Below are 72,089 nucleotides of genomic sequence, written 5' to 3' on the forward strand. Positions count from 1 at the left end.
TTCCAAGCCCTGCACCCCCCAGTGCTCCCCACCCCCCTCCCATCTCTGCCCCCCGTCTCATGTGTCCATGTGTCCTTCATACTTATTCATGTGAGTCCATCCCCTTTTACTCTGTGCTTCTCTCCCCTCTACCCTCTGGACCCTGTCAGCACGTTCTGTATTTCAGTGCCTTTGGTTACATTTTGCTTGCTTGCTTGTTTTGTTGTTTACATTCCTGTTAAAGGTGATATCATATGGTAGTTGTCTTTCACTGCCTGGCTTATTTCATTCAGCATAATGCTTTCCAGCTCCATCCATGATGTTGCAAAGGGTTGGAGCTCCTTCTTCCTTTCTGCAGCATAGAATTCCATTGTGTAAATGTAGCATAGTTTTTTTGATCCAGTCATCGACAAATGGGCATTTATATTTTGAGTACACTCAATGTGTTTCCAATAGCGGCAGCACTAATTTTTATTGCCACCAATGATGCATAGGGCTTTTTCCCCTTTCACTCTCTCACCAAATACATAACATTAATAAATACAAACAATAACAAAATGCAAACAATAAAAATATAAAATAACATTTGTTATTATTTGTATTTTAATATATCCACTCTGACAAGTGTGAGGTGACATTTTAAGATTGTTTCAATTTATATTTCCCTGATTAGTAATGTTGAACACTTTTTCATGCTGGTCATTTGTATGTCTTCTTTAGAAAAAATTCTCTTCATGCACCATTGCCATTTTTTATAAGATTTTCTCTATTGAGTTTTATGAAATCTTTATATTTTTTGGCTATGAACCCCTTATCAAATAAGTGATTTGCAAATGTTTTTCCCCATTCTATAGGTTTTCTTTTCAGTTTTTAATGATTTGAAACATTTCTTTGCTGCCCTTTATTTTTTTTAACATTTTATTTACTTACTTTTAGAGAGAGGGGAAGGGAGGAGAAATAGGAAAAGAAAAATATTAGTGTGTGACAGATACATCAAACAGTTGCCTCTTGTACACCCCCAACTGTGCAACCCAGGCATGTGCCCTGACAGAGAATCAAACACGTGGGCTTTCAGTTCTCAGGCCAGTGTTCAATCCACTGACCTGCCCCAGCCACAGCTGTTATCCTTTATTCTTATTCTACTACAGAGGTCTCCATTTTCCTGCCCTTTGCCAACCTTCTTCCAGCCCTAGCACCTCATTCCCTATGGTTATCACTACCACACAACTGTCTGTGTCCATGGGTTACATATACAGTTTTTGGCTAATTTCTTTACTTTCTGTCACCTAGGTCCATCTTCCTTCTTCCCCTCTAAAAGCTGTCAGTCTGTTCCCTGTATCCATGCCTCTATTTCTATTTTGTTTGTTAGTTTATTTTCTTCATTAGATTCCACATTTAAGTGAGATCAGAAGATATTTGTTTTTGTCTGACTGGCTTATTTCACTTAGCATGTAATAATCTCCTGGTCCATTCATGCCATTGCAAAAGATGAGATGTCTTTTTATGACTACATAGTATTCCATTGTGTAAATGTGCTATTGAGTTTTTATCCACTCATCTACTGATGAGCACTTGGACTTTTCCAAGATTTTTGCTATTATAAAAAATAATGCTATGACCATAAGAGTGTATATATATCTTCAAACTGATGTTTTGGTATTATTAGTGTATATCCTCAGAAGTGGTATTACTGAGTCAAAAGACAGTCCTATTTTTAATTTTTTTTCAAGAAATTCAATATTTCTTTTTTCTAGAGTGGCTACACTGTTCTGCATTCCCACAAACAGTACACAAATGTTCTATTTTCTCCACATCCTCGCCAGCACTTGTTTTTTGTTGATTTATTGATGGTAGCCATTCTGGCAATTGTGAAGTGATATATCATTATAGTTTTAATTTGCATCTCTCTAATGATTAGTGACATTGAGCATTTTGTCATATATCTTTTGGCTGTCTGTATGTCCCTGTTGGAGAAGTGTTTATTTAAATCCTTTGCCCATGTTTTAACTGGGTTGTCTTCCTGGTATTGCTGAATTGTGTAAGGTAAATTCTTTACATGTTCTTTTATGGCCCTTCACTTAATATTCCTTTGCACGTCCTCTCTGGTAATTGTCAGTTTGTTCTTCATATCAATGTCTCTGGTTGTATTTTGCTTGCTTAGTTGTTCTGTTGATTAGGTTCCATTTATAGTTGAGATCATATGGCATTTCTCTGTCACAGACTGGCTTATTTTACTTAGCATATTGCTTTCCAGTTCCATCTATGCTGACAGGAAAGGTAGGAGCTCTTTTTTTTTGCTTCATGGTATTCCATTGTGTAAATGCACCAGATTTTTTGATCCACTCATTTACCGATGGGCGCTTAGGTTGCTTCCGTCACTTGGCTGTTGCAAAGTATGCTGCTATGAACATTAAAACCTTAGATATATCACTAGCAAATATGTTCTTCCACACAGTGGATTCCGTTTTCATTTTGAAGATGGTTTTTGTAGAAACCATTCTGCATGGCGTGGGCCCAGCTCCCACTCAGATATGCACAGGACCCATACCCATGGGTAGGTTCTCCCATGGGGAATCAGGCCTGCAATGTGCCTAGGCTGCTTTGAGTCTTGTTTTTGCTGAAAACTCCCTTGCCCGGATTTGTGGTAAACATTTACTTCAAAATAACTTCCTAGAATCCATGCTAAAACTCCCCAGTATGGAGTGTAACCAGTTCAGCCACTTTTCCCTTTGCATTTGCAAATATCCTTCTTCTATGATATGATTCGCTTTAACCACCTAAAGAGAACCTGTGCATAGTAAATGAGGACCATAATGTAATGTTCTGAGAAACCCAATAAAGGCTGGTCATGGCAAGGGCCACGGCTTTTGCTCCCCTTGAGAGAAAAGCCATGCTGTTCATTTTCCTCCATAGAACTCGGTAGTCCTTGTGAATGTCTCTCCCCATCCACAATGTATTGGACTCCACAAGCTGGGGTCCACATCAGGTTTCTTTAGCTGTGCAAAAGCTTTTTAGTTTTATGTAGTCCCACTTTTTAATTTTTTTCTTTTCTTCCATTATTCTAGGAGACATAGCAGCAAAAATGTTCTTAGTAATTTCTGAGATTTTATTTCTTGTGTTTTCTTAGAGAAATTTTATTGTTTCATCACTTACATTTAAGTCTTTTGTCAATTTTGAGTTTATTTTTCTACATTGTGTAAGTTAGTGGTCTTGTTTAAATGTTTTGCATGTATTTGTCCAATTTTCTCAGCACCATCTCTTTCAGACTGCCTTTACCCTATTGTATGTTCTTGCTTCCTTTGCCAAAAATATTCACTGACAATATAGGTATGGGTTAACTTCTGGGCTCTGTGTTTTGTTCTAATTATCTATACCTGTTCTTGTGCCAGTATCAGACTGTTTTAGTTACAGTGGCCTTGTAGTATAGTTTGCTATTAGGTGTTGGGATACCTCAAATTCTGTTTTTCTTTATCAAGGTTAGCTGAGGCTATATGAGGTAATTTTGGTTCCATGTGTTTGAAATATTAGTTCCAAATCTGTGAAATATGCCATTGGTTTTTTGATGTGAATTGCTTTGAATCTTTAGATTGCTTTGGGTAGTATGGACAACTTAATGGTGTTAATTCTTCCAAACTATACTATGAACATAGTATGTGCTTCCATTTATTTGTATCTTCAATATCTTATAGTCTTTTTGAGTATAGTTCTTCTACTCCCTTAATTAAATTTATTCCTGGGTACCTTATTTTTTTGGTTGCAATTATAACTGGGGTTGTTGTTTTGGTTTCTCTTTCTCATAGCTTATTGGTGATGTATAAAAATGCCACTGATTTTTGGATATTATGTATCCTAATAGTTTGCTGAATAAATTTATTGGTAGCTTTTTAATGGAGTCTTTAGGGATTTCTAGGCACTAAATCATGTCATCTGCAAATAATGAGATGTTTACTTCCTCCTTTGAAATTTGGATTTAAAAAAATAAAATTTTGTACATTTTTTAAATTTCTAAATTTCTTCTTTTTCTCTGATTGCTGTGGCTAGGACTTTCAATACTATGTTGGAGAAGAGTGGTCAAAGTAGATATCCCCATCTTGTTTCAGACTTCAGAAAATTCTTGGAGTTTCTTCCCTTTGAGTATGATATTGACTGTGGATTTTTCATGTATGTCCTTTATTGTGTTGAGTTGCATTTACTCTATTCCCACTTTGCCATGGGTTTTTACTATAAATGTGTCCTGAATTTTATCAAATGCTTTTTCAGCAACTACTAATGCAATCATGTGGTATTTATATTTCATTTTGTTTACATGGTGTATCACATTTTTTGATTTGCAGATACTATACCAACCTTGCATCCCTGGAATAAATCTTACTTGGTTAGGGTTTATGATGTTTTAAACATATTGCTGGCCAGGTTTGTTAATATTTTGTTGAGGATTTTAGCCTCTATGTTCATTGGGGATATTGACCTATAATATTTTCTCTTCACAGTGTCTTTATCTGGTTTTGGAGTTAAGATAATTCTGTCCCTATAAAATGAGCTGGGAGTTTTCCCTCTTCTTGAATTTTTAGATTAGTTTGAGAAGGATAGGTATCAGGGTACTTTGTTTTGTTTTGTTTTGTTTTGAAAATTTAGTTGTGTAGCCACTTGGGAGAATTTTTTTAATCATTGTTTCAATTTCACTGGTTGTAATCTGACTATTTAGATTCTCTGTTTCTTCCTTATTCAGTTTTGGGCTCTGTGCAGTGAACTTCACTAAGATGAATAAACTAATCAAAGCAACCAGGTATAAAACCAAATACATACCTCATTTGCAAATAAATTTACTTTAAGTAATCTTTCAAAATGAATATTGGAATGAAAGTTTACCTTAGTTTACTGACAATAAATATGAGCCATAGATAAATTGATAAAACCAATTGAGTAATGCTTAGAGTATTTTGATTTCTCTGTAGTATCCAAAATAACAATTTGGGTACAATTGATTCAGTGTATTGTCTCTGTGTTTTCGATGTTTTTTTTTCTGTTTTTATTATAGTCAAGAGTACATGTAATAAGTGGAAAGTTAATCTGCAACTAGGTTTTCTTCTGTTTTTATAGGTTTTTAGTTTTTTTGTTATGTATACTTGAGACTTCAGGTAATTAGAACTATAAAAACTGTAGAAATCATACTTATTTATGTAGCACTCGAACAGCTTATAGGTACTTCAGAAAATTCCGCTATTTTAAATGCATAGTACGTATAGTAGGTATCCAATAAGTGTCTTTTGTAGAGGCGTACAAAAACAGTTATGTAAGAAAACAATGTTTTACACATGTATCCTGATGTATTTTGAAGTATTTAGTAGTGAAATGATACCTTAGGTAGGATTTGCTTCAAAATGCTTCACCAAGGACTTCCAGCCAAGATGGAGGTGTAGGTGGAAACATTGTGCCCCCTCCCACAACAAAGTTTAAAGACAACAAAGTTTTAGTAACAAAAACACAGCCAAAACACAGAAAATTAAACTGTATGGAAGTCCAACAACAACAAACCATTCAGCCAGACCATGTCACAACCCAGCGACTGGGTCTCCCAGCCCTGGTGAACACCTAAGGCTCCGCCCCTCACACACAACAGGTGTGAAGGGATCAAAACATTATGACTCAAGAACACCTGAAAACCCCAGAGCCTATAATTCTAAGTGACCAAGAAATAGCTAACCTTTCAGATGCACAGCTCAAAACACTGGTGATCAGGATGCTCACAGAATTGGTTGATTATAGTCACAAATTAGAGGAACAAATGAAGGCTAAACTAATTGAAATGAAGGGAAATGCAGGAAACCAATAGTGATGGAAAGGAAACTGGGACTCAAATCAAGGGAGTAGACCAGAAAGAAGAAAAAAATGACCAAACTGAAAAAAAATGAAGAAACAAGAGTCCAAAAAAATGAGGAGAGGCTTAGGAAACTCCAGGACATCTTTAAATGGTCCAACATCCAAATTACAGGGGTACCAGAAGGGGAAGAGGAACAGCCACGAGTGGAAACTTATTTGAACAAATAATAAAGGAGAACTTCCCCAATCTGGCAAAGGAAATAGACTTCCAGGAAATCCAGGAAGCTCAGAGAGTCCCAAAGAAGTTGGACCCAAGAAGGAACACACAAAAGCACATCATAATTACATTAGCCAAGACTAAAATGAAGGAGAGAATCCTAGAAGCAGCAAGAGATAAGGGGTCAGTCACCTACAAAGGAGTTCCCATCAGACTGTCAGTGGATTTCTCAAAAGACACCTTACAGGCAAGAAGGGGCTGGAAAGAAGTATTCCAAGTCATGAAATCCAAAGAACTACAGCCAAGATGGCTCTATCCAGCAAAGCTTTCATTTAGAATGGAAAGGCACATAAAGTGCTTCTCAAATAAGGTCAAGTTCAAGGAGTTCATCATCATCAAGCCCTTATTATATGAAATGTTAAAGGCACTTATCTAAGAAAACGAAGATAAAAAATATGAACAGTGAAAGGACAGCAAACTCACAGTTATTAACAACCACACCTAAAACAAAAGCAAACTAAGAGGACAGCTAGATCAGGAGCAGAACCATAGAAATGGAAATCACATGGAGGGCTAGCAACAGGGGAGTGGGAGGAGGAGAAGGGGGAAGAAGGTACAGAGAATAAGTAGCATAGATGGTAGGTAGAAAACAGACAGTGGGGAGGGGAGGAATACTATGGGAAATACAGAACCTAAAGAACTTGTGACACATGAACGTGAACATAAAAGGGGGAATGGTGGGGGAGGGGTGTGCAGAGTGGAGGGGAATGAAGGGGGGAATGGGACAACTGTAATGGCATAATCGATAAAATATATTAAAAGAAATAAAATACTTCACCGAGGAAAATGAAATGAAGCAAACATCATGTTAATAATTATTAAATCTGTGGTTTATTATATTATCTATTTCACATATGATTAAAATTTTTCATTATAAGAAGTTTTTTTAATGTAAGTAAATGGGGGAAAGTAAATCAGTAGTATCAGCAATAAACTAACCTTTTGAGGCATTTGCTACAAAGGAGAGTAGAGAAATGGGCAGTACCTGTGGGAAAAAAAATTATAGCTATGTCCTGAAGTTCACTTTCAGTTATTGCAGTGTATAACTTATGGGAAATAACCTTCCTGTATACATGAAAGTTTTTTTCTAGATTTCTAGTCTTTGGTTATCTTGTTATTTTCAAATACCTATTACAAGTATGTCTCAAATACTTTAATTAAAACACAAAACAAACAAGTGAACAAAATATAACCAGAGACATAGAAATAAAGAACAAACTGACAATAACCACAGGGGAGTGGGAAAGGGTTAATGGTGCAAAGAAAGGAAAGGGTCATCAACTAACATGCATAAAGGATCTACGGGAAAAGACAATGGAAGGTCTGAGGACTTAATGTGGGAGATGGGGGTAGGTAGGACAAGGGAGAGTAATGGAAGAAAAATGGGGACAACTGTAATTGAACAATAATAGAAAAATTTATAACAGTGTGTAAATTTAAGTGCTTATATTTAAATATTTAAATTTAAGGAGGAACAATGATAATAATTTTATTTCATTCTTCAGTTCTAGTTAAAGATCAACTATACCTCCAAAAAAATCAAATGAGAAAGGAAGTGTGCATTGTTCAAACATGAATTACAATTCTGTACACTATTTATATTTTACATTCCTTCCAGAGTATTTAATTGAGAAATAAGTATATTTACCTTGAAAGTTAGATAAACTTATATTTTGGTTTGCTTTATCCTTTTAAACAACCAATGCAGCATGTTAACATAGATCTAGAATCTACTATGCACAGAATGTATTCATTTTATGTCTCTTTAACTGCCCTTTTAATAAACAACCATAATTTTAATCATTTCTCTATGTGTCCATTTCTCTAAAATGTACATTCTCTCTATGTACATTTTATCTTTAGCCAGAGTTGCATAATTTTGTCCCTGTCAAAAATAGAATGAGCAGATTGTCAATAATATTTACCTGATGCTGAAAGGCAGTTACCATAATTAAAGCAGTGTTCTCCAGTTAATATTAGCTGCTTCTCAATTCAATGGAAGAATTTTAACTAGGTCAGTACCTAGTGAGTTTCTTTTTCCCATTATTGACATGAAGTAAAATATTTTACAGTTAGATAAAAAACTAGTGAGTAAATAATTTTCAAGTATATAATCAAAATTTTCCAAATCAATATTAGCAGACGGGAGAAAGAAGGAAACCAAAGTGGACAAGAAGGGGAAGGAAAAGGAGAATAACAAAGAGGAAGAGCAAAAAAAAGAACAGCAGGAGGAGAAATATGATATATCAAGAGTTGTTGATTATGCGTCTTGCCTTTTGCTACTTGACTCATGTGATTTGTAAAGTTTTGAAAGAGAATCTTCCTGAGAGGTCCAATAATACTGCAAGGACCTACATAAATTCTTATAGTATGCTTTAAATTATAAGGAAATGCCTACATTTTTAGTGTATGATTCATGCATTTGACAGCAGGGTTATTTTGGAATTCCAAAACTAGAAAGGTTTTATTACTGAAAAATAACTCATGGGCATGGACAGCAGTGTGGTGATTACTGGGGGCGGGGGAGGAAGAAGGTGGGTGGAGGCAGAAGAGGTTATATGATGGATAAATGGTAATGCAAACCACTACAATAAAATAAACTATTAAGATAAAAAACAAACAAACATATAAAAGAATCAAATTAGGAAAATAAATAAAACTAATTATAACTAGTAAGCAGTTTCTGAGAATTATTAAACATAATAAAGTTTAGCCTAAATGTGCTGAACATACATGGGGAAGAAGAAAAAGACCAAGTAAGCATTAAATACTCATCCACCTTTAGTGATACTCATTCTGGCCCCATATATGCCCTGAGATAAGCATGTAAGATCCAGAGCTGCTCAGTAAGTTGTCAGTGAATTCCAACTATTGGGCAAGAGTCCTTGAACTTGAGTGTCTCTGCTGGAGAAAGTGAGTGCTAGTTTCAAGTCATTTACTGAACTCCTTCTCTGCCACACATACTGGTCCTTCAAACCACTCACAGGAAAAGCTGATATGGCTGACAAAGGACCATACCCCTTGTCTAATACTAAGTCCAGTTATTGTGATCTTTCCATTCTGATCACTTTCTTTTCTAGGGTTGTGAACCTACTCCCTCTTTCCCCCTTGAATTTTCTGTATGATTTAACAAAATATATGACTAGCATGTTACTTTGTTTTGATAACTTTTCTGTTTTATTGGCTTATGGTAGTTTGCACACAGGCATAGAAACATTTTTAAAATGTTTAATTACCGTTGTAATTCAATATCAATTTAGTTTCTGGTGTGTATTGATGCAGATCCCAGCTTGTCATGTATGAGGCATTGTGGATGAGATACAAGACAAATTCACGTGAACTACTCCGTCCTATAAAGGAAAAGGGACAGCATGACCACTTTTTCAAGAGGAGAGCACCTCAACCCTTGCCTTGACAAGCTTTTATTGCTTTTCTGAGCATATGACATGATGGTACTCATTTACTATGCACTGATTCACTTTAGGTGGTTACCTTTTACAGAAAACAAAGGAGAGGATGTTGCTAATCATATCATAGAAGAAGGATATTTGCAAATGCAAAGGGAAAAGTGGCTGAACTGGTTACACTGATCCTTGGAAGGTTTAGCATAGATTTTAGGAAGTTGCTTTGAAGATATCCAATAAACATTTTCTGCCTCGATTCAGGGTGAGGGAGTTTTAGCAAAAAACAATCAAGGAACAGACAGGCCTGATTCCCCATGGGAAAACCTATCCATGGGTGTGGGTCCTGTCTGGGCCCACACCACGCAGAACTACCTCCTATAGTGTATCATAGTTGATAGACATTTATATAACTTATGAAGTGATCCCTCAATAAATGTGGGGGCGACTTTGCCTGCAAGTCCCCCCATTTGCCACAGATGAAAGTAACACTACAAAGACATGATCTGTTTGGGGAGGAGAGATGGCCGATTTCTCAGAGAAAAAAGGCCCAGAGCCCCTTCCTCCAAGGGCTTTTATTGGGTTGTAATACACAGGAATACAGGCGGTAAGGATCAAAAAGTAGATAGCATTTCGAAGAAATCTCAGGGCTTAGTCTGAGTCACTGTCTGTCATGTAAGGGGGTTGTAGAAACTTTGGGAGACATACTCATTTCCTGCTCTGACCCTTATCATATGAATGAAAGCACTCTTAGCAAAGTAGGCTTCACAGGACTTTTAGGAACTCTTTCTTATGCACGATCACTCCAGATCCCGCTCTACTGGCAAGGGACTGCACCACCTCCCCCATCATATGTTTTCAGGATTAAGTGGATTAGAGCCAGGAAGCGCTTCTCCCAGAGGACATGGGAACTTGGGCTATGTCACAAGAGCTGGGGGGTGAGGGTAGATCACTCCTTCTTTGTTGCAGCCCCCCCCCCAACAAGTCCTTCCACGAAGGCCTCCCAAGTGATTGGGTCTGGCTTAGGTTGCCCCTCCTCTGAGGAGTCTTACCAGTCACGGACTAACCCACCATATTTTTGGGGCAGGGGGTGGAAGCAGAGGCAGCATTTGCTACCAAAGACAAGCTTTGTCTCCTTGTGGCTCACATTCCCGAGGTTGCCCACTCAGCCTTAACCATGAGAGGTAGTTACAGCTTCTGAAACCAGACAGAGTGGTTCCTAACAAATAAGTTCAGTGTAATACATAGTTATCACAATATTATTGACTATATTCCCTATACCATAGTTTATGTACCCATGACCATTCTGTAACTATCAATTTGTACTTCTTAATTCCACCACCTTTTTTTTCTCAGTGTCCCAAGCCCCTTTTAATTTGACAACCACCAGTTTTTTTCTCTGCATCTGAATCTGTTTCTGTTTTGTCTGTTCATCACTTATTTTTGTAGATTTTGTATATAAGTGAAATTATATAATATTTGTCTTTCTTAGGTTCACCCATACTGTCAAAAATGCTGAGATTTATTATTTTTTATGACTGAGTAACATTACCTCATATTTATCTACCACCTCTTCTTTACCAATGTTGTATTGTTGGACACTTGGGTTGCTTCCATATCTTAGCTATTGTAAAAAAACATTGCAATAAACATAGTGGTGCATTTTTCTCTTTGAATTAGTGCTTTCATTTCTTCAGATAAATACCCAGAACTAAATTTTCTGGAACATAAGATTTTCTACTTTTATTTTCTAAAGGAATCTCCATATTGTTTTCCATAGTGGCTGCAGCGATTTGAAAAAATAGCAATAGTACAGAACAGTTCTTTTTTCTCCACACCTTCCCAACACATTTGTTGATTTGTTGATAGTCATGTTGACAAGTATGAGATTATGTCTCATCATGGTTTTAATTTGAAATTGTCTGATGGTTACTGACATTGAGCTTCTTTTCACATATCTTCTGGCCACCTACATGTACTCTTTGAAGAAACATCTATCCATTTTTAATTGAGTCATTTATATTTTTGTGTTGTTATAAGATTTCTTTATAAATTTTGAATATCAGCCACTTCTCAGATGTATCTGAGATATACTCTGTTTTTGTCCATTTGGAAAATTGTCCATTTTGTTAGTTGTTTCCCTTATTTTGCAAAAACTTTTTAGTTTGATGCAGTTCCATTTGTTTATTTTTCCCTTGCCTGAGGACATGTATCCAAAATTATTACTAAGAGCAATGTCCAAGAGTTTACTGCATATTGATGCTTTTAGGGGTTTTATAATTTCAAGTCTTACATTTAAGTCTGTTTTAGTTTTATTTTCATTGTTTATGCTGTTACAGTTGTTCCCCATCCTCTCCCTTTTCCCAACTCCATCCAGCCTCATTGTCTCCCTACCCCAAAGCAATCCTCATATAGTTGTCTGTGTCCTTGAGTTGTAAATAAATGCTTTTTTGTTGTTAATTATTTCACGACCATTCATCCCATTCTTTCTCTTACTTTCTGGCCGCCATCAGTCTGTTTTGTGTATTTAGAACAAGGAAGACAAAACTATGCAATGGGGTAAAGACAGACTCTTCGATAAGTTGTGTTGTGAAAACTTGATAGATTCATGAACAAAATGAAATTAATACCATGCTGTTTTAATTACTATAACTTTGTAATATAGTTTGCGGTCAGGTAGCACAATACCTCCAACTTTGTTCTTTGTTGTCAAGATTACTCTGGCTACCCTGGGTCTTTCTTGGTTTCATATAAATTTATTCTAGCTCTGTAAAAATAATGCCATTGAAATTTTGATAGGGATTGCATTGAATCTATCAGTTGCTTTGGGTAGTATGGATATTTTAATGATATTAATTCTACCTATCGATGAACATGGCAAATGTTTTCATTTATTTGTAGCTTCATTTCTTCAATGTCTTAAAATTTTTAGAGTACAGATCTTTTACTTCTTTAGTTAAATTTATTCCTAGGTATTTGTTTTATGCAATTATAATAATATCATTTTTTAATTTCTTTGATAATTTATTATTGGTGTATAAAGTAAAATAAATTGCTGAATATTAATTTGGTATCCTGCTACTCTACTGAGGTAATTTATCAGTTCCAGTAGATTTTTGGTGAAATCTTTAGGTTTTTTTTTTGTATACTGTATCATGCCATCTGAAATAATAACAGTTTTATGTATTCTTTCCAAACTGAATGTCCTTTATTTCTTCTTCTTGTGTCATTGCTGTGGCTAGAATATCCAAGAATATATTGAATACAAGTAATGAAAGTGGACATTCTTGCCTTGTTCTTGATCTTACAGAAATCACTTCTAGCTTTTTCCTGTTTAATATGTTTGCTGTAGATTTGTTATACCTGGTCTTTATTATGTTAAGGTATGCTCCCACTATTTCCAGTTTTTTATTGTAAATGTATGCTGGGTTTTGTCAAATGCTTTTTTTTGTACTTGTGAATATGGTTACATAACTTTTATGCACAATTTGTTAAGTGATGTGTCAGGTTGATTGGCAAACATTGATCCAACCTTGCATCTCAGGAATAAATCCTACTTGATTATGATGTATGCTATTTTTAATGTGTTATGAATTTAGTTAGCTAATATTTTGTTAAGGTTTTTTGCTTCTATCTTCATCAGGGCTATCAGATCACAATTTCTTTTACATGTAACATTGTTAGCTGGTTTTGGAATAAGCACAATGCTGGCCCTGTAAAGTGAGCTTGGGAGCCTTTCATCCTTTCTAATTTTTTGAAAAAGCTTGAAAAGGGTAGATGTTAGTTCTTCCATGAATCTTTTAATAAACACACCATTAAGTCATCTGGTTCAGAATATTATTGGGAGATTTCAATTACTGAATTGAATTGTTTTCTGTTTTCTCCTTGACTCAGCTTTAGAAGATTGTATGTTTCTAAGAATTTATCCATTTTTTCAAGATTGTCCAGTTTGTGGGTATGTATTTATTTGTATGTATTTATGTAGTTTATTTCCTCATAATGTCTCTTCTACTTCTGCTATGTCAGTTGTCACTTCTTTTTTCATTTCTGATTTTATTTATTTGGGTAATTTGTCTTTATTTTCTTGATAAGTCTGGTTAAAGGTTAATCAACCCTATTTATCTTCTCAAAGGACCTGCTCTTCTTTACCTAAATATTTTCCTATTTTTAGGACTCTAATATGTTAATCCTTCTATGATCGTTGTTAGTTTCTTCCTTCTATAAAGAGTGCATTTTCAGCCCTGGCTGGTGTAGCTCAGTGGATTGAGCGCGGGCCTGCGAACCAGACGATTGGGGTTCGATTCCCAGTCAGGGCACATGCTTGGGTTGCAGGCCAGTTTCCAGCAGGGGCCAGTTCCCTGCAGGGGATGCACGAGAAGCAACCATACATTGATGTTTCCTTCCTCTCTCCTTCCTTTCCCCTCTGAAGATAAATAAATAATAAAATATTTTTAAAAAACAGTGCATTTTCTTTGTTTGCTAGATTACTTGAGATTTTTCTTTGTGTTGTGGTAGGATTATAATGCTATAAATTTTCATCTTAGAATTGCTTAAGATGTATACTTCAGAGTTTGGAGTTGTTATGTTTGTATTTTTTTTAGGGTTTATGTATTTATCTGTAGACAGAAGGGAGAGTGAGAGAAAGAGAGGGAGAGAAAGGTCTATGTGTGGTTGCCTCTCATGTGTCCCCACTGGGGACCTGGCCTGCTATCCACGCATGTCCCCTGACTAGGAATTGAACCAGTAACTCTTTTTGCTCACAGGCAAGTGCTCAATCCACTGAGCAACACCATGCAGGTCTGTGTTTGCTTTTTCAAATTCTCACTGAGGATATATTTTTATTGATTTTAGAGAGAACTTCAAGGAGTGGAGAATGACAGAGAGAGAGAGAGAAATGAAAGAGAGAGAGAAACATTGATGTGAGAAACAAACATTGATCAGCTGCTTCTTGTGCATGCCCCAACCAGGGAATCAAACCCACAACCCACATAACTGACAGGGTATATGCACTGACTGGGAATAGAATGAAAATGCTTTGGTATATGGGATGATGCTCCAAACAAATGAGCCACCTGACCAGACCTGTATTTGTATTTTAATTTGTCTGAAGTTATGTTTTGATTTCTTTAATTCATGCATTGAATGAATGAATTAATTTATTGTTTAGTAACATATTATTTAGACTCTATGTTTTTGTGTTGTACTGTTTTATTCTTCTAACTGATTTCTAGTTGTATAGCATGTAAGTTGAGGATATGATTGATATAATTTCAATATTCTCAAATTAATTGAGATTTGTTTTGTGACCTTGTTACCGAACAAGGGTCCAGGGGGGCCAATACTTGGCCCACCGAGGGATGCCAAAAACTGCTTCAGAAAACAGGGGTCCCTCCCAAGGATGGTATATTAATATCTATTGGGCTCTTCTGTCTGCCGCCAATTAGAAAGACATCTCTCAATGCCAGACATTTGTGAAAAGGAAAGGAAATGTTTATTTAATGCTATTCAGGCCTAATGCCTTCATTAAAATATCAAAGTCTTTAAGGGTATACACCTACACACACCCACACACAGCACTCCCTTCTCCCACTGTCCCAACTCTGGGTACCGTAAATCAGGAAAAGAGCACACGTCCATTTTTCAGGTCACTGTCACTGTGAGCTGTGTCACCTGTCCAGGCAGGATCTCCAATTAATCCAAAGTCATGCGGCACCTTCCACTGGCAAGAGTTCTTTGTACCAAGTTCCAGTCAAAGTCTCTCCTGCTTTCCAGGCCACTCGGCTAAAAGGAGCACCCCAAAGCAACGCGGGCCTCTTCTACCAAAGCTGCACTCCACCGAAAACTCATCTTTCTTTTTCACGTTGCCGCAGGGATCTCCATTCTGGCAAAGCTGCGTGGTCTTCCCTTTCACCTGGCCAAGAGGGGGTCCTCACTCTGCTAAAGCCACATGCCTCTCACACAGGCACTGTCTCAGAGCATCAATCCCCAGTTACATTCTGCGTAGAAGCCACTCACTTCTCCCTGGCTCCAAACTTGGCCACAGCTATTTAACATATCTATGAAACCAATTAAAGGTTATAGGTATGTTAAATAACCATTCCAGAGGTTAGCTGCAAAACTGTTGCTATGCAAAACAGCTCTCAATGGCCCTGCTCCATTCGTCCCTTCCTCCAACTGTCACCTGGTGGGGTGAGGACATCTTAATAATATGCCTCTCCAATATTCCTATACACTTTGAGTTCTGGACACCATTCCAAATCTTTTCTGGGCACCCCCCTTGGCTACACCCTGTATCAACCTGACATGTGGTCTGTATTAGAACATATTTCATGTCCATTTGAAAGTGTATATTCTGCTTTTTTGTATTGAAATGATCAAAAAATTAATTAATTCAATGGCATAATGTGCCATTTAAGGTCATCATTTTCACATTGATTTTCTCTTGATACAGGGTACAGCTGGAGAGGGGGCAAAAAAAGATTTGGAATGATGTCCAGAACTCAAAGTGTATAGGAATATTGGAGAGACATATTATTAAGATGTCCTCACCCCACCAGGTGTCAGTTGGGGGAAGGGACGAATGGAGCAGGGCCATTGAGAGCTGTTTTGCATAGCAACAGTTTTGCAGCTAACCTCTGGAATGGTTATTTAACATACCTATAACCTTTAATTGGTTTCATAGATATGTTAAATAGCTGTGGCCAAGTTTGGAGCCAGGGAGAAGTGAGTGGCTTCTACCCAGAATGTAACTGGGGGTTGATGCTCTGAGACAGTGCCTGTGTGAGAGGCATGTGGCTTTAGCAGAGTGAGGACCCCCTCTTGGCCAGGTAAGGGGGAGAGCCACGCTGTTTTGGAAAGATGTAGACCCCTGTAGCCATTAGAGAGAGAGCCACATGGTTTCAGCAGATTTAGGACACCCTTCTAGTCATGAAAGAGAGAGCCATGTGGTTTTGCCAGAGTTAGGACCCCCTCTTTCCCAGACAGAAAAGGGAAAACCATGCAGCTTTGCCAGAATGGAGATCCCTGTAGACAGGTGAAAAAGAAAGACACGCTTTTGGTGGAGTGCAGCTTTGATAGAAGAGGCCAACACGGCTTTGGGGTGCCCCCTTTGGCCAAGTGGCCTGGAAAGCAGGAGAGACTTTAACTGGAACCTGGTACAAAAAACTCTTGCCAGTGGAAGGTGCCGCATGACTTTGGATTAATTGGAGATCCTTCCTAGACAGGTGACACAGCTCACAGTGCCAGTGACCTGAAAAATGGACGTGTGCTCTTTTCCTGATTTATGGTACCCGGAGTTGGGGCAGTGGGAGAAGGGAGTGTTCTGTGTGTGTGTGTGTGTGTGTGTGTGTGTGTGTGTGTTTGGTGTATACCCTTAAAGACTTTGATATTTTAATGAAGGCATTAGGCCTGAATAGCATTAAATAAACATTTCCTTTCCTTTTCACAAATGTCTGGCAATGAGAGATGTCTTTCCAATTGGCGGGGGACAGAAGACCCCAGTAGATATTAGTATACCAATCTTGGGAGGGGCCCCTGTTTGCTGTAGCAGTTTTTTGGCATCCTTCGGTGGGCCAAGTACTGCCCCCCGCCTTGGACCCCTGATCGGTAACACTCTCTGGAGGATCAATTCATTGATAGCAATGGGATGTTAAATTTTCTTATTATGACTATATTATTATTGATTTCTCCCTTTAAGTCTAATATTTGCTTTTATGTATTTTGGTGCTTCTACATTTTGTAAGTAAATGTTCACAGGTATTATGTCCTCTTTTTATGTTGATCCTTTTATCATTATAAATGTTTTTGTTTTTTATTATAGTCTTTGTTTTGAAGTCTATTTTTTTTTCTGATATGTGTTTTTATCCAGACTTATTTTATTTTCATTTCTGTAAAGTATCTTTTTCTAGGCTACTTCTAGTTTCTGTGTATCTTTTGATCTGAAGTGGGTTTATTGTAAAAAGCATATTTATGGGTCTTATTTTCTTATACATTTATCCACCCCGTTTCTTTAGATTTTAATAGGTGATTTAATATTTTATAAGCATTAAGTTATTGTCATTTTATCACTCATATTTATATTTCTTCTTCTTAAAGAATCCCCATGAATATTTCTTGCAATCCTGGTTTGATAGCAATGAAGTTATTTAGCTTATTCTTGTCTGGAATCTCTGTATGCCTGCTTTGATTCTTAGAGACAGCCTTTCTAGAGAGTAATCTCAGTCTTAGGTTTTTGGTTTTCATTGTGTTGAATATTTCATGCAGATATATGCTGGCCTGCAAGGGTTCTGCTGCGAAATCAGCTGGCAGTGTTATTGGAGCAATCTTGTAGCTTTATCTCCTTCTGCTGCTCTTAATTTTTTTCTCTGTCTTTTACCTTTGGCATTTTAATTATGATTTGCTTTCATGTGGATGTCTTTGTGTTCAAATTTTTTGAGACTCTGTGCTTTATGGTCTTGTATGTATATTTTCTTCACCAGGTTAGAAAAATTTTCTCCCATTATTTCTTCAGATAGGATTTTAACCCCTTCTCTCTCCTCCCTAAGACCACTATGATGTAAATATTGCTATGCTTCTTATTGTCCTTGATGTCTATTAAACTATTCTCCCTCTCTCTGTCTCTCTCTTTCTTTTGTGATTGGGTGATTTCTGTTACTGTGTTTTCTATATACTAATTCAATTATCTCCATAGTGTAATCCGTTGTTGATTTCTTCTAGGATATTCTTCATTATAGTTATTGTATTATTTTATTCTAACTCAAGGGTGTCATAACCTTTTACATCTCTAGGCCACATTGGAAGAAAAAGAGTTGTCTTGGGCCATGTACTAAATACACAAACTCTAGCAAAAACTGATGCACAAAAAAAAGGTCCATGCATTATTTTTGTGATAACTGCCTCCACAGATAAGCAAAATAGTCCTCACATAATAACCCTAGTTATGCAGAGCCCCTTTTGATAATCTTAAAATCATAGAGTAGGTCCAAAGTTTGTGATTGCTAGATAAGAGAAAAATGGCAGTGGAGTAGGATGGAGCAACTCCAGTTCTCATACCCCTGGGAGAAAACTGTGGCAGATCTACTGAGGAACAGTGCAATCAATTCCCCAACCAACAGTTCCCCAGGGTTTATAAAAATAAGAGACTAGAGACAGTGATGGACCAGACAACTACAGGTCGGTGGTGTCTCAGGGATGTGCAAAGGACAGAGGTGGCTGGGCCTGCAGCTGGTGCATAATGGCCCTGGGGCCACAGCTGCCTTAGAGGTTGGGGCACAGAGGCTTCCGTCTGTGCCCAGCAACAGGGGCATCTGCCACTAAGGACTCATCAGGAGCCTGGCACCCCTGAGTAAAGTCAAGGGCAGTGGCAGCAGGACCGGCAGCCCTTGGCTGCCATGTAAAGACCTCGGAGCTGCTGCCGCCTCAGCAGTCAGGGCCCAGAGGCTTCTGTCTGCGCCCAGCTATGGGGTGTGTGCCACAGAGGACTCATCCAGAGCCCGGCACCTGTGAGTAAAGACAAAAGCAGCAGTGGCAGGTCCAGTGGCCATCGGCCATCCCGTAATGCCTCGGAGCCACTGCTGCAACAGCGGTCAGGACCAAGAGGCTTCCATCTGTGCCCAGCGACAGGGGCATCTGACACAGAGGAATCATTGGGAGCCCGGCACCCAGTAGAACCTTGGGCCAGCTGCGGGGTCCTTGGAAGAGATCTGGCTCCCTTCTTCCCCATCTAGGCAGGGCTGGGTGGCAGAGACCTGTCTACCTAGGTTTGCAGGGAGGATGGCAAGGACAGGGGGCCATGTTCAGTTCCGATCTCTGTGGTCGCCAGCCGACCAGCCCGTCAGCCCAGGTATTTGAGAGGAGCATTGTCCTAACCAGTCAGGTTGGGGATTGGGCTGGGCTGAGAGGGAGGCTATCTGGAGAAGTTTTTATTGGAAAGTGGACTGAGATGTTCTCCTGTGAAGGCAGCTTGACTTGCTTCCCACCCAGCCACAGGACTGCGAAGAACCAGTGCCAAAACCTGTGGGACCAAGGGAGCCTATTGGGTGGGCGTGAGCCCACACCACAGTCAGGTAGCCTGGCTGGCACAAGGGTGTGCACCTGGGCCTACAACCAGCCCACAGAGGGGTCCTACTGAAATCAGAAAAACCGGATTGGACAGAATGAAACCAGCAAGGGAGGGTTGTTTTTTTAAAATTTTTTAAAACTTTTTTTCAGTAATCATATATTTTTTAAATTTTATTGTTGCATTATCTTTCAATACTTTGTTCCTCTCCTTTCTTTTTTCCTGTTTTAGTCCTTCTTCCTTTCATCCCAAACTTATCGCTTTTTCCTCACTTCTCCTAACCTTTTTTTATGTTTGTTTGTTTGTTTGTTGCTTTCTATACCACTGTAAACACTACACAACACATCTCTCGGGTCTTAGCCCACTTTACAACTTCCTGAATTCTATTGCTGTAGTGATTAACTCTACTTGCTCACATGCTACACCTATTTACTATTCTTTACCCTCAGCTTACCTCAAAATCTGACCATCCGCAACCTCACTGCATTCTAGATAAAACTCACAAGCCTTGCCTCCGAGAAAGAGACTTATCTTTGGTCTATCCTGGCCTAAAACTGGCACCTTGGGGTGAAGATAACACTTAAGACTATATATAGCCTAAAGATCTATCTCTTCTCTACTGGGTGTGACTGTAAATTCATAAAGTACTCTCCTGCTGTCATAAACCATTTTGCCTTCCCCTCCAGGTGATCACCCGCACACAAAGAAAGAAGTAGGTGGAAGCAGAGAACATCAAGATACCTGCAGGAGACTGCACCACTGAATTTCACAGGTATTCTACAATAGAAGTTCACACTATAAATCCACGGAGTCAGAACAGATCAATTTAAGAAGCTGAGGCTAACAAGAAGAGTCTCATAAACAATGGGAAGACAAAGAAACAATGCCCAAATGGAAGAAAAGGTGGAAGTCTCAGAAATAATGTTAGATGAAAGAGAGGCAAGTCAGCTATCAGATATTGAATTCAAAGCACTAGTTATCAGGAAACTCAAAGTGCTCAAAATGAGCTACGAGAAACTAGAGGGGAGCTACAATATGCTCTCCACAAACTATAAAAATGAAAACGGAAATAGAAATTATCAGCAAAAGCCAGGAGGAAATGAAGAATACAATTTCGGAACTGAAGAACACAGTAGAAGGAATGAAAAGCAGGATCGATGAGACAGAAGATCGGATCAGCGAGTTGGAGGACACACTAGAAAGAATCTCCCAGAAAGAGGTAGAAAGAGAAAAGAGGCTCAAAAAGAATGAAGAGGGATTAAGAGAAATGCAAGACAATATGAGACATAATCATATCCGAATAATAGGAATACCAAAAGGAGAAAAAGAAGAACAAGGGATAAAAAAACAATTTGAAAGAGTAATGATGGAAAATTTTCGAATGTGATGAGAGAAAAAGTTACACGAATCCAGGAATCACAGAGAGTCCCATTCAAGAGAAACACAAAGAGGCCCACTTCAAGACAATCCTCATTCAAATGGCAAAATTCCAAGACAAACAGAAAACCTTAAAGGCAGCAAGGGAGAAAAAGGAAGTAACATACAAGGGAACCCCAATAAGATTAGCTACTGAATTCTCAATGGAAACACTCCAAGCAAGAAGGGAATGGCAAGAAATATTCCAAGAAATGAGAACCAGAGGCCTACAATCAAGGCTACTTTACCCAGAAAAGTTCTCAATCAAGATAGAAGGCCAAATAGAGAGCTTGCAAGACAAAAGAAGTCTAAAAGTATATGCCTCCACCAAACCAGGTCAACAAGAAATATTAAAATGACTGTGTGAAGGGAAGGAAGGAAAAGAGAGAGAGAGGAACTGTGGTACAAAAATGGCAATGAATAAGTACCTATCAATAATAACCTTAAATGTAAATGGATTACATAATTCAATCAAAAGACATAGAATAGCTGAATGGATAAGAAAGCATGACCCACACATATGCTGCCTACAGGAGACCCACCTCAGGACAAAAGATGATCACAGACTAAAAGTGAAAGGCTGGAAACAAATTTTCCAAGCAAATGGTCAAGAAAAAAAAGCCGGGGTAGCAATTCTAATATCAGACAAAATAAAGTTCAAAAAAAAGGTCCATAAAGAGAGACCCAGGAGGTCACTTCATAATTCTCAAGGGAAGAATCCCCCAAGAAGACATTAACATCATAAATATATATGCACCCAACATAGGAGCACCCAAATATATAAGAAAAATCCTAGAGGATGTCAAGAAAGATATTGACAGCAACACAATTATACTAAGGAAATTTAACACCCCACTGTCAAAAATGGAGAGGTCCTCCAAACAAAATATCAACAAAGATATAGCTGCACTAAACAACACCCTAGATGAAATGGACTTGACTGATATATATAGAGCCCTTCATCCCAAAGAAGCTAAATACACATTTTTTTTCAAATGCACATGGAACATTTTCAAAGATAGACCACATGATAGGACACAAAAAGAGCCTCAACAAATTCAAGAAAATTGAAATCATACCAAGCATTTTCTCTGATCACAAGGGACTGAAATTAGAAACCAAACCCACAGGAAAAAAAACAAAACACCCAAAATCATGGAGACTGAATGGTATGCTATGAAACAACAAATGGGTCAAGATTGAAATTAGGGAGGCAATAAAAAAGTTTCTGGAAACAAATGAAATTGAACTCAAAACGACCCAAAACTTATGGGACACATCGCAGGCAGTCCTGAGAGGGAAGTTCATAGCAATACAGGCTTACCTAAAGAAGACAGAAACATTTCAAACAAACAACCTAACCCTACACCTCCAAGAACTCAAAGAACAACAACAAACATAGCCCGGAGCAAGGGGAAGGAAGGAAATAACCAAGATCAGAGCAGAATTAAATGGCATAGAGACTAAAAGCACAATTCGAAGGATCAATGAATCCAAGGGTTGTTTTTTTGAAAAGATAAACAAAATAGACAAGCCTTTAAGTAGGTTCATCAAGAAAAAATAAAGAGGCCCCAAATAAACACAATCAGAAATGAAAGAGGAGAAATCACAACTGATACCACAGAAATAGAAGGGGTTGTAAGAAATTGTATGAAAAACTGTATGCCAAGAATATTGAAAACCTAGGTGAAATGGACAAATTTCTAGAAAAAAATATAATCTTCCAAAACTCAATGAAGAAGAAGATGAAAGCCCGAACAGACCAACAAAAGCAGATGAAATTGAAGCAGTAATCAAAAGACTCCCATCACACAAAAGCCCAGGCCAGATGGTTTCACAGGAGAATTCTACAAAGCTTTTAAGGAAGAGCTAACCCCTATTCTTCAGAGACTATTCCAAAAAATTCAAAATGATGGGAAACTCCCAAACTTTTTTTATGAAGCCAGCATCATCCTAATTCCAAAACCAGATAGAGACACAACGAAAAAAGAAAACTTCAGGCCAATATCGCCGATGAACAGAGACGCTAAAATCCTCAACAAAATATCCGCAAATCGCGTCCAACAATACATGGAATAGATCATAAACCATAACCAAGTGGGATTTATCCCAGGGATGCAAGGATGGTTCAATATCTACAAATCAGTAAATGTAATACATCACATAAACAAAACCAAAGACAAAAACTACATGATCATATCAATAGACATGGAAAAAGCTTTTGATAAGGTACAGCACCCATTTATGATAAAGGTACCAAGCAAAGTGGGAATAGAGGGAGCATTCCTCAATATAATAAAGGCCATATGTGAAAAACCTACAGACAACATCATACTCAATGGGCAAAACCTAAAAGCTTTTCCACTAAGATCAGGAACAAGACAAGGTTGCCCACTTTCATCACTTCTATTCAATACATTATTGGAAGTTTTAGCCACGGTGATGAGAGAAGAAAGTGAAATAAAAGACATCCAAATCAGAAAGGAGGAAACAAAACTGCCACTGTTTGCAGATGACATGATAGTGTACATGGAAAATCCTATAGACTCTACCAAAGAACTGCTCGAACTAATAAATGAATTTGGCAAAACAACAGGATACAAAGTCAATATCCAGAAATCAAAGGCATTTTTGTATACTGACAATGAAACAGCAAAAGCAGAAATCAGGAAAAAAATCCCATTTGATATAGCAATAAGAAAAATAAAATATCTGGGAATTAACCTAACAAAGGAGGTGAAAGACCTGTATGCAGAAAAGTACACAATACTGAAGAAAGAAATCAAGGAAGACACACACAATTGAAAACATATACCGTGTTCATGGATTGGAAGAATTAACATCATCAAAATGTCTATACAACCCAAAGCAATTTACAGATTCAATGCAATACCTATTAAAGTGCCAATGGCATAGTTCACAGACATAGAACAAACACTTCAATAATTTATATGCAACCATAAAAACCCCCGAATAACAGCTGCAATTTTGAGAAAGAAGAACAAAGCAGGAGGGATCACAATACCTGATATCAAACTGTATTACAAGGCCACTGTCATCAAAACAGCCTGGTACTGGCATAAAAACAGGCACATAGACCAATGGAACAGAATAGAGAACCCAGAAATAAACCCAACTCTCTACAGTCAATTAATATTCAACAAAGGGGGCAGTAACATAAAATGGGGTAAAGATAGCCTCTTCAAAAAATGGTGTTGGGAGAACTGGAGAGATACATGCAAAGAAATGAAACTTGAGCACCAACTTACAGCATACACCAACATAAATTCAAGGTGGATAAAAGATTTTAATATAAGCCCTAACACCACGAAAGTCCTAGAGGAGAACATTGGCAGGAAAATATGACATATTTCACGCAGCGACATTTTTACTGATATGTCCCCTAGAGCAAGAAAAATAAAGGAAAGAATAAACAAATGGGATCTCATCAAACTTAAAAGCTTTTGTGCTGCTAAGGAAAACAGCATTAAAATAAAAAGACAACCAACTGTATGGGAAGACATATTTGCCAATGATACCTCAGACTAAGGTTTAATCCCCAAAATATACAAAGAACTCACACGACTTCACTCGAAGAAGACAACTAACCCAAATAAAAAATGGGGAAAGAACTTGAACAGACTCTTCTCCAAGGAAGACATACAGAAGATTCAGAGACACATGAAAAGATGCTCAATATTGCTTGCTATCAGAGAGATGCAAACTAAAACCACAATGAGATACCACTTTACACCGATGAGAATGGCTGTCATAAAGAAAGCAACAAACAAGAAATATTGGAGAGGGTGTAGGGAAAAGGATACTCTAGTCCACTGTTGGTGGGATTGCAGTCTGGTAAAACCACTATGGAAAACAGTATGAATATTCTCAGAAAACTGAAATTGGACTTGCCTTTTGACCCAGCAATTCCACTGCTGGGATTATGTCCTAAGAACCCTAAAACACCAATCCCAAAGAACCTATGCACCCCAATGTTCATAGCAGCACAATTTACCATAGCCAACAGTTGAAAGAAAGCTAGCTCCCTGTCAGTAAATGAATGGATCAAAAAACTATGGTACATATACACAATGGAATTCTATGCAGCAGAGAGAAAGGAGCTCCTACCTTTTGCAACATCATGGATGGAACTGGAAAGCATTATGCTGAGTGAAATAAGCCAGGTGTTGAAGGACAAATACCATATGATCTCACCTTTAACAGGAAGCTAAACAACAAAACAAACAAGCAAGCAAAATATAACCAAAGACACTGAAATAGAAACAGGTTGACAGTGACCTTGGGGGAGAGGGGAGGGAATTTCAGGGGAAATAGCAGAGGGATTTGGAGGAACAAATATAAAGGATATATGGGCAACAAATAAGAAGGCTGGAAATGGGAGGGAGGGGGGAATACGCTGAGTGGGACGGGATGGGAATAAGAGAAAACTGTACTTGAAAAATAATTAAATAAATTTAAAAAATAAAAATAAAAATACTGTTGAAAAAATTTTGCCACTATTTGCAGATTATATGGTACTCTATATATAGCTTTTAATTTTTTTCTGATTTATTTAATTATTGTTCAAGTACAGTTTTCTGTCTTATGTTCCCAGTCCTGCCCACACACCCCCAGGGCTCCCTACCTCCCTCCCATTTCCACCCCCCACCTTAGTTATTGTCCATGTGTCCTTTACACTTTTTCCTATGAATCCTTCCCTTTTCCCCCTGTGATTCTCTTCCTTCTCCCCTCTGGTCCCTGTCATCTTGTTCTGTATTTCAGTGTCATTGGTCATATTTTGCTTGCTTGCTTATTTGTTTTGTTGTTTAGGTTCCTGATAAAGGTGAAGTCATATGGTATTTGTCTTTCACTCCCTAACTTATTTCACTCAGCAGAATGTTTTTAAGTTCCATCCACGATGTTGTAAAGGGTAGTAGTTCATTCTTTCTTTCTGCTGCATAGAATCCCATTGTGTAAATGTATTACAGTTTTCGGATTCATTCTTTTACCAATGGGCATCTAGGTTGCTTCCAACTCTTGGCTATTGTAAATTGTGCTGCTATGAACATTGGGGTGCATAGGTTCTTTTAGATTGGTGCTTAGTGTTCTTAGGATATACTTCTAACAGTGTAATTGCTGGATCAAAAGGCAGATTCATTTTTAGGTTTTTTAGAAAAGTCCATACTGTTTTCCATAAGAGTTGTACCAGTCTGCAATCCCATTAATAGTGAAGCAGGGTCCCCTTTTCTCCACAACCTCTTCAACATGTGTCGTTTGTTGCTTTGTTTATGATGGCTCTTCTGACCGGTGTAAAGTGGTCTCTCATTGTGGTTTTTATTTGCATCTCTGTGATAGTTTGCGATATTGGGCATCTTTTCCTGTGCCTCTGGATCCTCTGTATTCAGGTATTAAAGACATTTTTGTATACTAACAATGAATCAGCAGAAGGAGAAATATATAGAATTTCTATAAAAATTCATCACAATTAACTGAATTAATAAAATGATTCATAAGAAACAAAATGTAAAAGTACAGAAATCTGGCACATTGATACATTATATTAAAACAGGAAGAAGAGGTAAAGAAGACAATTCCATTGACAAGTGTGTAAAAAAGAAAGAATTGCCTCTAAATTGACAACAACAAAGAGGTGAAAGACCTGTACTCTCAAGATTATAGAACATTGAAGAAAGAAATTAAAATTAGCACACAAAAAATGGAAGAATAGCCCTGGCTGGTGTCACTCAGTGGATTGAGCGTGGGCTGCGAACCACACAATCGCGGTTCAATTCCCAGTCGGGGCACATGCCTGGGTTGCAGGCCAGTTCCCGTTTCCTGGCAGGAGACGCACGAGAGGCAACCATACATTGATATTTCTCTCTCTCTCTCTCTCTCTCTCCTTCCCTTCCCCTCTAAGATAAATAAATAAAATATTTTTAAAAAATGGAAGAATAAACAATTCCTTTATATTGGAAATATAAAACTGTCATAGTTATGATACCTCCCAAAGCATTTAATTGGTTCAACTGAAATTCTGTCAAACTACTATGCACTTTCTTCTCAGAAAGGAAAATCTTAAAATTTATTTGGAACAAGAAATACCTTAAATAATCAAATAAATTTAGAGAAGAAAGAATAAAGTGGTAGGTGTCACTCTCCATGTTCTCAAACAATATTATAAAGCTGCCCAGTTTTGACTTTTGAAATTGGCATTTCAAAACAGAAAGGTATTTGGCACAAAACAGACACTTAAAACATTAGAACAGTATAAAATGCCCAGCATTAAACCCTCTTACATGAACAACTAATGTATGACAGAGAAGATAAAGATATACACTGCTGAGTTGACAGACTTTTCAACAGCTCATCCTGGCTAAACAGAATACACATAATCAACAAAAACTGAATACTCTCTTACATCATATTAAAAATAAGATTAAATTGATACCAATCTTGCCAACCTTTCCACATTTTCATCTGAAAATGCCAGAACTGCTTCTCTCTTATCTACATCTGCTTGCCCTCCAGTATAAATTAGCACCCCACTGTTCCCTGCCTCACAGATAATGCTATATCCACCCACCACTTTTTTCCTTCCAACGGACTCCATTTCTACCTATATTCCCTGCTTTCCAAATAATGTCAGGCACAATTAAGTTTCCTTGTGTTTTAACTTATGCCACGTGTAGGGTGAATGGAGGCAGTTTGGCTTCCTCACCCAGGTATCTGGGCAACTAAGAGAAGTAGTTTCCCATAACCTTTAGAATGAGCCTGAAAAGTATTGTTCTCATAGCCTTGAGACTTGGTCCACAGCTTTGTCCTCACAGCCTTGAAAGGGCTTGCATGCATTGTATGAAGCTCTGTTGCATTATTCTGTTGGCACCTTTCTGGATTTCTCTATAATCTAGTATTTTAGGATTTAGAGAATCCCCCTAGGTTACATGCTGGGTGATGAGAGAAATGCAGTGGGCCATACTGGGTGCCATGCTGGGGTGCAACACAAAGGGGATGGGTGATGATCAGAGGGATATACAGCTTAAAGTGGGTGTGCTTTGACTTCTCTTGGATAAAGGCATGTCAGACATCTCAATGGCTCCCTGAATATTCTTCTGTTTTCATGAATCTCATGAAACTGTGTATCCTGGAATGATCACAACACACGAGTCATATCATATATAGTTGATTCAGTGAAACACATTCAAAATAGTACCAGTTATCTCATGGGGCATTATACTTATTCATTGCCCCGAAAGATCTTTGATCTGACTGTAGAACAGACAAAAATCAAGACCAGATAAAGACCATCTCAAATTCCTTAAAAATTTAATTCTACCTCTTTTTCAAATTCTCAAGGTCAACAAGCCAGTGAGGAAAAAATCAGATAACTTTTCACAGGGGACTGAAATTTATTTAATTGAAAGCTCAGAGCAGGCTCAGGAGTATATACGGCAAGACCAGGTACTAGGTAAGCACTTGCCATGGCTGATCCAGTTGATTCTACCAAAATAGTACAAGGTTTGCTTTCTAACACCCACTTTGTATATAAGCAAACTGAGCTTGAGCCTCGGAGAGGTAAGAGATATTCCTAGGACACAACCTGGTGTTGGGAAGAGTCACATGGTACCAAGGATGTGGCCAATGCTCACACAGTAAAAAGCTAGTCTAGGATACATTGTACTGCACTAAATACCAGGCAAATGAACAGGTAGGTCTCCATTTTTAAAATGTTTTGACAGGGGTATGCTGCTATCGTGAACATTATGAAAATACTCTGTATTATGCATTCTAAAAGGACCCTCAAGATGACAGCCAGATGTCACCTTCATATTTAGTTAAACAAAAAAGGGACATAATGTAAACAACATTACCAAAAAACACTAAAAAAATGACAATGTGGAGCTCCTACAGGAACTGCAAGTTTTTCAGGGTCACATGTATAAAGACAAGGTGTCCAAACTGAAACAGTTTCTGACCTTTAAATGAGCTATCATGAGATAGTTGATGAAGAGGAATTATAAGATCATTCTTTTCAAGGCATTTTTTTAGCTTAGGAAAAAGGGACTTCCCTTGTTCCTAAGTAGGAATAGTCTGTATAAAGAACATTTTCTCAGTGACTACACAACAAATAACCCAAATGCAGGAATGGAACAATGCAGACTTACATATATCAAATGGTTCTTAAGATCATTCGCGCCAGCACTTAGAACTGCCAAAATTCTGGTATCACCACATTCCTTCCGAACTACTGAGGCTTGGCCTCCCTTGCCATGAAGTGACAGGATCTGGAGAATTTTATGCCTCTGCAATTTAAAGACAGTGTACAGGAAACACACTTTAGAAGTGTACAGTGACCCCACTTGATTTTTTTAAATGCACCAATCATCGTTTTTATTTAACCAAGCTTTGATATCTTCATTGTAGAAATTTCAGACTTAGTAAAAACAAATACTTGGACATTTAAGGAAGAAATATGACCCTTCCCAGGGAAAGTATGTGATCGCATGACTTGTAAAATAAAAACATCTATGCCCTGGCTGGTGTAGCTCAGTGGATTGAGCATGGGCCTGTGAACCAGATGATCGCGGTTTGATTCCCAGTCAGGGCACATGCCTGGGTTGCAGGCCAGTTCCCCCCAGGGACCAGTTCCCTGCAGGGGATGCACGAGAAGCAACCATACATTGATGTTTCTCTTCCTCTCTCCTTCCCTTCTCCTCTAAAGAAAATAAATAAAATATTAAAAAAAAACATCTATACACTGGTAAATGGCTGACATCTGCCACAAAATATTGGTAAAATATAGTGCACATTAATAACTGTGATAGCATTGGACAATTTGAAACTATGAGGATTGGGTTTGAAACAGTTATAAATTTCAAGTGAGGCTTTATTCAAAAAACAACCACCACCAGAGACAATTGGTGGCAATGTCATGGGCACAGAATTTTTAGTTCAAATTTGGCTGTAGCTGTGAAACACACAACTATATTACATACACATATCTTTTTACCTGCAGATTTGTTTCACTGTAAGTGTTTCTTCAGGCAAGCTGTGGCATGTGTTAACAGCTCAAATTTGTCTTCAAAAGTCACAATTTGAAGTCTAAAGGCCCTTTACCTCACAGTGAGCATGCATTTTGGAGTAATAGTTTTTAGGGAAATGATGTTAAGTGAATTAATTTTGGGGGGTCTTAATCCAATAACAGTGGAGCCTTTACCAAATGGTCAGGTCACAAAGAAGCATAGAGGAAATACCTTGGAACAAGAAGATTAAACACACTTACCTGCAAGAAAAGGAAAGAGTCCTTAGGAGAAAACAGTATACCCCACAACCTGATCTCAAAATTTGAGGTTCCAGAACTATAAGTAAAAAAAGTATGTTGTTTACACCCACCAACATGGCACTACATTTTGGCAGCACAAGTAAACTAATATTCCTTATTAGGAGACAATTTAGATATTTTTGGTAGAACTGGTGACATGGCAAGTGAATGTAATCTAGTTGGGGTCTACTGGAATTGTTAGATTGTGACCCTGAGAAAAATGCTCTCCCTTGTGGGAATTCATGAAAATAAGTCATGTCACAGATTCTGACCTGAGGTGTCTCGGTTTCTTATGTGATAAGTTGTACAAAAACAGCTGGAATAGCTTAATCACATCTGCCATTATTGTGTATAAGTGATGCTATAAAGTGTGATAGTGTGCACATGTCTGAGAAGGACTGAAAGGACATTGGAGATGACTAATACACAAACACAAACACAGATCCACAAAACTATAGCCAAATGCAGGATTCAATGGCTTGCTGTGAAGTCAAACATTTCATTTTAACTAATATTCCAACAAATATGTGAGCACTGACTTTGTACACTTTCATTTATCAGCTGGTAGTGGAGAGAAAGATGCTCAGATTCCACTGGGAGTGGGAGGGAGTGAGACCTAGTGTGAGGCTCTGGGAGTGTCCCAAGGATTGCACAGACTGGAATCTGGGATAAGATGATAAGATCACTCTTGTCATCTTAAGATTTGGGCTCTAGAGACCTGTGCTCACTGTCATCTCTGACAGGTTTTGACTGCTGGTTTGGTGAACCTGCCACCTGTCCAAGCCAACAGAGAATTTGTACCTGTCTAACTGTCCTCCATGAATTTCTGTGTGAAGCTTTGTAAAGATGTTGTCTGGTATTCAGTCAGGTAACACTAGGGGGCTGCCTGGGCATCACCGCAGATTGGAACACCATCATAATTTTTAAAATGTATTCTTATCAGAAAAACTATGGATACCTTAAACATTAAGACAAACAAAGGACACCTCAGTAGCTCAGAATTAAGAATGTAGAGTAGCTGGTTCTCCACCACTCCCTTAATATTCTGCAACCCATGACTCTAGGTACACAACTGGCAGACCCAGCAGGGTTCCTCAATACATAACAAATGCTTCTGACCAGAAAAGTCACCCACTTCTCTTGATATTTTCCCCATAAAACAACACAAAAAAATGGCAATGGCTTCAATGCTGCCCATGTGGGATCACAGTAACAGCCTAAGCTACCTGAGAATACTCACAGATAAATGAGTAAACTTGTTAGAGGGGGAGCTAGATTCAGTGTTTATAATTAGGGAGAGTTTTATAGTGGCTTTTCCCAAAAGACACATCCTGAGAAAGTTTGAAGACAGTTAGCAAACATTTTGATCCCTCAACCTTCTTCAGTAAACTTGATATGAATCTGCCTCTAGAATGTGGGCACGTACCAGATTTCTTCTGTTTTGTTCTCTCAATGAGGAGGTGAGCTATTTTTTTTAACGTTTTTATTTTTATTTATTTTTTTAAGATTTTATTTATTTATCTTAGAGGGGAAGGGAAGGAGAGAGAGAGAGAGAGAGAGAAATATCAATGTATGTTTGCCTCTCATTCGTCCCCTGCCAGGAACCGGGAACCGGGAACTGGCCTGCAACCTGTGCCCTGACTGGAAATTGAACCGCGATTGTGTGGTTCGCAGGCCTGTGCTCAATCCACTGAGCTACACCAGCCAGGGCTGATTTTTTTAAGTTGCATTAACTGGGTGCCTTTGTCCAATTAGACTTCACTGAAAGTTTCTCAGATACTTGATCTGTCACTCATGGGCCCTCCATTAATATTCAAATGCATTAGACACAGCTTTTTCCACAGATCCCTAGGAAGGTAACAAAGGTCCCAGGTTTCATAAGAAAGAGCTGAGTAAAAACACTTGTTTTGTGATTACATTAGTGCCATTGTGTTCCTTTGGAGTCTCAAGTGACCCAACTGGCTTAATGGGGATGAGGACTGGAACTACTTTCTAGAGATATTGTCATAGATGTATGACATAGAAACAAAAAGCTGAGGTGTGGTGTTACATATTTGGTGGAAAATCTCAGACTTGGCAAAATTTCCCCCCCAAAAGTAAAATGTAGCTAGAAATACTAATTAAGTTAGGTCTGAGATTTATCAATATAATTTTGGAAACATCATACTACCCTGGGAAACATTTTTGGTACTCAACTTTATGGGTTTAACATTAAGAAAACATCTAAATGCTATTACTTCTGCTGTATAACTTTCCATGGACTCCTGTTATACTTCGAATAGACCTTGTGCTCATATCCACCTACATGATGTGCAGTCTACATAATGGTTTCCCATGGATGCTGTCTACTGATATGAACATTGTGTGTTCATAGTGGTTTTTAACTAGCTTCTTTACAATAAAGCCAAATGATGTGACATCACATATATGTTCCAAGTAGAAACAATGTCATCCTGGTCAAGTGGCTCAGTTGGTTGCAACATCATGTCATCACCAATATGTTGCTTGTTTAGTCCCCAGTCAGGGCACCTAACTGGGTTGCGGGTTCAATTCCTGATGAGGGAAGGTATACGAAAAGGAAGTGATCAAAGTCTCTCTCTCACATCAATGTTTTCTGTCTCTTTGTTTCTCTCTCTCTTCCTCCCTCCCTCTCTGAAAAATAAATAAAATATATCTTTGTGTGAAGATTTTTTAAAAATTATTTTTGAAAATTTCACCTTATACTTATTTACTTCTTTGAATACTATACTTATATTTCTCTACTTTTTTCAACCTCTCTCTCTCTCTCTCGTTTTATATATATATATATATAGGGGCTTGGTATATTACAGGCATGTATTCATTTTTGTGGACAAATGTTACTAAATGCCCTACCATGCAGAAGGCATCACCAAAAATACAAGTGGTCTGACCTAAAATGTTGATGATTAACATGTAACAGGAGCCCAAACACTGGTGCACATGAAGTATTACTCTGTGTTATATTTTTCAGATTCTTTATATACATTTCATGGTTGGAAGCACTGAAGCCTGTTGATGTGGCCTCTCTGTGGGATCAGATGTGTATTCCTTATGACTTATATGCTAAAAAACTCTGAGGTGCTAAATTTTCTGATGTTACTTTAATCAACATTTTGTGAGGGATATAATGAGTTTCAGAAGAATAGAAATGTTCAGAGCAGGGCCTAGGGGCCAGTAACCTGAGAGACAGTGGGTATACCAGTTTTAGAAAAATCATTTAAGGAGGTTTCACCTGAACAAGGTCAGTCTTCAGCCACAATGGAAGTCTACAAACACAGGTGTTTTTACACAGTTCAGTCCTCAGGTTCTGAAGGAAAAGGAGGTGAATGAAAGATAATTATAGGGAGAGGGTAATCACTGAAAATGAGGAGCAAAACTAGCATAAATTTAAAAAAAAAAAACGATGTGATTTAACCATACCTGACATCAATTGGAAAACGGAATATATGCAGGAATGGAGTCAGTTGGTGGGCAAAGAGAGATGGGTGGTCTAGATTTTTCTGTGAGGCCAAGATCAGTGTGATGCTGACTTCTGCAGGAAGGCAGGAAGAGGTAGGTAAGAGGGAAGTATATCTGGTGTCAGTTGAAAATATAGAAGAGTTGGGTAGAGCTGTTATCAGTTTAAATTTATTTTGGTGTATTATGTAAGAATGTAGACGTTTTATTGCATGCATAAATTTTGGTTTTCCAATACAAGTTTTTGAAAAGTTTCTCAACTCTTCAGTGTATATCTTTACTTTCTCTCTCATGGATTACTTGTTCAGGCAAGAGGGCATAATTCTGAATTATTTATACTCTTCCACTTATTTAGAGGTCTGTTTGTATAAATACATTTCTGTTTTGATACTTTATTATAATATTAAATTATTATTATACTTTCATTATCTATTATATATAATTATACATACATAAATTATACATATAATTTATATTATATATTTATTAAAGCACTATTATACTTTTATAGAACAGTTTGAGAACACAGAGTATGATATCTCCAACATCATTTTTTCTTCTCCAAATACATTTGGCTATTTAAAGTATTTGCAGTTCCATATAAATTTTAAGGTTTGTTTTTCTTCTAGAAAGTAGTTTCATAAAGTTTGAATTAAATTAATAGCTTTGGGAAGTATTGCAATTATACCAATTTAATCTTCCCATTGTATGGGAATGATTCATTTTTCCTTTTTTGTGTGTTCTTTTCACTTTGTCTCTTCAATATCCTTTAAATTTGTGAGTACAGGCCTTCACCTCTTTGTTTATTCCAGTTCACAGGAATTTATTTCTTTTCCACACAATTGGAAATGGGATTATTTTATTTACTTATTCTTTCATTGTTTATTAGTGCTATGAATGTGACAGATTTCTGTACAATTAGTTTGCATTTTATTCTTAGTGAACTATTTTATTAATTCTATTATTTTTGTTGAATCATTTAAGAAATTTTGGATAGGTGGCAAGATGGCAAATGAGTGAATGGAAGCCACACTAACCTCCCCCCAAGACCAATCTGGAATTACAAGTAAATTGTGGAGACATTACCCAGAACAAACAACTTAACTATAGTGAAAGAGAATCCTTACAACCTCAGATATACAGAAAAAAATTGTCTTTGGCTCAATCTCTGTGGTGAGGAGTGCATTGGAGACCTGGGAGGGCTTGCTGGGTGCCCAAAGTTGCAGCACTTGAGGGATACTTAAGCAGCAGATTAGAACCACCCTAAGAAGAATGGGGTCTAAATCTTAAGCTGGGATCCCCAGTTTAGAACACCAGAGCCAAAAAGTATACAGATAACCTGCAATGAAAAATGGCAGAGTTGGCTCTGCCAGAGAGAGATGGCTGGAGATGCAGAGAGCTCTTAAAAGATCAATGCACAAATTTTCATTTGCTTACTTACATGGGTTCCAGCAAAGCAGGAAATGATTGGCGTGGAGATGCCTGAGGAGAGACTGGAGATGGAAACTTTGGGGAGAGTGCAGAGAGTGTACCCACAGGGAACCCACTGCTGACTCAGCTCCAAAGTCCCAGAGCCAATGTGCTCAGGTAGACCACTCCCCTCTGAGCATAAGCAGCCTGAGGGAAAACAACAGCCCAGTCCCTTGGATCTCTGTTTCTAAAGCCTGACTGCAGAGTGCAGAGAGACTAAATTAATAAGAAAAGCAGTCAGCCACAGATGTAAGGCCCTAGCAAAATGCAGGCAGAGAGGGCTAGAGAGGCTTGAGGAGAGACTAGGGATGAAGGCATGGAGGAGAGAGCTGAGAGACTGGCCAGTGGGATCCAAGTGCTGCATAGTCTCCCATACATCAGCAGCCATCCTGTTCAGGCAGACCCTTTTCCTCCCAGCAGCAGCAGCAGCCTGAGGGGAAACAATAGCCCCAACCTCTGGAGTAATTCTGTCCTGCCCTATGGGGCTTCATCCAGACTGCCCAGTGCAAAGTGACATATTAACAACTGAAAGAGACAACAATAGACAGCAGATCTCTGGCAGCCTCAGAGCAGGCTTCCTAAGGTTAGACAGGGTCGACATCTAACACCATTAGAGGTGGATCCAGAAAGCAAAAAAACAGTTCTAAGTACTAAAGGCTACTGAGAAAAAATGACTTTGTTCTTCTCCATGATTAGTGATGTATTCTTTCCCCCAGTGCTCTTCAATATCCAATTCTTGTCCAGCAACTTTGTGCATAATAAGTCATTACAAATTATACCATAGTTTTTTCTCTCCTTTCTTATAATAGCTTTAATCTCTTTACATTCTTATTTTACTTATTCATTTGACATTGATCTGGAGATTGCAATGGGAGATACTTTTGTGGAAATGGGTTTGTTTCCTGGGCCAAAACAATTGATAGATTGAACAGAGTTCCTATCAAGGCACCAAACACATATTCCACAGATATAGAACAAACATTTAAAAATTATATAAAACCCAAAACAACCCAAAATAGCTGCAGAAGTTTTCAGAAAGAGGAACAAAGTAGAAGGGCAAACTATATAAGGCCACATTTTCAAAACGCACTGGTACAGGCATAAGAACTGACATATACCAATGGAACAGATTACAGAGCCCAGAAATAAACCCAACTCTCTGGCCAACAAATACTTGACAAAGTGGGCAGAAGCATAAAATGGGGTAAAAAGAACATCTTCAACAAATAACACTGGGAGAGATGGAAAACTACATGCCAAAAAACGAAACTTGATCTCCAACTTAAAGCACACACAAAAATAAATTCACACTGGATAAAAGACAACTATAAGTCATGACACCATAAAAATCCTAGAGGAGAACATAGTGAGGAAAATCTAAGAAATTCCACACGGACATATTTTCACCAGCATGTCCCCTAGAGCAAGAAAAGAATAAAGAAATGGGATCTCATCAAAATGAAAAGCTTCTGGCAGCTAAAGAAAACAGTTTTAAAATAAAAAGGAAACCAACTATATGGGAAAACTTATTAGCCAATGATACCCCTGACAAGGGTTTGATCTCCCAAATGTATAAAGAAGTTATGACTCAATGACAGAAAAACATTCAACCCAATTAAGAAATGGGAAAAGCACTTGAACAGACACTTCCCCAAGGAGGACATACAGAAGGCCCAGAGATGTATGGAAAGATGCTCAGCATCACTAGCCATCAAAGAGATGCAAATTAAAACCACAGTGAAATACCACTTCACACCTGATAGAAAGGCCATCATAAACAAATCAACAAATGACAACTGTTGATGAGGATGTGGAGAAAATGGAACCCTAGTGCACTGTTGGTAGGAATGCAGACTGATAAAGTCACTGTGGAAAACAGTATGAAATTTCCTCAGAAAAATAAAAATGGAATTGCTGTTTGTCCTGGCAATTTCACTTCTTGGATTACATCCTAAGAAACCTGAAACACCAATTCAAAAAACCCTGTGCAGTCCAATATTTACAGCAGCACAATTCAGAACAGCCAAGTACTGAAAACAATCTAGCTGCCCAGCAGGAAATGAATGGATCAAAAAACAGTGGTACACCTACATGATAGAATTCTACGAAGCAGAAAGAAGGAGCTTCTACTTTTTGTGACAGTACACATGCAACTGGAGAGCAATATGCTCAGCAAAATAATCCAGGCAGTGAAGGACAAATACCATATGATCTCACCTCTAACAGGAACATAAACAAAAGAAAAAAGAAAACAAAATATATCTGGAGATATTGAAATTAAGAAAAATCTAACAATAGCCAGGTGGAAGGAGGCAACGATAGTCCGGGGAAGAGTTTTCAGGAACTATTATAAAGGACACATGGAACAAACAAAGGGGGAGGGTGGAAGCAAGGTAGGGAGGAGGGTTTGTCTATGGTGTGAGACAACGTTGGTGAGGAAATGCAGACAACTGTAATTGAGGAATAAAATTTAAAGATTTTTAAAGTAATTTAAAATTTTTCAAAGAACGCTAATAGAAGGAAAGAGCTAAGCTTGATAACTGGTATGTATAACAGCTTCATAGGTCACAAAATACTCAATTGTGAAATAATTTTTAAAAAATCTAAAGATGAAAACTATGTCAAGACTTCCAAGATGGTAATGGAGCACATTTGTTGATTTGTTTATGATGGCCTTTCTATCAGGTGTGAAGTGGTATTTCATTGTGGTTTTAATTTGCATCTCTTTGATGGCTAGTGATGCTGAGCATCTTTCCATACATCTCTGGGCCTTCTGTATGTCCTCCTTGGGGAAGTGTCTGTTTATTTATTCTTTTTTTCTATTTTTTTATTTAATTATTTTTCAAGTACAGTTTTCTGTCTATTACTCCCATCCTGTCCCACCCCCATCCTCCCCCCTCCCTCCCATTTTCACCCTTCTCAGTTGTTGTCCATGTATCCTTTATATAGGTTCCTCTAAATCCCTCCCTTATTTCCCCTGAAATTCCCTCCCCTCTCCCCTCTGGTCACTGTCAGCCTGTTCTCTATTTCAGTGTCTTTGGTTATATTTTGCTTGCTTGTTTGCTTTGTTGTTTAGCTTCCTGTTAGAGGTGAGATCATATGGTATTTTTCCCTCACTGCCTGGATTATTTTGCTGAGCATATTGCTCTCCAGTTGCATGTGTACTGTCACAAAAAGTAGAAGCTCCTTCTTTCTGCTTCGTAGAATTCTATCACGTAGGTGTACCACTGTTTTTTGATCCATTCATTTCCTGCTGGGCAGCTAGATTGTTTTCAGTACTTGGCTGTTCTGAATTGTGCTGCTGTAAATATTGGACTGCACAGGGTTTTTTTGAATTGGTGTTTCAGGTTTCTTAGGATGTAATCCAAGAAGTGAAATTGCCAGGACAAACAGCAATTCCATTTTTATTTTTCTGAGGAAATTTCATACTGTTTTCCACAGTGACTTTATCAGTCTGCATTCCTACCAACAGTGCACTAGGGTTCCATTTTCTCCACATCCTCATCAACAGTTGTCATTTGTTGATTTGTTTATGATGGCCTTTCTATCAGGTGTGAAGTGGTATTTCACTGTGGTTTTAATTTGCATCTCTTTGATGGCTAGTGATGCTGAGCATCTTTCCATACATCTCTGGGCCTTCTGTATGTCCTCCTTGGGGAAGTGTCTGTTCAAGTGCTTTTCCCATTTCTTAATTGGGTTGAATGTTTTTCTGTCATTGAGTCATAACTTCTTTATACATTTGGGAGATCAAACCCTTGTCAGGGGTATCATTGGCTAATAAGTTTTCCCATATAGTTGGTTTCCTTTTTATTTTAAAACTGTTTTCTTTAGCTGCCAGAAGCTTTTCATTTTGATGAGATCCCATTTCTTTATTCTTTTCTTGCTCTAGGGGACATGCTGGTGAAAATATGTCCGTGTGGAATTTCTTAGATTTTCCTCACTATGTTCTCCTCTAGGATTTTTATGGTGTCATGACTTATAGTTGTCTTTTATCCAGTGTGAATTTATTTTTGTGTGTGCTTTAAGTTGGAGATCAAGTTTCGTTTTTTGGCATGTAGTTTTCCATCTCTCCCAGTGTTATTTGTTGAAGATGTTCTTTTTACCCCATTTTATGCTTCTGCCCACTTTGTCAAGTATTTGTTGGCCAGAGAGTTGGGTTTATTTCTGGGCTCTGTAATCTGTTCCATTGGTATATGTCAGTTCTTATGCCTGTACCAGTGCGTTTTGAAAATGTGGCCTTATATAGTTTGCCCTTCTACTTTGTTCCTCTTTCTGAAAACTTCTGCAGCTATTTTGGGTTGTTTTGGGTTTTATATAATTTTTTAAATGTTTGTTCTATATCTGTGAAATATGGAGTGGATTCCATTTTCCTGTACACATGGGAGAAAATTCTGGCCAATCTATGGAAGAACAGTGCAAACAGCCAACAGTTCTCCAGCATATATGAAAGTAAGAGACCAGAAATTGTAATGGACACTGAAAAAGCAGATGGTAAGGTGGCAGCTGCAGTAGAGTCTCAGGGACAGGAGCAAAGACAGGAGCAGCAGCGGCCTCAGCCAGCACCCAAGGTCTAGAGCCCAGTGCCTGGTACCTGGCACGCTGCAATGGGTGCCCAGTGTCCGGCTCCCGGTGAGTCTACCACGGACTTTTTGGGAGCCCTTGGCCTGCCAAAGGGTCCTTGGGAGAGAGTTGGGTTATCAGCTTCCTCCCTCCCTGGCCAAGCAAGGTTGGACACTGGGAGAGATCTGTTGCTTGAGTTTACAGAGAGGGTACTAAGGAAAAAAGGTCTAGATCAACCAAGGACTCAGTGATCACCAGCTTGGGAGAATTGAGAGGCATAGTGTCAGGCTCTGACTCCGATAGTCACAGGTCTGGCAGGGGAATTCGGCTGTGCTGAGAGACAGGGTTTCTAAAGGAGAAAGTTTGGGAAAATAAACTGAAGGATTCTCTGAGACAGCCAATTGGCCTACTCCCCACCCAGCCTGGCAGAATACCCAAAATTGGGTGGAGGGCTTGGAGTTCCCCCACAGAACTGGGACAGGTCTGCGCCCAAACGCGCGGGACCCAAGCAGCCTGGCAGGCATGCACACATGCACACCCCACAACCTAGCCCACGGTAATGACCCCAGGGAAAGAGTGCTATTAGGAAGGCCTAGATCTCCTTTGTGGGGTGCTGGGGAGAGGTGTCAGGTTGGCTCTTGAGAGAGGGCTTGCAGAAAGTCCACAGCAATTGCCCCTCAGCCTGCTGAAGCCAGAAAAACTGGTTTGGCAAGTTTGAAACCAATAAGAGATGGGGGTTTTTTGTTTGTTTTTGTTTTTAAGTAATCTTTTATATTTTAAATTTTATTATTGTTTTATCTTGCAATACTTTTTTCCTCTCTATTCTTCTTTCCTGTTTTATTCCCACTTCCCTTCTTTCCAAACTTATCTTTTTTTCCTCCCTTCTCCTGCCTTTTTTTTCTTTTACCCACAAGTACCACAAACAACTTGGAACTGCAAAAAGAACAGACTTGGACCCAAAGAGGGGGCATCCCAACAGTAGAGGCAGAAAGACAAATTTCACTTTGCTATAGCAGAGAAGCCACAAGTTACTGCATATTATTATTATTATTATTATTATTATTATTATGTTCATTATTCTCACTTCTTTTACATTTTGATAGTATATATATACTCCTCTTTCTGTATAGGCTGCTATGTCTTGGTTGGTTATACTGTATCATTTCAAAGGTTTCTCCTGTTTTCTCCTCCACAGTGTATTGCTAATTTTATATACTTCATGCCCCTTGTTTTTCTTTAGCACACTACCCCAAGTTTTATATCCCCTATTCATATTATTCAGATCACATAAAGTCTTTCATATGATTGTTGCTCTAATATTATCATGAATAATAGTTGTTCTATACAACTGTAAATACTTCACAACACATCTCCTGGGTCTTAGTCTACTTCACAGTTTCCTGAATTCTATTACTGGAGTAATTAACACTATTTGCTCACACACTACACCTATTTACTGTCCTTTACTCCCACCTTGCCTCAGAATTTGACCACCTGCAAACTCACTGCTTTCAAGATCCAACACACAAGCCTTCCCTCCCCAATAAGAGACTTATCTTTGTTCATCCTCTCTTAAAAGTGGCAAGTTGGATTGGATATTACGTTTACAACTATAAATAGTCTAAAGAACTTCTATCTCTTCTCTACCAGCTGTGACTGTAAATATCATAAAATATTCTCCCACTGTCATAAACCATTTTGCCTCCCCCTCCAACTGATCACACACACACACACACACACGCACACACACAAAAAGTAGGTGGAAGTGGACAACACCAGGATACCCAAAGAAAACTGTGCCACTGAATTTCACAGGTATTCTACCACAGAAGTTCACACCATAAAATGAAGGAGTAAGAACAGATCAATTTAAGAAGCTGAGGCTAACAAGATGAGTCTCGCAAACAATGGAAAGACAAAGAAACAATCCCCAAATGAAAGGAAAAAGGAAACCTCAGAAAGAATGCTAAATGAAAGGAAGTCAACTATTGTCAAGTCAACTATCAGATATTGAATTCAAAGCACTGATATCAGGAATTTTAAAGAGCTCACAATGAGCTACCAGAAACTACAGTGTAGCTACAGTGAAATCACTGCAAACTATATAAACAAGAAAAATGAAATAGAAACTATCAGCAAGGGCCAAGAGAAAATGAAGACTACAATTTCTGAACAAAAGAACACAGTAGAAGGAATCAAAAGCAGTATCAGTGAAGCAAAGACTGGATCAGTGAGTTGGAAGACAAAGTAGAAAAAACTCCCAGAAAGAGCATGAAAAGGGAAAAGAGGCTCAGAAAGAATGAAGAGGGATTAAGAGAAATGCAAGACAATATGAAATGTAATAAGAGGAATAAGAGGGATACCAGAAGCAGAAGAACAGGGATAAAAAACCTATGTGAAAAAGCAATGAGGGAAAACTTTCCTAATTTGATGGGAGAAAAATTCACACAAATCCAGGAATCACAGAGAGTCACAATAAAGAGGAACCCAAAGAGGCCCACTTCAAGACACATCATCATTAAAATGGCAAAATTCCCAGATAAAGAGACAATCTTAAAGGAAGCAAGGGAGAAACAGAAAGTAACATACAAAGGAGCCCCAATAAGGTTAGCTACTGACTTCTCAATGAAAACGCTCCAAGCAAGAAGAGAATGGCAACAAATATTTCAAATAATGAGAACCAGAGGACTACAACCAAGGCTACTTTAACAAGCAAGGCTCTCAATCAAGATACAGGGCCAAATAAAGAGCTTCCAAGACACAAGAATTTTAAGAGAATATGCCTTCACCAAACCAGGTCTGAAAGAGATGCTAAAAGGGCTGCTTTAAGGAAAGTAAGGAACAGAGAAAAAAACAGAGAGGAACTCTGGTACAAAAATGGCAATGAATAAGTACCTATCAATAATAACCTTAAGTGTAAATGGATTAAGTGCTCCAATCAAAAGACATAGAATAGCTGAATGAATAAGAAAGCATGACCCACACATATGCTGCCTACAAGAGACCCACTTCAGGAAAAAATACCTACACAGACTAAAAGTAAAGGGATTGAAATGAGTTTTCCAAGCAAATGAACAGGGGAAAAAAAGCCGGGGTAGCAATTCTAATATCAGACAAAATATATTTTTTTAAAAAAGCCATAAAGAGAGACCCAGAAGGTCACTTCATAATACTCAAAAGAAGAATCTACCAAGAAGACATTAATATCATAAATATATATGCACCCAACATAGGATCACCCAAATATATAAAGAAAATCTTAGAGGGCTTCAAGAAAGATATTGACAGCAACACAATTATAGTAGGGGATTTTAACACCCCACTGTAAAAAAATGGAGAGATCCTCCAAACAAAACATCAACAAAGATATTGTGGCATTAAACACTGACATGAATGAAATGGACTTAACTGATATATATATAGAGAGAGCCTTTCATCCCAAAACAACTAAATGCACATTCTTTTCAAATGCACATGGAACATTTTCAAAGATAAACCTCATGATAGGACACAAAACTAGCTTCAACAAATTCAAGAAAATTGAATTCATATCAAGCATTTTCCCTGACCACAAGGGAATGAAACTAGAAACAAACCCCAAAGGAATAAAGCCCAAACACACAAAATCATGGAGCTTGAATATAATGATATTAAACAATGAATGGGTAAAGAATGAAATTAGGGAAGAAATAAAAAAGTTTCTGGAAACAAATGAAAATGAACTCAAAACAACCCAAAACTTATTGGACACAGTGAAGGCAGTCCTGAGAGGGAAGTTCATACCAATATAGGTTTACCTAAAGAAGATAGAAACATTTCAAACAAAGAAATTAACCCGACGCCTGCAAGAACTTGAGGAACAACAACAAAGACAGCCCAGAGCAACGAGAAGGAAGGAAATAACCAAGATCAGAGAACAATTAAATTACATAGAGACTGAAAGCATAATTCTGTCAAGGAATCCAGGAGTTGGTTTTTTTTAAAAGATAAACAAAATTGACAAGCCTTTAAGTAGCCTAATTAAGAAAAGAAGAGAGAGGGCCCAGATAAACACAATCAGAAATGAAAGAGGAGAGATTACAACTGACACCACAGAAATAGAAGGATTTGTAAGAAATTACTATGAAGAACTGTATGCCAATAAATCTGAAAACGTGATTGAAATGGACAAATTTCTAGAAAAATATAATCTTCGAAAGCACAATAAAGAAGGAGCAGGAGCCTGAACAGACCAGTAACAGCAGGCAAAATTGAAGCAGTAATAAAAAAAATCTTATCACAAAAAAGCACTGGACAAGATAGATTCATAGGAGAATTCTACAAAGTATTTAAGGAAGAGCTAACCCCTATTCTCACAGACTATTCTAAAAGATCCAAATTGATGGAAAACTCCCAAACTTTTTTTTCTGAAGCCAGTATCATCCTAATTCCAAAACCAGATAGAGACACAACAAAGAAAGAAAACTTCAAGCCAATATCGCTGATGAACACAGATGCTAAATCCCTCAACAAAATATTCACAAATAGCACCAACAATACATTAAAAAGATCATACACCATGACCAAGTGGAATTCATCCCAGGGATACAAGGATGGATCAACAATATTCCCAAATCAGTAAATGTAATACATCACATAAACAAAACAAAGACAAAAATTACATGATCATATCAATAGATGTGGACAAAGCATTTGATAAGGTACAATGCCCATTTATGATAAAAACTCTCAGCCAAGTGGGAAAAGATGGAGCATTCCTCAATATAATAAAGGCCATCTATGAAAGACCTACAGCCAACATCATACACAATGGGCAAAAACTAAGTGGAAAAAGTTTTTTCCACTAAGGTCAGGAAGAAGACAAGGTTGTCCACTTTCACAACTTCTATTCAATATAGTATTGCAAGTTTTAGGCACAGTGATCAGACAAGAAAAGGAAATGAAAGGCATCCAAATCAGAAAGGAGGAAATAAAACTGTAATTGTTTGCAGATTACATGATAGTGTACATGGAAAATCCTATAGATTCTACCCAAGCACTGTTCAACCTAATGAATGAATTTGGCAAAATAAGTGGATAAAAAGTCAATCCAGAAATCAATGGCATTTTTTATATATGAACAATGCCACAGCAAAAGCAGAAATTAAGAAAAAATCCCATTTGATATAGCAAAAAATATATATCTGTGAATAATTCTAACCAAGAAGTAAAAGACCTGTATACAGAAAAGTACACAACACTGAAGAAAGAAATCAAGGAAGACACAAAAACACGGAAACATATACCGTGTTCATGAACTGGAAGAATTAACATCATCAAAATGTCCATACTACTCAAAGCAATTTACAGATTCAATTCAATACCTATTAAAGTACCAATGGCATATTTCACAGACATAAAACAAACATTTCAGAAATTTATATGAAACTATAAATGACCCCGAATAGCAGCTGCAATTTTGAGAAAGAAGAACAAGGTAGGAGGGATCACAATGTCGGATACCAAAGTATATTACAAGGCCACTGTAACCAAAACAGCCTGGTAGTGGCACAAAAACACAGACCAATGGAACAGAACAGAGATCCCAGAAATAAACTCAAGTCTCTACAGGCAATTAATAATTGACAAAGAGGGCAGTAACATAAAATGGAATAAAAATACCAACTTCAGCATATGGTTTTGGGAGAACTGGACAGCTACGTGCAAAAAAAAAAATGAAACTTGAGCACCGACTTATACCATATACCAAAAAGAATTCAAGGTGGATAAAAAATTTAAAAATAAGCCATGGCACCATTAAAGTCCTAGAGGAGAACATTGGCAGAAAAATCTCAGATATTTCATGCCACAACATTTTACCGATATGTCCCCTAGAGCAAGGAACATAAAGGAAAGAAAAACAAACGGGATCTCATCAAAATAAAAAGCTTCTGTATGGCTAAAAAAAAAAACAGTATTAAAATAAAAAGAGAACCAACTGTATGAGAAAACAGATTTGCCAATGATACCTCAGAAAAAGGTTTAATCTCCAATATATAAAAAGAACTTACTCGAATGCACACTAAGAAGACAAGCAACCCAATTAGAAAATGGGCAAAGGACTTCAACAGACACTTCTCCAAGGAGGACATACAGAGTATCCAGAGACATATGAAAAGATGGTCAATATCACTAGCTATCAGAGAGATCCAAGTTAAAACCACAATGAGATACCACTTTACACCAGTCAGAATGGCCATCATAAACAAAGCAACAAATTACAAATGTTGAAGAGGTTGTGGGGAAAAGGGGACCCTAGTTCACTGTTGGTGGGATTGCAGACTGGTACAACCAGTATAAACAAACACTATGGAATTTTCTCAGAAAACTAGAAATGGACCTGCCTTTTGACTCAGCAATTCCACTGCTGGGATTATATCCTAAGAACAATAAAACACCCATCCAAAAGAAACAATGCACACCGATGTTCATTGCAGTACAATTTATAATAGCCAATAATTGGAAGCAACCTAAATGCCCATCAGTAAGTGAATGGATCAAAAAACTATGGTACATTTACACAATGGAATTCTATGCAACAGAAAGAAAGAAGGAGCTCCTACCCTTTGTAACAGCATGGACCGAATTGGAAAAAAAAATTATGCTGAGTGAAATAAGCCAGTTGGTGAAAGAAAAATACCATATGATGTCACCTTTAACAGGAACCTAAACAACAAAACAAGCAAGCAAAATATGACAAAAGCCACTGAAATTCAGAAGAGGCTGACAGGGACCAGAGGGGAGAGGGGAGAGAATTTCAGGTCAAAAGAAGAAGGATTCACAGAAACTAGTATAAAGGACACATGGAGAACAAGTAAGGGGGGCAGAAATGGGAGGGAGGTGGGGAGAATGGGGGGTGGGCTGGGATGAAAGTGGGGGATGGAAAACTTGACTTGAACAATAATTAAATAAAAACAACATTAAAAAAATAAAAGGGGAGGACCTACTGTCCAATTGGTCAGGTGGTGGTGGGACAGACTCATCATACCTTTAAAAATCTTTTTAAACAAAGAAGAAGTCATGGGTCCTTCTCCGCCAAAACAGATTTTGTGCCGTATTTACCTATAATTTTCTGAATGACGATGTATTATTGCTTTATACTCCACTTGAAAAACATTTTCAGGAAGAGGAGCCAAAGGTACCTTACCCTCAGGTTTTATAGAGAAATCCTTTAGGAGATGGCACTTGGCAGGGTCCTCTAATCTTTTAACTTGGGGAAGAAGTTATGCTTCGGTTTACTTCACAAAAGGTGGTTTCCAAATGCCGGTGAAGTGGGTGAAGCCTTATCACTGTAAAGGCTTCTCTGGACAAGAACCACCCCCACCGTTAGACTCTCTCCATTCAGACTGTGGCAAACTGTGTGTCATCCACCTGAAGAGGAATTCCTGGAGAGGAATTCAACATCACCTTAGGACTTTTTTTACAAAGTTAAAGAGAAAAATCAATAAACTGCAGCTGGAGCTATTTCAGCAGCTGCAGGACATTCAACGCCTAACTAAGAAGGACCTGGTTGAGACCCTCCGTGAAAATGTTGGCTGCTTCAACGACGAAAGTTGATATGATGGACTTCTTCTGAAAATGTGGGTCTTTGGATCTGCTGGTTGTTTGCATATTCTAAAAATGCTTTGTGTACTTCGATGCGGTTACAACTTATTTTCCAGGGTCAGTTTGTGAAAGAGAGCAGCAAGTGGAAAACTTTTAGGAATTCAAAGCAGTCATAACCAAACAGAAGGAAAGAGATTAGTGGATCCCCTTCTCAGGACGGGAAAAGGTAGCTTAACACCCATGTGGGAAAGCAGTTTGTGGTAAGTCAGCATGCAAGACTACACCCAAAATTAGGTATGCTTGTGGGTGATCAGGCCTGCTTTGTGCTTAGAACACCTTCTGATTTGCATTTCCTGAAGTTTGTGCTAATCCTCCCCAAAATGGAAATGTAACCAGATGTGTTAGTTATCTTATTCCCTTGTATTTGCATCTTTTCTCAGAGGGGTGATCTCAGGAGCTTGGGTGTTGGCAGCTCATGGACTCCTCCTTGTCTAAATCTGTATGTGTGCTTTATGCTGAATATGGAAGTTGTTTTCTGGTGACTGCATGAGAAAACACAGCATAGTAGGTTTCACAGGCCAAACAGCTACATTCCTTTCACAAAGAGAAAAGAAGGAGTTGTGAAATGCTCTGCCTTGTTTCAGGTAGTTTAACAGCTTCCCACAGATTAGGATGAGAGAGTAAACTCCGGAACGAGAGCCACAAGGAGACAAAGCTTGTCTCTGCCAGCAAATGTGGCCTCTGCTTCATCCCAGGCCCAAAAAGCAGGGTCAGATACTCAGAGACAGGTAAGACTCCACAGAGAAGGAAGCTAACACAGGGTGGATGCTTTGGAGGCCATCATAGGAAGACTCAGGGTGCTGCAGCCAAGAGGGAGTAATGGACCCTCACCCCGCAGCTATAGCCCAGTCCCCTTGTAATCTAAGAGGAGCATTTTCTGGCTGTAATCTAATGAAGCCCAAGCACCCATGATTGGGGAGGCAGTGCAGCCCCTTACCAGCTAGAGAAGGATCTGGGGTGATCTGGCATCAGAAAGAATTTCTAACAATCATGTGAAGCCGGCTTTGATAAGTTGCTTTTAGTTAAATGACAAAGGCTAGCACAGAAAATGAGTTTTCCCAAAGTTCTGTAGCCTTTTGGGTGATAGATTCAGACTTAGAAGCTGACTTAATGGTTCTCTGTATACTATCTTCTGTTTACTGCCTGATGAAGAGTAATAAGTTGATCCTGAAGTCCTGTGCAAAAACAACCCCAGTAAAAGCTTCTCTAGGAAAGAGTATGCGCTCACTCTCATTGAGAGGTTTGCCAGGCCACTCCCAGTCTCTCAGTATTTGAGAGAGTTGCCTGGCCACTCAAAGGCACTCCCTATTTGACGGAGTAGCAGTTGTGTCTTCCCTTTTCCCACAGAGGACACTGAAGTTTCTGTAAATTTCCCATTTACAGAAATTAAATCTCAATGACTAACTTCTCAAATAACTTGGAAACAAGATGTCACTCATTGTGCTATCCTTGGAAAATTCAAACACGTACATATTTTCTTTAATTCTTACTCTGATGCGCTATGTGCATCTCTTCTCAGAGGACAACCTACAATCCAAACTGTCAGGCCATGGTGGAACAGTCTCAGCACAAATGTAAGAATCTTTTAAAAATACAATTAAGGGGAAGACATGGGTCCTCCCCCACCAAAATCGCTACTGTGCCATGTTTACCTATAATTTTCTAAATTACCATATATTGCTTTACACTCCATTAAAAAATTTTCAGGCAGAAGAGTAGAAGCCACCTTACCCTCAGGTTTTATACAGAGGTTCCCTAGAAGATGGTAATTGGCAGGGTCCTGTAAACTTTTAAATTGGGGAACAGGGTATGCCTCTGTTTACTTCACAAAAGGAGCTTTTCAACTGCCGGTGAAGAGGGTGAAGCCTTATCAGCATAAAGGCTTCTCTGGGTGTGACCCACCTCCAGCCATTGGACTCTCTCCATCCAGACTGTGGCAAACATTGTGTCATCCATCTGAAGTGGAATTCCTGGAGCGGTAATCAACATTAATACAGCACTTTTTCAACAAAGTGAAAGAAACAAATCAATGAACTGCAGCTGGAGTTATTTCAGCAGCTGCAGAACATTCAAAGCCTAACCTAGCAGAAGGTACTTGAGACCCTCCGTGAAAATGATGGCTGCTTGAACACCGAAACGTGGTTTGATGAGATTCTTCTGAGAATGTGGGTGTTTGTAGATGACAGTTGTTGGCTGATTCTACCGATGCTTTGGTATTTTGATGCATTTGAAAATTATTACCCCGGGTTGGGTCATATAGGAGAGCAGCTAAACTTTTGGGGATATACACCAGTCATGACCAAACTGAAGAAGAGCAATTCAGGGAAGCGCTCCTCCAGATGGGGAAACGTAGCTCAACACCCACGTGTGAAAACAGTGTGGGGTAAGACAGCATGCAAGACAACCCTCGTAATGATGTACATCCGTGGGTGCTAAGGCCTGCTTTGTGCTTAGGCTACATTGTGATTTGCATTTCCTAAAGTTTGTGTTAATCTTCCAAAAAGTCAATATGTACACAAACCTGTTATTTTTGTTATTTCCTTGTATTTGCATGTATTTAAAGAGGAGTGAACTCAGGAGCTTGGGTCTTGGCAGCTGATGGACTCCTCCTTGTCTTAATCTTTATGCGTGCTTTATCATGTACATGGAAGTTGTTTTCTGTTGACTGCATGAGGGAACAGCGCATAGTAGGTTTCACAGGCGAAATAGCTCCAATTCATTTGAGCAACAGAAGAGAAGGCGATATTAGGAACTGCTTCACCTGGTTTCGGGAAGTGGAACTGCCTCCCATGGCTTAGGACCAGTGATCAAGCTCCTAAAGTACAGCCACAAGAAGACAAAGTTTGTCTCTGTGAGCAAATGCTGCCTCTGCTTCCTCCTTGGCCCCAAAAGCATGGTCGGATACTCAGAGACAGATAAGATTCCTGAGTGGAGAGGAAGGCTTATCCATGGTCAATTGCTTTGGAGGCCATCATACAAAAACTTGGGGTGCTGCAGCCAAAACGAAGTAATGAACCCTCACCCCCCAGCTATCCTGATATAGCCCAGTCCCCATGTCCTCTGGAGGAATGCTTCTTGACTCTAATCCACTGAAGCCTGAGCACCCATGAAAGGGGAGGCAGTGAAGCCCCTTGACAGCTAGAACAGGATCAAGGGTGATCTGGCTTCAGGAAGGAACCCTAACAGTGCTGTGAAGTCTGCTTTGCTAAATTGCTTTTATATAAATGATAATGGCTAGTACAGAACATGAGTTTGTTTTTCCAAAGTTCTGTAGCCTTATGGGTGATAGACAATTACTTAGAAGCTGGCTTAATGGTTCTTTGTGTACTATCTTATGCTTATTGCCTGATGAAGATGAAAAAGTTGAACCTGAAGTCTAGTGGGAAAAAAATAGCAACAGTAAAACCCTCTATAGACAAGGGTATGCGCGCACTCTCATTGAGAGGGTCGATAGTCAGCTCCAGTCTCTCGCTGTATGAGCAAGTTGCCTGGCCACTCCGAGGAACTCCCCACTTGAAAGATTAGCCATGTGGTGCCTTCCCTTTTCCTCCACAGGACTTTGAATTCCGTGTGATTCCCCTACTTACAGAATTTAATCTCAAGAACTAACTTCTCATAAAACTTAAAAACCAGATGTCACTCATTAAGCTGTCCTTGGGAAATTCAAACACGTACATATTTCATTTAATCCTAAATCTTATGCCAATTTGCATGTTTTCTCACAAGACGAACTACAATCCAAATGGTCAGGAAGGGGTGAAACAGACTTATCATACTTTTAAGAATCATTTTAAGAAACAAATGAGAGGAAGTCATAGGCTCTCCCCCACCAAAATTGCTTCTGTACCATGTTTACCTATAATTTTCTAAATTACCATGTATTGATTTATACTCCTTTTCAAAATCATTTTCAGGAAGAAGAGTCTAAGCCACTTTACCCTCAGGTATTATCCACAGGTCCTGTAGGAGATAGCACTTTTCAGAGTCCTCTAATCTTTTAACTTGGGGAAGAGGATATGCTTCTGTTTAGTTTACAGATGAAGCTTTCCAACTGCTGGTGAAGAAGGTAAAGCCTTATCACCCTAAAGGCTTCTCTGCATGGAAGCCCACTCTACCCATTAGACTCTCTTCATTCAGACTGTGGCACACTGTGTATCATCCACCTGAAGTGGAACTCCTGGAGTGGTATTCAACATCACCCTAGAACTTTGTCTACAAAGTTAAAGGGGCAAATCAATAAAATGCAGCTGAAGCTATTTCAGCAGCTGCAAGACATTCAAAGACTAACTTAGCATGAGGTGCTTGAAACCCTCCATTAAAATGTTGGCTGCTTGAACCCCAAAACTAGGTTTGATGTACTTCTTCTGAGAATATGGATTTTTGGAGCTGCTGGGTGTTTACTGATTCTAAAAATGCTGTGTGCACTTTGATGCATTTGCAAATTATTTTCCATGTTTGGGTAATATAGGAGAGCAGTAACTGGCAAACTTGTTGGGATTTATAGCCGTCATAACCAATCAGAAGGAGAGCAATTCAGAGAACCACTCCTCCAGACAGGGAAACGTAGTTCAACACCCATGTGGGAAATCAGTGTAGGGTAACACAACATGCAGACCACCACCATCGTGATGTACAACACTGGATGATAAGGCCTGCTTTGTGCTTAGGCTAATTTGTGATTTGAATTTCCTGAAGTTTGTGCCAATACTCCCCAAAATCAAAATCTAACCAGACCTGTAAGTTTTGTTATTCCCTTGTATTTGAATCTTTTCTCAGATAAATGAACTCAGCACCTTGGGTGTTGGAAGCTTGTGAACTAGTCCTCATCTTAATCTTTATGCGTGCTTTATGAATATATGGAAGTTGTTTTCTGGTGACTGCATGGGGGAACTGCACATAGTAGGTACCTCATGCCAAACATCTCGAATTCATTTAAGCAACACAAGAGAAGAGATGTTGGAAACTTCTCTGGCCAGTTTTAGGAAGTGTAGCTGCCTCTAGTGGCTTAGGTAGAGGGAGGATGCTCCAAAACCAAAATCACAAAAAGTCAAAGCTTGTCTTTGAGAAGCAAACACTGACTGTGCTTCCTCCTCGACCCCCAAATCACAGTGAGATACTTAAAGCCAGGTAAGAGTACAGAGTGGAGGGGAAGGCGTACTGAGGGCCAAACACTTTGGAAAAAAATAACAACAGTAAAACCCTCTATAGAGGGTTGCGGAATAAGTGATCATCACAGAATGACGTGGGGTGCTAGATCCAAAAGAAAGAAAAGGACCCCCACCTCCAGCTATCCTGATATTACCCAGTCCCCATGTCCTCTAGGTTGAGCACTACTTGGCTTCAATACACTGAAGCCTGAGAACCCATGAAGAGGGCGGCAGTGCAGCCCATTGCCAGCTAGAGCAGAATCCCGGGTGATCTGCCATCAGGAAGAAATCCTGACAATCCTGTGAACCCTGTTTTGATTAGATTGATTTTATTTAAATGATAAAGGTTAGCACAACACGTGAGTTTGTTTTCAAAAGTTCTGTAGCCTTTTGGTTGATAGAACCCTGACTTAGAAGATGACTTATTGGTTTTTTGTGTACTATCTTCTGTTTACTACCTGATGAAGATGAATAAGTTGGATCTGAAGCCCTGTGCAAATAAAAAAAAGAAGAAGAAAACAGCAAAAACCTCTTTAGGCAATGGTATGTATTCTCTCTCACTGAGAGGGTCGCCAGTCCACTCCAGGGTCTTGCTATTTCAGAGAGTTGCTTGGCCACTCAGAGGCACTCCCCACTTGGGAGGGTAGTCATGCAGTGCCTTCCCTTTTCCTCCACAGGAATCTGAAGTCTCTGTGCATCCCCTATTTACAGAAATTAAATCTCAAAGACTAACTTCTCAAATAACTTGCCAACCACATGTCACTCCTTATGCTGTCCTTGGAAAATTCAAACCCGTACATATTTCATTTAATTTCAACTCCGATGCCCTATGTGCATCTGTTCTCACAGGATGACCTACCATTTCAAGAGTCAGGCAGTTGTTGAACAGACTGATCATACTTTTCAGAGTCTTTTTCAAAAACAAATAAGGTTATGTCATGGGCTCTCCCCCAGCAAAATTGCTTCTGTGCCATGTTTACCTATAATTTCCTAAATGACCATGTGTCCCTTCACACTCCTCTTGAATAACATTTTCAGGCAGGAGAGTCGAAGTCACCTTACCCTCAGGTTTCATACACATTTCCTTTATGGGATGGAACTTGGCAGGGTCCTCCAATCTTTTAACTTGCAGAAGAGGGTATGCTTCTGTTTACTTTACAGGTGGAGCTCTCCAACTGCCAGTGAAGAGGCTGAAGCCTTATCACCTTAAAGGCTTCTCTGCACATGAACCACCACCAACCATCAGACTTTCTGCATTGAGATGTGGCACACTGTGTGTCATCCACCTGAAGTGGAACTCTTTGAGAGGTGTTCAACATAACCCAAGACTCTCTCTACAAAGTTAAAGGGACAAATCAGTAAAGTGCAGCTGGAACCTACTTCATCAGCTGCAGGACATTCAGCACCTAACCAAGCAGGAGGGGCTTGAGAGCCTCTGTGAGAATGTTGGCTTCTTGAACCCTGAAACTTGGTCTGATGGACATTTTCTGAGAATGTGGGTCTTTGGGGATGATGGTTGCTTGCTGATTCTAAAAGTGCTTTGTGTATTTTGATGCATTTGAAAATGATTTCCCAGAGTTGGGTCATATAGGAGAGCAGCAAGTGGCAATCTTTTGGGGATTTATAGGATTCATAACCAAAGAGAAGTAGAGCAATTCAGAGAACCGCTTCTCCAGATGGGGAAACGTAGCTCAACACCCACGTGTGAAACCAATGTGGGGTGAAACAGCATGCAAGACCACCCCCGTAATGATTTACTTTCGTCGGTGATCAAGCCTACTTTGTGTTTAGGCTACTTTTTGGTTTGCATTTCCTGAAGTTTGTGCTAATCCTCCCAAAGATCAAAATGTAACCAGACCTGTTAGTTTTGGTATTCCCATGTATTTGTATTTTATTTCAGAGGAGTGAACTCAGGAGCTTGGGTCTTGGCAACTCGTGGACTCCTCCTAGTCTTAAGTTTTATGCGTGCTTTATGATGTATATGGAAGTTGTTTTCTGGTGACTGCATGAGGTAACAGCATATAATAGCTTTCACAGGCCAAACAGCTACAATTCCTTGAAGCAACAGAAGAGAAAGAGATGTTGGGAACTGCTTCGCCTGGTTTCGAGAAGTGGAACTGCCTCCCATGGCTTAGGACCAGTGATCAAGCTCCTGAGAGACAGCCACAGGAGACAAAGCTTGTCTCTTGGAGAAAACACTGCCTCTGCATCCTCCTCGTCCCGAAAAGCATGGTCCTATACTCAAAGACAAGTAAGAATCCTCACTGGAGGGGTAAGCTAACCGTGGTCCAATCAATTTGGAGGTCATCATAGAAGGACTGGGGCTGCTGCAGCCAAAAGGAAGTAATGGACACTCACCCCCCCAGCTATCCTTAAATAGCCCAATCCTCATGTCCTGTGGGAGGAGTGCTTCTCGGCTCTAATATACTGAAACTTGTGCATCCGTGAAGGGGGCGGCAGTGCAGCCCCTTGCCAGCTAGAGCAGGATCCAGGGTGATCTGGCATCCGGAAGAAATCCAAGCAATCCTTTGAACCCTGCTTTGCTAACATGGCTTCTAGTTAAATGATAAAGTCTAGCACAGAAAATGATTTTGTTTTCCCAAAGTTCTGTAGCGCTTTGGGTGATAGAACCCTGACTTAGAAGATGGCTTATTGGTTCTTTATCTACTATCTTCTGTTTACTACCTGACGAAGATGAATAAGTTGGATGCGAAGACCTGTGCAAATAAAAAAAAAGAAGAAGAAAACAGTAAAAACCTCTTTAGGCAATGGTATGTATTCTCTCGCACTGAGAGGGTCGACAGTGCCCTACAGTGTCTTGCTATTTGAGAGAGTTGCTTGGCCACTCCCAGGGACTCCGCACTTGTGAGGGTAGCTATGCGGTACCTTCAATTTCCTCCACAAATCTTTGACCCAGAATCTTGGTTTTTTTTCCCCCATTTTTTATTTAATTATTTTTCGAGTACTGTTTTCTATTACTCCCATCCCATCCCACAGCCGTGCTCCCCCCTCCCTCCCATTTCCACCCTTCTCAGTTGTTGTCCATGTGTCCTTTATATATGTTCCTCTAAATCCCTCCCCTATTTCCTCTGAAATTCCCTCCCTTCTCCCCTCTGGTCACTGTATGCCTGTTGTGTATTCCAGTGTATTTGGTTATATTTTGCTTGCTTGTTTGTTTTGTTGTTTAGGTTCCTGTGAAAGGCGAGATCATATGGTATTTGTCCTTCAACACCTGGGTTATTTCACTCAGTATAATGCTTTCCAGTTCCATCCATAATGTTCCAAAAGGTAGGAGCTCCTTCTTTCTTTCTGCAGCATAAAATTTCATTCTGTATATGTACCATAGTTTTTTGATCCATTCATTTACTGATGGGCACCTAGATTGTTTCCAACCGTTGGCTATGGTAAATTGTGCTGCTATGAACATTGGGGTGCAGAGGTTCTTTGGAATTGGTGTTTTAGGATTCTTAGAATATAATCCTAGCAGTGGGATTGCTGGGTCAAAAGGCAAGTCCAATTTTAGTTTTCTGAGAAAATTCCATAGTTTTCCATAATGGTTGTACCAGACTGCAATCCCACCAACAGTGGACTAGAGTCCCCTGTTCCCCACACCCTCTCCAACATTTGTTGTTTATTGCTTTGTTTATGATAGCCATTCTCACAGGTGTAAAGTGGTATCTCATTGTGGTTTTAATTTGCATCTCTCTGACAGCAAGCGATATTGAGCATCTCTTCATGTTTCTCTGGATCCTCTGTATGTCCTCCTTGCAGAAGTGTCTGTTTATGTCCTTTCCCCATTTTTTAATTGGGTTAGTTGTCTTCTTAGAGTGAAGTCGTGTGAGTTCTTTGCATATTTTGGAAATTAAAACTTTTTCTGAGGTATCATTGGCAAATATGTTTTCCCATACAGTTGGTTGTCTTTATTTTAATGCTGTTTTCCTTAGCAGCACCAAAGCTTTTAAGTTTGATGAGATCTCATTTGTTTATTCTTTCCTTTATTTTCCTTGCTCTAGGGGACATATCAGTAAAAATGTTGCTGCATGAAATATCTGATATTTCCTGCCAATGTTCTCCTGTAGGACTTTAATGGTTTCATGGCCTATATTTAACCCTTTTATCCACCTTGAGTTTATTTTGGTGTATGGTGTAAGTTGGTGCTTGAGTTTCATATTTTTTGCATGTAGCTCTCCAGTTCTGCCAACACCATTAGTTGAAGAGGCTATGTTTACCCCACTTTATGTTACTGCCCCCTTTGTTGAATATTAATTGACTGTAGAGAGTTGGGTTTATTTTGGGGTTCTTTGTTCTGTTCCATTGGTCTATGTGCCTGTTTCTGTGCCAGTACCAGGCTGTTTTGATGACAGTGGCCTTGTAATACAGTTTGATATCAGGTATTGTGATCCCTCCTACTTTGTTCTTCTTTCTCAAAATTGCAGCTGTTATTCAGGGGTTTTTATGGTTGCATATAAATTTTTGAAGTGTTTGTTCTATGTCTGTGAACTATGCCATTGGCACTTTAATAGGTATTGCATTGAATCTGTAAATTGTTTTGGGGTGTATGGGCATTTTGATGATGTTAATTCTTCCAATCCATGAACACTGTATATGTTTCCATTTGTTTGGTTCTTCCTTATTTTCTTTCTTCACTGTTGTGTACTTTTCTGCATACAGGTCTTTTACCTTCTGGGTTAGATTTATTCCCATATATTTTATTTTTGTTTTTGCTATATCGAAAGAATTTTTTTCTTGATTTCTGCTTCTGCTGATTCATTGCTAGTATACAGAAATGCCTTTGATTTCTGGATATTGACTTTGTATCCTGCTGTTTTTCCAAATTGATTCATTAGTTCAAGCAGTTTTCTGGTAATGTGTACAGGATTTTCCATGTACACTATCATGTCATCTGCAAACAATGACAGTTTTTTTCCGCCTTTCCAATTTGAATGCCTTTTATTTCTTTTCTTGCTTAATCGCTGAGGCTAAAACTTTCAATGGTATACTAAATAGAATTTGTGAAAATGGACAACCTTCTCTTGTTCCTGATCTTAGTGGAAAAGCTTTTAGTTTTTGCCCATTGAGTATGATGTTGGCTGTAGGTCTTTCGTATATGGCCTTTATTATATTGAGGAATGCTCCCTCTATTCCCACTTTGCTGAGTCCCTTTATCATAAATGGGTGTTGTACCTTATCAAAAGCTTTTTCCACATCTATTGTTATGACCATGTGGTTTTTGTCTTTGCTTTTGTTTATGTGGTGTGTTGCATTTACTTATTTGTGGATATTTAACCATCCTTGCATCCCTGGGATGAATCCCTCTTGGTCATGATGTATGATCTTTTTGATGTATTGTTGGATGCGATTTGCCAATATATTTTTGAGGATTTTAGCATCTATGTTCATCAGCGATATTGGCCTAAAGTTTTCTTTCTTTGTTGTGTCTCTATCTGGTTTTGGAATTAGGATGATGCTGGCTTCATAAAAGTGTTTGGGAGTTTCCCATCATTTTGGACTTTTTGGAATAGTCTGTGAAGAATAGGGGTTAGCTCTTCCTTAAATGCTTTGTAGAATTCTCCTGTGAAACTATCTGGTTCAGGGCGTTTGTGTGATGGGAGTTTTGTGATTACTGCTCCAATTTCATCTGCTGTTATTGGTCTGTTCAGGCTTTCTACTTCTTCTTCATTGAGTTTTGGAAGATTATATTTTTCTAGAAATTTGTCCATTTCACCTAGGTTGTCAGATTTCTTGGCATACAGTTCTTCATAGTAATTCCTTACAATCCCTTTTATTTCTGTGGTATCAGTTGTAATCTCTCCTCTTTCATTTCTCATTGTGTTTATTTGTGTCCTCTCTCTTCTTTTCTTAATGAGCCTACTTAAGGGCTTGTCTATTTTGTTTATCTTTTCAAAAAACCAACTCTTGGATTCATTGGTCCTTAAAATTGTGCTTTTAGTCTCTATGTCATTTAATTCTGCTCTGATCTTGGTTATTTCCTTCCTTGTCCTTGCTTTGTGTTGCCTTTGTTGTTGTTCTTCGTGTTCTTGCAGGCTTCGGGTTAGGTTGTTTGTTTGAAATGTTTCTATTTTGTTTAGGTAAGCCTGTATTTCTATGAACTTCCCTCTCAGGACGCCTTGGCCGTGTCCCATAAGTTTTGGGTTGTTGTGCGTTCATTTTCATTTGTTTCCAAAAACTTTTTGATTAAGTCCCTAATTTCAATCTTGACATATTCATTGATTAATAGCATACCATTCGGTGTCTATGATTTGGGGTGTTTTGGGTTTTTTCCTGTGGGATTGTTTTCTAATTTCAGTCCCTTGTGGTGAGAGAAAATTCTTGGTATGATTTCAATTATCTTGAATTTCTTTTTTTTAATATAATTTTTATTTAATTCTTGTTCATGTACAGGTTTCTGTCTTATATTCCCAACCCTGCCCGCCCCCCACCCCATGCTCCCCGCCTCCCTCCCATTTCCACCCTCCACCCTTAGTTATTGTCCATGTGGCCTTTATACTTGTTCATGTGAGTCCATCCCCTTTTCCCCTATGATTCTCTGCCCTCTCCCCTCTGAACCCTGTCAGCCTGTTCTTTCTTGAGGCTGGTTTGTGTCCTATCATGTGGTCTATCTTTGAAAATGTTCCATGTGCATTTTAAAAGAATGTGTATTTAGATTCTTTGGGATGAAGGGCTCTACATATGTCAGTCAAGTCCATTTCATCTAGGGTGTTGTTTAGTGCACCTATATCTTTGTTGATATTTTGTTTGGAGGATCTCTCCATTTTTGACAGTGGGGTGTTAAAATCCCCTAGTATAATTTTGTTGCTGTCAATATCTTTCTTGAAGTCTTCTAGGATTTTTCTTATATATTTGGGTGCTCCTATGTTGGGTGCATATATATTTATGATGTTAATGTTTTCTTGGTGGATTCTTCCCTTGAGTATTATGAAGTGACCTTCTGGGTCTCTCTTTATGGACCATTTTTTGAAGTCTATTTTGTCTGATATTTGAATTTCTACTCCAGCTTTTTTTTTCTTGACCATTTGCTTGGAAAATTGTTTCTAGCCTTTCGCTTTTATTCTGTGATGGTCTTTTGTCCTGAGGTGTGTCTCCTGTAGGCAGCATATGTTTGGGTCATGCTTTCTTATTCATTCAGCTATTCTATGTCTTTTGATTGGAGTATTTAATCCATTTACATTTAAGGTTATTATTGATAGGTACTTATTCATTGCCATTTTTGTACCACAGTCTCTCTCTCTCTCTCTCTCTCTTTTCCTTCCTTTCCATAAAGCGGTCCTTTTAGTATTTTTAGTTGAGCTAGTTTGGTGGAAGCATATACTTTTAGACTTCTTTTTTCTTCAAAGGTCTTTATCTGGCCTTCTATCTTGATTGAGAGCCTTGCTGGGTCAAATAGCCTTGGTTGTAGGCCTCTGGTTCTCATTACTTGAAATATTTCTTGCCATTCTCTTCTTGCTTTGAGTGTTTCCATTGAGAAGTCAATAGCTAACCTTATTGGGGCTCCCTTGTATGTTAATTCCTTTTTCTCCCTTGCTGCCTTTAGGATTCTCTCTTTGTCTTGGAATTTTGCCATTTTAATGATGATGTGTCTTGAAGTGGGCCTCTTTGGGTTCCTCTTCAATGGAATCCTTGTGATTCCTGGATTTGTGTAACTTTTTCTTTCCTCAAATTTGGAAAATTTTCCATCATTACTCTTTCAAATAGGTTTTCTATCTCTTGTTCTTCTTTTTCTCCTTCTGGTATTCCTATTATTCGGATATTATTACGTCTCATATTGTCTTGCCTTTCTCTTAATCCCACTTCATTCTTTTTGAGCCTGTTTTCTGTTTCTTGCTCTTTCTGGGAGATTCTTTCTACTGTTTCCTCCATGTCACTGATCCGATCTTCTGCCTCATCGATCCTGCTTTTCATTCCTTTTACGGTGTTCTTCATTTCATCCTTCATTTCCTCTTGTCCTTTGCTGATAGTTTCTATTTCCTTTTTCATGTTGATATAGTTTGTGGAGAGCTCATCGTAGCTTTCCTCTAGTTTCTGGTAGCTCCCCTATAGTTTCTGGTAGCTCATTGTGAGTTCTTTGAATTTCCTGATAACTGGTGCTTTGAATTCAATATCTGATAGCTGACTTGCCTCTCTTTCATCTGACATTATTTCTGCGACTTCCACCTTTTCTTTCATTTGGGTATTGTTTCTTTGTCTTCCCATTGCTTATGAGACTTTTCTTGTTAGCTTCAGCTTCTTAAATTGATCTGTTCTGACTCCTTAGGTTTATGGTGTGAACTTCTGTCGTAGAATATCTGTTAAATTCAGTGGTACAGTCTTCTGCAGGTATCTCCGCTTCCACCTACTTCTTTCTCTGTGTGTGTGATCAGCTGGAGAGGGAGGCAAAATGGTTTATGACAGCAGGAGAGTAGTTTATGAATTTACAATCACAGCCCGTAGAGAAGAGATAGAAGATCTTTAGGCTATGTATAGTGTTAACTGTAATCTTCAACCCAATTTGCCACTTTTAAGAAAGGGTAGACCAAAGATAAATCTCTTGTTGGGGAGGGAAGTCTTGTAAGTTGTATCTAGAAAGCAGTGAGGTTGCGGGTGGTCAGATTTTGAGGTAAGGTGACAGTAAAGAATAGTAAATAGACGTAGTGTGTGAGCAAGTGGAGTTAATCACTACAGTAATAGAATTCAGGAACCGGTAAAGTGGGCTAAGACCCAAGAGACGTGTTCTGAAGTATTTACAGTGGTATTAAAAGCAAGAAACAAAGAAACAAACACTCATAAAAAGGGCAAGATTAGTGAGGAAAAGGCAATAAGTTTGGGGTTAAAGGGAGAAGGACTAAAACAGGGAAAAAGAAAGGAGAGGAACAGAATACTGAAAGATACAGCAACAATAAAATTAAAAAATATATATACGATTACTGAAAAAAGTTTTTTAAAAAAGTTCAAGAAAAAAACACCCCTCTTTCCTTGTTGGTTTCAAACTGTTTAATCCGTTTTTTCTTGTTTCAGTAGGACCCCTCTGTGGGCTAGGTTGTAGGCTCAGGCGCACACCTGCATGCCAGCCAGGCTAACAGACTGGGCTGCGGGTGCCTGCCCACCCAACAGGCTGCCTGGGTCTCACGGGATCTGGTACTGGTCCTTCCCAGTACTGTGACTGGGTGAGAAGCAAGTCAAGTTGCCTTCACAGGAGAACACCTCAGTCTACTTTCCAGTAAAAACTTCTCCAAAAAGCGTGCCTCTCAGCCCAGCCCAATCCCCAACCTGACTGGTTAGGACAATGCTCCTCTCAAATTTCCTGGGCTGGCAGGCTGGTGGGCTGGTGACCACAGAGATCGCAACTGAACATGGCCTCCTGTCCTTGCCTCCCTCCCTGCACACCTAGGCACACAGGTCTCTGCCACCCAGCCCCTTCTAGATGGTGAGGGAGGGAGCCAGCTCTTCCAAGGACCCTGCTACTGGCCCAATGCTACACTGGGTGCTGGGTTCCCTATGAGTCCTCCATGTTACTGGCCGCACACGGAAGCCTCTACACTTCTAATGCAGCAGCAGTGGTGGCTCTGAGGCGTTTCGGGCTGGCGGAGGGCAGCCGGCCCTGCCGCTGCCACTTTTGTCTTTACTCACAGATGCTGGGCTCCCGATGAATCCTCTGTGACATATGCCCTGACGCTGGCCATAGACGGAAGCCTCTGGGCCTGGAAGCTGCAGCAGCTGCATCTCCGAGGTCTTTACTCGCTTGCCAATGGCTGTTGGTCCCGCTGTTGCTGCTTTTGACTTTTCTCACAGGTGCCGGGGTCCTGATGAGTCCTCTGTTGCAGACGCCCCTGTTGCTGGGTGCAGGCAGAAGCCTTTGGGCCCCAACTGCTACGGCAGCTACGGCGCCGAGGTCTTTAAGCTCCTGCCAATGGCTGCCGCCAGCCTGGCACCTCCGTCCTTGCTCGCTTCCCTGAGATCCCAATGACCTGCAGCTGTCTGGTTTGTCACTATCTCTGGTCTCTTATTTGCATATATGCTGGGGAATTGTTGGTTGGGGAATTGGTTGCGCTGTTCTTCAGTAAATCTGCCAGGATTTTCTCCCAGGGGTACGATAACTGGAGTAGCCCCATCCTACTCTGCCGCCATTTTTGTTTATTCCCCGAAACTTGTTTTGATGGACTTTTTCTGAGAATGTGGGTCTTTGGAGATGACGGCTGTTGTCTGATTCTAAAAATGCTGTGTATTTGATGCATCTGGAAATAATTTCCCAGGGTTGGGTCATGTAGGAGAATAGCTAGTGGCAACCTTTCTGGGATTTATAGCAGTGATAGCCAAACAGAAGTAGAGCAATTCAGGGAACTGCTTCTGGAGATGGGGAAATGTAGCTCAATACCCCACATTTGAAACCAGTGTGGGGTAAGACCGCATGCAAGACCAACACCGTAAAGATAAACTCCAGTGGGTGATCAGGCTTTCTTGGTGCTTAGGCTACTTTGGGATGTGCATTTTCTGAAGTTTTTGCTAATTCTTACCAAAATAAAAATGTAACCAGAACCATCAGTTTAGGTATTCCCTTGTATTTGCATGATTTTTCAGAGGAGTGAACTCAGGATCTTGGGTCTTGGCAGCTCGTGGACTCCTCCTTGCCTCAATCTTTCTGTATGCTTTATGATGTATATGGAAGTTGTTTTCTTGTGACTGCATGATGGAACAGCACATAGTAGATTTCACAGGCCAAACAGCTCCAATTCATTTGAGCAACACAAGAGAAGGTGAGGTTGGGAACTGCTTCACCTGGTTTCAGGAAGTGGAACTACCTCCCATGGCTTAGGATCAGTGATCAAGCTCCTGAAGGAAAGCCAAAGGAGACAAATCTTGTCTCCGGGAGCTAATGCTGCCCCTGTTTCCTCCTAGGCCCCAAAACCATTGTCGTATACTCAGAGACAGGTAAGACTCCTCAGTGAATGGGAAAGTTAACACAGGGCTGATCACTTTGGAGGCCATCATAGAAGGACTTGGGGTGCTGCAGCCAAAAGGGAGTAATGGACCCTCACCCCACAGCTATCTTGATATAGCCCAATCTCCATGTCCTGTGGGAGGAGCACTTCTAGACTAAAATCCACTGAAGCCTGAGCACCAGTGAAGTTGGCGGAAGTGTAGCCCCTTGACAGCTAGAGCAGGATCCAGGGTGATCTGGCATCAGGAAGAAATCGTAACAATCCTGTGAAGCCTGCTCTGCTCAGATGCCTTTTAGATAAATGATAAAGTCTAGCACAGAAAATGATTTTGTTTTCCCAAAGTTTTGTAGCCTTTTGGGTGACAGAACCCTGACTTAGAAGATGGCTTATTGGTTTTTTGTGTACTATCTTCTGTTTACTACCTGATGAAGATGAATAAGTTGGATCTGAAGTCCTGTGCAAATAAAAAAAACAAGAAGAAAACAGTAAAAACCTCTTTAGACAGTGGTATGTGTTCTCTCTCATTGAGAGGGTCGCCAATCTGCTCCAGAGTTTTGCACTCTCAGAGAGTTGCCTGGCCACTCAGAGGCACACCCCACTTGGGAGGGTAGTCATGCGGTGCCTTCCCTTTTCCTCCACAGGAATCTGAAGTCTCTGTGCATCCCCTATTTACAGAAATTAAATCTCAAAGACTAACTTCTCAAATAACTTGCCAACCACATGTCACTCCTTATGCTGTCCTTGGAAAATTCGAACCCGTACATATTTCATTTAATTTTAACTCTGATGCCCTATGTACATCTGTTCTCACAGGATGACCTACCATTTCAAGAGTCAGGCAGTTGTTGAACAGACTGATCATACTTTTCAGAGTCTTTTTCAAAAACAAATAAGGTTACGTCATGGGCTCTCCCCCAGCAAAATTGCTTCTGTGCCATGTTTACCTATAATTTCCTAAATGACCATGTGTCCCTTCACACTCCTCTTGAATAGCATTTTCAGGCTGAAGAGTCGAAGCCACCTTACCCTCAGGTTTCATACACATTTCCTTTATGGGATGGAACTTGGCAGGGTCCTCCAATCTTTTAGCTTGTAGAAGAGGGTATGCTTCTGTTTACTTTACAGGTGGAGCTCTCCAACTGCCAGTGAAGAGGCTGAAGCCTTATCACCTTAAAGGCTTCTCTGCACGTGACCCACCTCCAATTTCTCCACTTTCCAGAATGACTTTCTGCATTGAGATGTGGCACACTGTGTGTCATCCACCTGAAGTGGAACTCCTAGAGGGGTATTCAACATCACCCTAGGACTCTGTCTACAAAGTTAAAGGGACAAATCAGTAAAGTGCAGCTGGATCTACTTCATCAGCTGCAGGACATTCAGCACCTAACCAAGCAGGAGGGGCTTGAGACCCTCTGTGAAAATGTTAGCTGCTTGAACCCTTAAACTTGGTTTTATGGACCACCTCTGAGAATATAGGTTCTTGGAGATGATGGTTGTTGGCTGATTCTAAAAATGCTTTGTGTATTTTTATGGAATTGGAAATTATTTCTCTGGGTTAGGTAATATAGGAGAGCAGCTAGTAGAAACCTTTGTGAAATTTATAGCAGTCATAGCCAAACAGAAGGAGAGAGATTCAGGGAACCACTCCTCCAGATGTGGAAATGCATCTCAAAAACCATGTGTGAAACCAGTGTGGGTTAAGACAGCATGCAAGACCAGCGCGGAAATTATGAACTCCCATGGGTGATCAGGCCTGCTTTGTGCTTAGGCTACTTTGGGATTTGAATTTTCTGAAGTTCATGGTAATCCTCCCCTAAATCAAAATGTCACCAGACCCGTCATATTTGGTATTCCCTTCTATTTGCATGTTTTTTTTTCAGACCAGTGAACTCAGGAGCTTGGGTCTTGGCAGCTTGTGAACTCCTTGTCTTAAGCTTTCTGTGTGCTTTATGATGTATAAGGAAGTTGTATTCTGGTAACTGCATGACAGAACAGCACAAAGTAGGCTGCATAGGACAAACAGCTCCAGTTCATTTGAGCAACAGAAGGGAAAGAAATGTTGGGAACTGCTCTGCCTGGTTTCAGGAAGTGCAACTGCCTCCCATGGCTTAGGACCAGTGATCAAGCTCCTGAAGGATAGCCACAAGGAGGCAAAGTTTGTCTCTTGGAGCAAACACTGCCTCTGCTTCCTCCTCAGCCCCAAAATCATGGTCAGTTACTCATAGACAGGTAAGACTACTTTGTGGGGGAGTATGCTAACCCAGGGCTGAACATTTTAGAGGCCATCGTACAAGGACTCGGAGTGTTGCAGCCAAAAGGGAGTAATGGACCCTCACCCACCAGCTATCCCCCTATACCCCACTCCCCATATCCTGTGGTAGGAGGACTTCTGGGCTCTAATCTACTGAAGCTTGAGCACCCATGAAGAAGGCTGCAGTGCAGCCCCTTGACAGCTAGAGCAGGATCCAGGGTGATCTGGCATCAGGAAGAAATCCTAAAAATCCTTTGAAGCCTGCTTGCTAAGATGCCTTCTAGTTAAATGATAAAGTCTAGCACAGAAAATGATTTTGTTTTCCCAAAGTTCTGTAGCCTTTTGGGTGATAGATCCCTAACTTAGAAGATGGCTTAATGGTTCTTTGTGTATTATCTTCTCTTTACTGCCTGATGAAGATGAATAAGTTGAACCTGAAGTCCTGTGTAAATAATAAAAAAATAGTAAAAGCCTCTTTAGGCAAGGGTATGTGGGCACTCTCACTGAGAGGGTCACCAGTCCGCTCCAGGGTCTTGCTATTTCAGAGAGTTTCTTGGCCACTCCTAGGCACTCCCCACTTGGCAGGGTGCCGTGTGATGCCTTCTCTTTTCTTCCACAGGTCTCTGAAGTCCTTGTGCAACCCCATTTACAGAAATTAAATCTCAAGGACTAACTTCTCAAATAACCAGGCAACCAAATGTCATTCATTATGCTGTCCTTGGAAAATTCTAACCCGTACATATTTCATTTAATTTTAACTCTGCTGCCCTATATGCATCTGTTCTCACAGGACAACCTACCATCCAAGTGATCAGGCAGTGGTGGAACAGACTGATCATACTTTTCAGAGTCTTTTTAAAAACCAATAAGGTTAAGTCTTGGGCCCTCCCCCAGCAAAATTGTTTCTGTGCCATGTTTACCTACAATTTTCTAAATGACCATGTATCACTTTCCACTCCTCTTGAAAAACATTTTGAGGCCAAAGAGTCAAAGCCACCTTACCCTCAGGTTTCATACACAGGTCCTTTAGGAGTTGTCACTTAGCAGAGTCCTCTAATCTTTTAACTTGTGAAAGAGGGTATGATTCTGTGTACTTTATATGTGTAGCTCTCCAACTGCCAGTGAGGAAGGTGAAGCCTTAACACTGTGAAGACTTCTCTTTACGTGACCCACCTCCACCCATTAGACTCTCTCCATTCAAACTGCAGCACACTGTGTGTCACTCAACAGAAATGGACCTTCTGGAGTGCTATTCAATATCACCTTAGTAATCTGTCTACAAAGTTAAAGGAACCAATCAGTAAAGTGCAGCTGGAGCTACTTCAGCAGCTGCAGGACATTCAACAGCTAACCAAGCAGGAGGGTCTTGAGACCCTCTGAGAGAATTTTGGCTGCTTGAACCCCGAAACTTGTTTTGATGGACTTTTTCTGAGAATGTGGGTCTTTGGAGATGATGGTTGTTGGCTGATTCTAAAAATGCTTTGTGTAATAAAGCATCAAATAATTTTGATGCATTTGAAAATTATTTCCCTGGTTGGGTCATATAGGAGAGCGGCTAGTGGCAATCATTTTGAGATTTATAACAGTGATAGCCAAACAGAATAGCAATTCAGGGAACCGCTCCTCCAGACAGGGAAACGTAGCTCAACACCCACGTGTGAAACCAGTTTGGGGTAAGACATCATGCAAGACCACCGCGGAAATGATGAACTCCTGTGGGTGATCAGGCCTGCTTTATGCTTAGGCTACTTTGGGATTTGCATTTCTTGAATTTTTTGCTAATCCTCCCCCAAATCAAAATGTCACCAGACACATCAGTTTTGGATTTCCCTTGTATTTGCATGTTTTTTTCAGATGAGTGAAGTCAAGTTTTTGAGTCTTGGCAGCTCTTGGACTCCTCCTTCTCTTAATCTTTCTGCGTGCTTTATGATGTATATGAAAGTTGTTTTCTGGTGATTGCCTGATGGAAGAGCCCATAGTACGATTCACAGGAAAAACAGCTCCAATTCATTTGAGCAACAGAAGAGAAGGAGACGTTGGGAACTCCTCCACCTGCTTTCAGGAAGTGGAACTGCGTCCCATCGCTTAGGACCAGTGATCAAGCTCCTGATGGACAGCCACAGAGAGACAAAGCTTGTCTCTTGGAGCAAACACTGCCTCTGCTCCCTCCTTGGCCCCAAAAGCATGGTCGAATACTCAGAGACAAGTAAGATTCCTCAGTGGAGGGGAAAGCTAACCCAGTACCGATCACTTTGGAGGCCATCATAGAAGGACTTGTGGTGCTGCAGGCAAAAGGGTGTAATAAACCCTCACTCCCCAGCTATCCTGATATAGCCCAGTCCCCATGTCCTGTGGGAGGAGCACTTATAGACTCTAATCCACTGAAGCCTGAGCACCAGTGAAGTGGGCGGCAGTGCAGCCCCTTGCCAGCTAGAGCAGGATCCAGGGTGATCTGGCATCAGGAAAAAATCCTAATAATCCTGTGAATCCTGCTTTGCCAAGATGGCTTTTATTTAAATGATAAAGTCTAGCACAATAAGTGAGTTTGTCTTCCCAATGTTCTGTAGCCTTTTGGGTCTTAAAACCCTGACTTAGAAGCTGGCTTAATGGTTCTTTGTGTACTATCTTCTGTTTACTGCCTGACAAAGATGAATAAGTTTAACCTGAAGTACTGTGCAAATAAAAAGAAAAGTAAACGCCTTTGTAGGCAAGGGTATGCGGGTTCTCTCATTGAGAGTGTCGCCAGTCAGCTCCAGTCTCTCGCTATTTGAGAGTGTTGCCTGGACACCCCGAGGCACTCCCCAGTTGAGGAAGTAGCTGTGGCGTGCCTTCCCGTCTTCTCCACAGGGCTTGGAAGTCTCTGTGCATCCCCCATTTACAGAAATTGGGGGGATGCACAAAGACTTAACCTAGCCCTAGACTAGGGCTATGGTTAGGGTTAGGGTTAGGGTTAGGGTTAAGTTTGGGGCTAGGACTAGGGTTAGGGTAAGGGTCAGGATTATGATGGGGTTCAGGTTAGGTTTAAGGTTAGATTTAGGGTGAGGGCTAAGGTTAGGGTTAGTGTTAGTTTTGGAGCTGTAGCTAAAGTTTGGGTTAGTGTGAGTCCTAAGTCTAGGGTTTGTGTTAGGGTTATGGTTATTTTTGGGGCTAGGGTTAGTGTTAGGGTTAAGAATAAGTTTAGTGTTAGGGTTCAAGTTAGGGGTACAATTAGGGCTAGGGCTAGTGTTAAGTTTAGAATTAGGCCTAGGGTTAGGGTTAGAACTAGTGTTATGAGTAGGGCTAGGGTTAACGATATTGTGAGGTATAAGTTAAGGGTAAATGTTAGCATTAGGGCTAGTGTTATGACTAGGGTTATGGTTAGAATTAGGGTTAGGGCTAAGGTTAGGGATAGGACTAGGGTTAGATTTAGGACTATGATTAGGGTTAAGGTTAGATTTAGGGTTAGGTTCAGGGTTAAATTTAGGGTGAGGGCTAGGATTAGAATTAGAATTAGAGCTAGGGGTTGTGTTTATGTTAATTTTAGGTCTAGGGTTAGGTTTAGGGTTAGGGTTATTGTTATTGCTAGGTTTAGTATTAGGGTTAAGAATAAGGTTAGTGTTAGGGTTAGGGCTAGGGTTAGAGCTAGGGCTAGGGTTTAGGCTAGGGTTAGGGCTCGGGTTTTGTTTAGGGTTAGAGGTTGGGTTAGGAATAGGGTTAGTGTTGGGGTTAGGTCCAGGATTAGGGTTAGGTTAGGGATTGGGTTAGGGCTAGGGTTAGGGGTAGGTCTAATGTTAGGGTTAGAGTTAGTGTTTGGTTTAGGGTTCGGGTTAGGGCTAGAGCTAGGGCTAGATCTAGGGTTAGAGTTAGTGTTAGGGTTTGGTCTAGGGTTGGGGTTAGGGTTAGGGCTAGGTTTAGGGCTAGAATTATGGCTAGGGCTAGGTTTATGGGTAGGGCGATGGTTAGGGCTACGGCTAAGGTTAGGGCTAGGCATAAGGTTAGGATTAATGTTATATTTAGGGTTAGGGAGAGCATTAATTTTAGGGTTAAGTTTAGGGTTAGGTTTAGGGTCAGGTTAGGGATAGGGATAGGTCTAGGGCAAGTTTTAGAGTTAGTGTTAGGAATAAGGCTAGGGTTAAGTTTAGGGTTATGGTTAAGGTTAGAATCAGGGAAAGGTCTTAGCCTATGGTTTGCCTTAGGATTAGGGCTAGGGATAGGGTTATTGGTAGGGTAAGGGCTAAGGTTACATTTTGGCTTAGGGAAAGGGTTAAATGTAGTGTTAATGTTAGTTTTAGGGTTAGGGTTTTTGCTAGTTTTATGATTAGGGTTAGGGCTATGGTTAGTTTTAGGGTTATGATTTGGGATAGAGCTAGGTTACGGTTATGGTAAGGTTTAGGGTTAGGGTTAAGGTTAGTTTTATTGTCAGGGCTAGAGCTAGAGCTAGAATTAGTGTTAGTGTTCATGTTAGGTCTAGGATTAGGGTTAGTTTTAGGTTTAGGGCTAGAGCTAGACCTAGGATTCTGGTTAGTGTCATGATTAGGTCTAGGATTAGGGTCAGGGTTAGTGTTAGGGATAGGGTTACAGGTAGGGCGAGGGCTAGGGTTAGGTCTAGTGTTTGGGTTAGGATTAGGGTTAGGGCTAGGGTTACAACTTGGGCTAGGCTGAGGTTTAGATTTAGGTTTAAGGCTAGGGTTAAGGTTAGGGTTAGTGCTAGGGTTATGGCTAGGCCTAGGGCTAGGGTTTGGGTTAGGGCTATGGTTACTTTTAGGGTTAGGACTTGGTCCACAGCTAGGTTAGAGTTTGTATTAGGGTTAGGTCTAGGGTTAGGGTTAGGGTTGAAGCAAGGGCTAGGGTTCGTGTTACGGTTAGGATATGGTTAGGTTTAACATTAGGATGAGTGTTCTAGCTATGGCTAGGTTTAGCTGTAGGATTAGTTTTAGAGCTAGGGTTAGGGTTAGGGCTAGTTTTAGGCTAGAGTTAGAACTAGGGTTAGGGGTTAAAGTTGGTGTTAGGGTTAGGTTTAGGATAAGGGTTAGGGTTAGATCTAGGGCTTGTGCTTGGATTAGTTCTAGGGTTATGTCTAAATTTAGAATTAGGGCTAGGGCAAGGGCTATGGTTTGTGTTAGGGTTAGGTCTAGGCTTAGGATTAGGGTCAGGGTCAGGTCTAAGTCTAGGGCTAGGGCTAGGGCTAGGGATAGGGATAGGGTTAGTGCTAGGATTGCATCTAGGGTATGGCTAGGGTTAGGGCAAGAGCTAGGGTTAGGGCTAGGGTAAGGGTTAGAGTTAGGGTTAGGATTATGATTAGGGTAAGGGTTAGGATTAGGGTTAGGTCTAAGGCTAGGGATGGGGATAAGGTAAGGGTTAGGGCTAGGGTTAGGCGTAGAACTAGAACTAGGGTTAAGGTTAGGGTTTGAGATTCATTTAGCATTAGGGTTAGGTTTAGGGCTAGGTTTAGTGTTAGGATTAGAATCAGTGCCACGTCTAAGGCTCAGGGTAGAGTTAGGGTTAGTAATAGGGATAGGCTTATTGATAGGGTTACGGTTAGGTTTACATTTACAGTTAGAACAAGGCTTATGTTTAGGATTAAGGTTAGTTTTAGGGTTAGCTCTTGGATTAGGGTTAGGACTAGGGATAAAGCTAGGGTTAGGTTTGGAGTTAGGGTGATGTCTATGGTTAGGGTTTAGGCTAGCATTAGAGATAGGGCTAGGGTTATGGTTAGGTCTTGGCTTAGGGTTAGGTTTCGTGTTAGAATTAGGGTCAGGTCTAAGGCTAGGGTTAGGGTTAAGGTTAAGGCCAGGGCTAGGATTAGGGTTAGGGTTAGGTTTGGGTTTAGAATTTGGGTTAGGATGAAAGTTAGGATATATCTGGGGTAACATTTAGGGTGAGGGCTATGGTTAAGGTTAGGGTTAACTTTAAGATTAGGGCTAGAACCAGAGTTAGAGCTAGGATTAGGTTTAGGGTTAGGATTACAGTTAGGGTTAGGGTTAGTGCTACAGCTAATGCTAGGATTAGAGTTTGGTGTATGATTAGGGTTAGGTCTAGACTCAAGGCAAGGACTACAGTTACAGTTAGAGCTAGGGTCAGGATTAGGGCTTCTATTAGTGTTAGGATTAGGGTTAGGGTTAGGGTCAGGTTTAGGGCTAGGACTGGGGTTAGGGTTAGGAGTAGGGCTAGTGTGAGGGATAGGTTTTGGGCTAGGTCTAGTATTAGGATTAGAATTAGGGTTAGGGCTATGGACAGGTCTAGGGCTAGGGTTAGGGTTAGCGTTTGACTAGTGTGAGGGCTATGGTTAGTTTTAGGGTTAGGTCTAGGGTTAGGTTTAGGGCTAAGGGTAGTGCTATTGTTAGGGTTAGAGCTGGGG

This window comes from Sturnira hondurensis, unplaced genomic scaffold, assembly GCF_014824575.4.
Source record: "Sturnira hondurensis isolate 20B ecotype Veracruz unplaced genomic scaffold, ASM1482457v3 Scaffold0013699, whole genome shotgun sequence".
Classification (NCBI taxonomy): Eukaryota; Metazoa; Chordata; class Mammalia; order Chiroptera; family Phyllostomidae; genus Sturnira; species Sturnira hondurensis.